Below are 59,959 nucleotides of genomic sequence, written 5' to 3' on the forward strand. Positions count from 1 at the left end.
TAGTCTAGCCCCCCCCCCCCCCCCCCCCCACTTTCAATTTGCTTCCGACGCCAATGGCGATTATGATTATATTTCGTATTCTTTAAATTGCTATAAAAATACATGTACTCATTCTGGCAATCTCCCGTTATATAGATATATATTTACACGAGCTTTTGTTATTTTAACATTGTCAAACTTTGGGTATTTTAATAATTTATTCAACCCTCATAATACAGGTAATCTTGAATATGTATTATTTTCATTAGAAATATAGCATTACTGTATTGCGATGCGGCAATTCACCCGTGACCATTCTAATGTATGGACAACTTTCAGACAACAGACAGTGGCTATATTGATCAAACGAGCTGCGGTACTTATAAAGATGATTAGTGCATGTTAAACAATCGAGAGGCAAGTCATTTTTGTCATAATTATATATATATTGGCAAATATTATTCTTTTACACTGTTACAATTATTTGGAAATAACTATAAAAACAGGTACTTCCGGGTATGCATGTGTATGTATACAGAGCATTCTACTGAACTGTCAAAATCTCTCTCTCTCTCTCTCTCTCTCTCTCTCTCTCTCTCTCTCTCTCTCTCTCTCTCTCTCTCTCTCTCTCTCTCAATTCTATGATGTATGCAATTCACATAAAAACAAATTTAATCAAAATTAACTTCACCGAGGAAAAAAAGTCGGCTTAACAATTATGTCAGCAGACTTCAATATCAAAATTAAGAATTACCCGCGCGCGTCTTATTTCTTTTCCGCAGCGCAACGGATTACCGTTTTTACATGTATTTGTTCTGCATGCAATGCCATGCATTGATCTCGTAATATCCGGGGCCGGGGAGTTCTCAGACTTCTGGCGCAAAATGGCGATATAACTCGACATCTCGATAAACTAGTGATACAATATGGAGATAAGTCGCGACACCTCATTTCCGATAATGCTAAATATATATACAATGCCGTGGAGTTTGAAATAAGCGACACACCCATCCAGTTATAAATGAACGCCCCGTTTGTTTTTGCTTTTGACACAAGTGCAATAATAGTTCTTTAACCTTTAGAAGTCTGCGTCATTGGTTTATTACGTGAGCATTCATGCACTCTCATAGCCATTCAATGTATTAACATATTTTTTTTTCATTTTTCTTTTTCTTTATTTGACAGCTAGATGTAGCAATGAAGATATCAAATATAGTGCTAGTAATTGGTATCTGGTATTCATGTGCCAGCAGAACTGATAGTACAAACTCGTCTGTAACATGTAAGTATGCAAATGGAATGTATGACAGGGTGTTCATATAAACCACCATCCTTACCCTAACCGACCACACCCCTAACACATCATATTACATATACCTGGTACAGAGAAATGCACATACGCGTACATATAATGGTCATATATGCAATATGTATGTACCAATTACCCAAAAAGCAATACATGTAACAATAAAAAAACAAAAAAACAAAACAAAAAAAACAGAAAACCTCCCACCCTCTCCCTCACCTACCCTATGAATATCAACAAATAGTGAAGACTAAACATTCCTTCATGTTTTACCGGGGCCCCTTAAAAACAATCATAAAAAATAGCGAAACAAAACTAAAGCCTCCCAATCATATGCATACTTAAATATATGTGAATATTCTGTAGTATTTTAAAGCGACATTTGTTATAAAACAGGTGATTACTTTATGTACAAGTAATTCGTATACACGTATACATTTATGTATACTTGTACAAGAGTATACCAGTTCTAATGTTGTCTGTACAATTTTATTTTTATTTAATCACTGCCTTCAATCCTGATAGATGATGATGAACATTATAAACATTTTTTTCGCTTTGACGCACAGCAACACAAAAAAATGAAGACCATCATTCAAGTCTAAAATAGATGCATATGTATACATGTAAGTAACTTTTAAAATTGAGGACAGCTAGCCTAGTCAGTGCATGATGTCAATCTCCCTGTGTTAGTCAGATTTAATTTGGAAGACAGTCATCTACATGTAAAGGAAACAAGAGAGGCGTGCATGTATCTTACTCAGATTTCATTAAAAACAAAAACAATATGAGCTGCAAAATTTTCATGTAAGAAATTTTATAGCAAAGTTGTTATTAACTGCTAATATATGAAATCCTATCTTTGCTTTTAAACTTCAATTTAGTCATGTTTTTGTGGGAAGGGGTATTCAGAGACCTAGCTAGCTGCTTGTAGCAAAATTATAGATGACACTGTTGTTGTCGTGTAAAAAAAAATGTGTTGACTTGTTTGCTACATATTCCTTAAATTATAGTACAGAATCTGTTTTTCTAAAATAAAATTTAATGACATATATATTTATTTATTTGTCATGAAGATTTAAGTTTCATGCTTCATTATCAAAATAGCAGGTTTTATGAAGCAATATAAAATTGTGAAAAAAATACAGCTCGTATTGCAGGCACCTTACGTTATATATCTAGTCTCCGTAAAAAAAATTTATTGAACAAAAAACTATATATATATTGCTAATACTAAGACATATTCGAAGCAGGCCTCGTCTTAATTTATTTTAAATTTTCAACAATTTCCACTAGAGAGAATATACCAGTTCTGAGTTTTGTTTTTGTGTCGTTTTTTTTGTTTTTTTTGTTTTTGTTTTGTTTTGTTTTTGTTTTTTTTTTACAAAGTTTTGACTTAGCTTTTCTATATTGTCATCCAGCGACATAAAAGTACTTTAACCTAACAGTATTAATTTTCTCCAATACAGCTCAAGTGAGAGGAGTTATCACTCTTTGATTAATTTTATAAAGTTAACATTTTCTATATTTCCAATGTAAACACGTATAATGATATGATACGCTTTCACAACGTTAGATTTATTTCGGATTGATTATTTCACACTTGATACAGTACATGTACTTGTTGTAAGATATAAAATATTTAAATGATAGGAGACTGAAGGACAATGTTGCATTTTTCAAAATAAAGAAATGAATAAAACAAAATAAATTAAGTAAAATTTGCATAAATATAAAATTAAAAACTAAAAATTTAATAAATCTATAATTCAATAGTTTTGATTTTTTTTCAGATACAAGCGTCGATGAAAATTTTTTTTACATGTATTATTCAAAATTCCTTTTCACAGATTTCTATGGCTTCAAATGCTACTTCGGTCACCAGCAGTTGACCGATAAATCCCTTGTTTTCGTCCAGTACGATGGGGCCCCCATTCTCTGTGACGAAATCAGCTTCCTGGCGGCCCAAGGCGACAGATACCAGCTGTGTTTTACACCTGTATACTTTCACGACCCCTACTGCCAAATTTTCATAGAGTATCTGTCATATGAGACGGGTGATATTCTTCAGGTGCTTGGAATTATTAATGCGTATCATTATAGTCCCCCTCTGTTACAAAATTTATGAAATTGACATTGAATTTAGCTATATACGAGGTTATCCATATTCATAAATATTAACAATTCTGTGATTTTTCTCTCTCTATATTCTAGATTCTTGAATGCAAAGACAACCACACCATTGCCTGGTGTTCTGGGGAAACTTCCACCGTAAACGTCAGAATCAAGATGACGTCATCCGTCCGACAATGGACGGTGGCAAGGGTAAAGATTAAGCTCGAGGCCAAGCCTAGGACGACGGCGAAAGGTACATGTTTCAGTTCAGGTCATTTGTTGGTTTTCAAATCGTGTGCTCTAACCCCCCCCCCCCCCCCCAAAAAAAAAAAAAATAAAAATAAGCAAATGAATAAATAAAATAAATAAATGAAAATTGAAATTGATTTTGTTCTCTCAATTATCTTGGTGACTGTTTACAGATAATATTTGTTTAATTCATTTCAATCTTTGTTAAATTAGATCTGTCTATCATAACGGTCGTTTGATCGATCATCTTTCTTTAATTTTTATTGAGATTTTCGTATTCTTTTGACATTCTTTGATTTTGTATCCATCTTTCTAAAAGTATTCCTTCTATTTTCTTTTGTCCTGTCTACATCCTTACATTTAAACCTGCTTTTATTTGATCATTTCAAATTTTTCAATTCGTGCCAAATCTAAAATATAATATAAAGTTCTTAAGGTTACTTAAACGTAATGAGTACATATGCATTATTTTATTTTTAATGATTGTGATATAATCAGATGATTTTAGTTTTGATAATTGATCTTTTTCAACTTCTTACCAGCTCAAACATGTAAACTGTACGTAGAATGGGCTAGCTTTTCTTTTAATGATTAATTTTTTTCTTTGTCTCAGAATCAGAGCTGTACAAAGAATATGGAATTCCTTTATGGTACTTTGTCATTTTTGGGGTCGGAGGGTTAGTTTTCCTTTTGACTGTCATCATGATCGTAGTCGTCAAGCATACAGGTGCCCGGCGATGGGTTAGTACATGTACATGTATATGTACTTAACTTAGCTTTTGTATTCACCAAAAATCCAAAAGGTCTATTATGCATATGCATGTTGTTGAGATATTAAAGAACTGCGTTCGTTATTTTTTCTATATCATTTTTTTTTTGAAATGCAACACAGCAGGATGTTTTAACTTGAGTTGTCTTGCTTAATTATCGTCATTTTGGATAGTCCTAGCTCATATTGGGACATCATTGATGAAGATAAAATGTTCTGCCCGAATTAAAAAATTTGTATATAAATAATTAGATATTGTTAATCTTTAATGATTGCCTGACACAAATTTTCAATGTTAATTTAACCTCAAGCTTATATTATTATACATTGTATGTAAACTGGATTTTATGTAGAGTTTTTCCTTTTATTTTGAAGGTAAACAAAATGTTCAATGCTGGAGAAGCTACGACGAGCAACTCTGACCTCCCTCCTACATACCAGGAGGCCACCAACTCCAGACCAACATGTAGCCTATATATACGAGAACCATTGCCTCCCAAATACTCCGACATATTCAGTGACACGCAAAGGAGTTAGTGCATTCGAAATACAAATACTGCACTTCTAAAGACGTGCAAACCATAGAGGCCCGGACGTAAACAGTGAATTGCATTTCCCGATTTCTTTGAAACGACCATACCCAATTACTATGACCTTACCATTTTTAGAAGTTAACCTCATTTGGTTGGTGGCAAATAATAAAAAATATTAAATCATATCGGTTTTTCTTTTTTCTTTTTTACAAGTCACTGAAAAGTGTTTCATTTTTTGATTTTAACATCTTGATTTGAAATAATAAAATGATCGGAAGTAAATAAACGTGTTGTTAAAAAGAAGAAAACAAAGATCACCCAAGTACCATTACCCAAACATAGGCCGTGAGGAAAATCTCGTATATATACATGCAAGTACTACACGTAGTATGCATTTGATTCAACTTCGTGAAATCGAAAATATGGCAATTACCACCCCGTTTTCTTACTGAGATTTTGCGACAAGGACTATGAAATCTATAATTTTTTAATAAATGAAAAAACTAAACTTTAAGATAATAAAAGTACATGGCCGGATATTGAAATGGTGCAAGACTCTATAATGGTGAGAATAATTTCCCGATAATTTGTTCGAGATAGCTAGCTTTGAATTCATTAATGAACTTTTATTAAACAGAAATTCTTCACTTCGACATTTATAATTGAAAAATAAGTAGACTGCCTTATTTTCTCACCTAATTTCATTTTAATTTACGCGGAAGTAGAGAAAAGTTTTGAAATACGGTCAATACTGAATTAATGTCAATATACTTTTGTTTGTATACTAGTATATTCTATTAACTGTTAAAATAATAATGTACAAAAAAAAATCTAGTAGACTTATAGCATAAATCATGCAAATATTATGGGTAATTCAGTCAATTTTGCAATTTTTAACCTTTGAAACCCTCTTTCTAAAAAAAAAAATACACTGAATACATACTATAGTACTCAATATCTAAAAAACAACAACAAAATAACTGAGTAAATTTTACAAAATTTTATACAGAAAAGTTTCATTTCAAAACAACTTTTTATTGTATAAAAAGAGTCTTTTTAAGTGCAAAATGGTCAAGAAAAAAAAAATCAGTTTAATGCTGATATTTTTTTTCCTATCCTTCTATTCTATTTGATCATTGTGCATAATCTAAAACAATATTTGATAAAATAATTAAATTGCGTAATAAAAAATACTGGCAACACACAACGTATGCTAACCCGGCTGGAATCATCAGTTGCATTTTAGGCGTAAAATAGTCAAAGGAAATGCGCCATACGACAGAGGGATGACAAAGACCCTCCCCCCCCCACCCTTTATATTAAAGTACGTTTTTTTCATTGATTTCAGTGATATACATGTACTTTTTAAATAAGAAATTCTTGATACAAAAACTTGGCGTACATGGTGAGTGAGATGCCTTAAAATCAAAACAGAACACAAGGAATAACGGAACAAACAAAACTAAATATATAATAATTTACCATAACTATAAAACCCAGTATACAAATTACATAAAAAGTTGATTTTGTTGATATAATTTTATAGAGTGGAAGTTGATAGAATTAGATATCGTCAAAATGACTAGGCCTAATATTGCAAGATGTAAACTGCTCGGGATCGGGATCCTTTTAATTAAATATCAGGTGGGTTTTGTTTAGTTTTGTCTTTTTCAGTTTTTGAGTCTTGAATAGGTTAAATTATCTTAAAACCTTTATTTTAAAGAATTGTTTGAAATAATAAAGAAATTTCCATCATATACAATGCAAAAATACGCTGTAAAGTTATTTGTAAATATTAATAAAAAATCGCCAGAGTACTCCATGTTCTCTTTCAGTCTTTGGAGCTTTGGAGTTACCGTAGTTCTGTAGTCTGGTGGTTAGTGCCTGTCATCTGATTCTCGCCTCGATACTATTTCTTACAGAAGCCGGTATGTAACGTGTAGAAAAAAGCATACCCACTATTTTCTTGATAATTTCACCTTTGTGCATTCACAGGGACTTAAAAATTGTGTAGAAAAAAAGCAAAGTTAAGAAAGTTGGTACCCTTTTTCTACAGAAGCCCATGTACACTGACTTACAAGTCTGCATGGGACATTCATTAGATTTAACTATGTAGCTTAACGTAGCTTTAGTTGCAAATAATTTTCATGTGATTTGATGTTGTTAACATTATATATTAAGTTTACAAATGATGAAGTACATGTAGCATATTTTTACTTTATGAATTTATGATATTGATTCTTTCAAAACAACTTGATTTGCATGGGTACAGTTGTTTTTTCTTCATTACAGAACTTTCTCCATTGGAAAAATAAAAGCTGAGAAGACATGAAATTTGATCAGTTCAGTGCACAACTCTTTAGATTAAAAACAAATTAAGTAAATTTTATATCTAAACTTAAAAATGAAAGAAAAAAACCTGTCAGGCGATTGTATTTTACATTCAAATGTTTATAATCATGATAAATTTACTCTTGAATAATTTAGAAAAAAGATATGTAATAATGTTTGGATGTCCTTAAGTAATTTTTTCAAAAACAAATTGGCATGTTCATTAAATAATCTTTTTAAACAAATTATATAATCAAGCTGGAGGGGTAACATTATATATTTAAATATTGTTCATATTCACTTCTGGTCATCCCTGGAAGTATTACAAAACATCCACTTTCTAAACTGTTGTTGATTTGATAAAATGTAACAATTGTAACAGAGACAGAATATATGCTCAAATTATTTAATGTGTTTGTTTATTTTTATTTAGGGTATCGTTTAGACTGCCTGTATAATACCTAGCCATTATTGAGGATCTTAAAATGGACACAGGATCGGGCTATACCACTGATACAAGCAGTATAAGTACTGAACCTTCTGAAAAAAGGAAAGTTAAACAAAGACCACGAAAGAAAAGACAACGTTTTTCTGCTGGACCTAGTTGGGGTCCTTTAGAATCAGATACGAAAGAAGACTGGAAGTTAAGAAGTGTGTCGACCATCTGGACAATGAGCAGAATAAAAGACTATGGACTTCATTATGAAAACAAAACATCACCATTTTCTGATTTCTATGATTTATTTAAAGCTTGTGATGGAAACAATGATTCTGGATTTATTTTTCCTCTGGAAGGAGAAGAAAAGACTTTGTTAGAAACATTAGTAGACCAAACCAACTTGATGATAGATCAATATGGTGTCGAACGAGAAGATCCTATGATGTGGAGCTCAAAAACATTATTCAACTGGGTTAGATTGAAGAAAAATTGTAAGGAGGCAGTGAAAAACTTAACACAGAATATTCCCACCAGGTATAATCAAAATTTCTAGTTTTTGTTGGTGTTCATGGTGTTCATCTTTTAAACATAAAATGTCTTTGCAAATTTATTAAACATTCTGGAATGTGGGGTACCTTTGGCCCAAGGGCTTTCTTTATACCAAAATAAAGAACATATATTGGCTCTTGAATAGAAAATATGATAATGAAAGGTGTTTTAGACCTATATCAAAGTTATTAATTTATTCACTTCACCAAACTTTAGACCTATATCAAAGTTATTAATTTATTCACTTCACCAAACTTTATACGGATGGTGCATTTTGAGATAGATATGGACTAAATAGACTTGAATGCTGAGCCTGAGCCCTGGGTTTCAGATGCTGAAGGAGGTTATTAATAACAAATGTGGATTTGGAGCATACATGTATCATATTATTATATCTAATTAGCTTCTGGTAATTATCTACCCAGACTTCTTTTAGTGATGCTTCTATGTATATGGACTTAAGAGAAAGCTTTAGATATAGAAGCTGATCTTGATTATGAAAATGCTAGGACAGGTTGAAGTTTTTTGGTGCCAATCTTAGCATGTTGAGTAAGGAGCTAATTAGTTAAAAGGGAAAACAAGGGTCCTATCAATCTCAATAATAAGGTTTTGATACATAACAGCAATATCACGAAATTAAGTACTTGTGTAAAATAAGGATTTTACAGTATAGTAAATGCCTTGTTTATGTGAGATTTGTATTCTTTGATTATACAGTCATGTTTTTGTATGCAAGAAACTTTACCTCTTCGCATGTGTCAACAGGATTTTTGGGAAGAGTTACATAACTGCTGCCAAGAACAGATACTGTAAGAGGCATAGAAAATATGGTAAATGTTAAAACACATTAAATGAAATGAAATGTAGATTGTCTGCTTGATTTTAAGATTTGAACTAGACTGAATCCCCAGGGATAAGAGAGAAGACACTACAGGAGCTCAGCGTCATCATAAATGAACATTGTTCCTCATGTGAGCAGTGTGGCCCATGGGCCTCTTGCTTTTTCATGTTGCATGTATTTATAAAATGTATAAGATTTATTTTTTATTTCAGAAATCCATTGTTGCAGGAAAGTCACTTTGCCTTAAAAAAGTTTTACCATGCACTGAATGATCACTTTCAAGAGAGGATAGAGAATTACAACTCATCAACTGAAGTTACAAAAGAATGTTACACTGATTTATTGTCAAATTTTCTGGAAGTTTTCTTGTTCACACCAAGGTATTTGAATTCACAGTCTACAAATTAGATTTGCATTAACATGATTAATATATTATGTTTGTGTACATGCATGCATGTTAGTTTGTTTAGAAAGCTCGCTTGAGCCAAAACTTAATATGTAAACTTTTCTGATTAATAATTGTTTGTTGTATGTTTATGCTATGTCCTTTGTTCATGTGCAGTGTGTTAACATTGTGGTAGTGCCCATGAAGAGTCATTCTCTCATTCTCTGAGGTTCTCTTTGTTTCCAATGAAATGAATATGTTTTTTTAGGCAAACATTTTGAAAAGCTATTATTTGTATATTTAATTTATAGTTTGACTTTGTTTTTATTATTGTAGGCGAGGTATGCGGAAGTCAGTTCTGGAAATAACAGGGAAAACAGAATCAAGTGTCCCAGACCTTCGTCTGACAAATGATACTGCAATGAATCTCTTTGTTATAGAAGTTATGGAGGTAAGTTGTGCTGCTGCAAATATTTTTTAATGGAGAAAAACAAGAATTTTGTCCATTCCTATAGTAACCACTATGTTTTTCCAACATCCATCCAGGTGACCTACACACATTCCTTTAAAAGAGATATGTCAGGATAGTCAATTCAATTTCATTACTCCCATTATGCGATTTTGTTATGATATTTGACACTTAATCAAACATTTGAAACATTTTCAGTAAAAAGTATTTCATTTAAATAATTTATGTCTTTTGTGGTTTTTGTTGTCGTTGTTGTCATTTATGTCAGCATTGTAAATATTTCACATTTTCATCTTCTCAAGAACCACTGGGCTAAATCAACTAAGCTTCGAAAACAGCATCCTTAGGCCAAGGGGTTTTAAGTTTGATCAAACAAAAAGTCATGCTTTATTTCAAGGGGAGATAATTAAGAACATGCTATTGAAAATTTGTTGATGTTTTAAAAAAAATGTAGTTCTCAAAAGAATTCTCGGTTAGCGTATACTAGTATTCAAGTTTGTAGAAATCATGATTACTGATAGTAGAAAGGGGCCACAATGGGGGTCAACTTCTTACACAGGAATATCTGGGGGGGGGGTAATTTTTATATGGTACATGTAGCATTTTCAGGTAGTGTTAAATGAAGTCTGTCCAAACTTTGATCCCCTGAGATGTAGAGTTGGGTCACAACAGGGGGTCAATTTCTTTTTGTATGACTATATAGGAAAAAATAAGGATAACCTTTATTAATTTTGCCTCGAACACCACATGGCTAAAAAATTGTCCTTCAATAGTTAAGATAAAATAAATTTTTGAAATAAAATTTAAGCTTTGAATCTTGAAATAAATTCATTTTTTAAGAAGTATAAAATCAAATTTTGAAAGTTTGAAGTATGACTTTCAAGTCAAATTTCTCAAAATGTCCTTTTTAGCAATTCAGAAGATATTTAAGAGAACTTATTTATCCTTTGTCATCTTTGTTGTCTACAGATACCCTGTGTGATAATTTGTTGAGTTTTAGTTTGACATGAAATTTAGTGCACACATTTATTTAGGTAAAACAAGTTCAGTGCAACCTTGATGAGTCTGTACCATTTGATATCAACAAAGAACTTAATGATAGACTTCTCGGCCAGCATGCTAGAGAGTTGCTGATAAATTATCAAAAGACGTCTTTTGGAGATTTAGAAGCTGCATTAGGAATTATCTGCATGCAAACTTCAGTATGTACATTTCGCTTTTGCTTTAAACTTGGTTATTTATCATGCATGTTGGATTAAAAGAGATGTTTAACATACTCAATTGATATGTGTGTAGAATTTCCATGATAAATTAAAAATATATTTTTGGGACTTGTTGTACATGCACAAGTTAAGTTACCATTTCAAGACACAATTGTGCTTTAATATATTTTTTTATTAATTGTAAAGCAGCCAAAATTCTTTAACACTTATATCAATAGCTATAGCTGATCTGCTAAGGAGATCTAAAAACTTTGAAAATACTGGATGGCATGTCCATAACTACAGATCAAAGTACTGAGAGTGCACTTGGGAGTTGGACTTATATCTTATATTTTTTTCTGTTTTAATAATAGAAATATAGCATTTGCTGTATGTTGTCCTAACCTTCAACCCCTCCAATCAGCAATGAACTTTTCCATGTAGTGTCCAGTATAATTGCTATTTTTAGTTAAGGGAACCTTATCACAGACTGTACATTGGTCCTAATGCTCAATATATAAAGTCAAAATATCCAGCACCATAAAAGTTAAGTTTTATTTAAAAAGATCATTACCAATTTCTTTTTACAGATTATTTTTACTTGCTTGAAGATGTCCTTGGTGCATTATGCTAATATACAACAATATGGTACAGACCTGGTGTCTAGAGAAATCAAAGGGGATGATAGCTTCCGTATGCTAAAAGATGAATCAGATGATAGGGAAGAAGAAGGTTTCAATTATAAGTCAAAACAGAGGAAAGTTGTGTCTGAACAAGTTACATTAGAGGAAACGTATAAAAAATCAAGAAATAGTGGAACCATATTTTACACAAAACCGTACAATTACCTTGTGTCAAAAGACAGAAGACAAATTATGAATTTTTTATTTTGGATCGGAATTAATTCTCGTAGAAACTTTTGATGGTACTAAGATTCAGATTTGATTGTAAAAAAGAATACAATAGTTGATCTTTCAACTCGTTTTATTTTGTTTGTTTGCAAAGCAATAGGACAGCATTTCGTAAACTATCTTTTATTCACATTAAATGTGATCCGGTGCTTCCTACATGTACAGCATCATTGATGATACAAAAAGAAGCGTTTGGGAAAACTTCCATTTTTCAATTTGTATGAGGATTCTGTAGCTTTAGAGAACAACCTATATACATGTACTTAATATCTTTCAACCGACTTACAATTTGATCGCATGAAGGAGTCCTCTGACATTGGTTTCAAAAATCTTGGAACTGAATGCCCCATTTCAAAGGAGAATTGCTATTTCAGTTGGAATTTTGCACAACCCAATTTAATTGACTAAAGTGTTTTTTAAATAAAACTTGCTCTTCAAGGGATAGAATATTCTGTTTAAATGTTATTGACCGGGTTCTTCATTTTTTTTAGAATTCTCAAAAATTGTCTGCTGTATTTGAATAACCTTTATAACTTTAACCAAAATCAACATTTCATGCATTAAATGGAGAATTAAATTTTTTCTTCTTCAAAAATTGCAATTATTAATCTGGATTTTCGATTTATACGTTCAACTTTGCTTATATCCATTCAACTTTGATTATATAGATTCATTGGCTAATGTAGTTTCAAATATCATATTCATATTTTAATTAATAAATAATTATCCTGTTGCAGTGCGGCAAGTCAACCATGACCAGTTTTTAAAACGCCGTATGTCACACTCATATTTCCACTCTGACAATACATATTTTTACATACCAGGTATAAAGTTGGGCTATGCTCGTCACGTACTCGATTGCGCTCCTTTAATGTAAACGCATATTCATTACCGACTCTGCCTCTTCTTCAAGGTATGTGAAATCATGTATTGTTTCATATTGCGTAAACTATTTTATTTTATCTTATTTTCATTATTTTAAAAAGTTTTTACTATCAGAAAACGCAATACCTCTAGGAATATACATATTTATATTACCGGGTATTATGTATTTTCTCCAGTATAAATTACTTTGTTTTGTCTGTGTATATTTAGGTAGCGATACTGTATTATAACTTTTTATGGGTGCAGGCATTTAAAAATGATTTTTAATTTCAAATTTATTTCTAATACTGCAGCTGTGTTAAAAGAATTGACTCTGTTACCTTAAGAGGCACTTGGCACATCTCGACACTCGATGTACGTTAACTTACGCAATCAGCTAAGGTTTATCGAGCACTTTAAAACAATTAGAATTCTTTTAGGAAGGGAGATAGGCCTTTTGTTTGCCAATCGTTCCACAGGGGCTTGTGTAGAAATTTTTTTATTAAAAGTGGGTACCTCGGAGGAGAATTAACAAGGGAGGAAGCGAGGGAGTATCCAAGATTGCGTCTATCGGTATCAGCTAATTTCTCATTTAAATAGTTCAACTGGACATATGCGCCGATTAGTATTTCTAAATGATTCGGATATGATATTGTATCATAATATAATATTGTATCATGTGAAATAATACAATATGGTATAATATGATACAATATTACAAAATATGATTCAATATCACATGTTTTGAAACAATATCATATTTGATACAATGTCATATCATGATAAAATATCATATTGTATTATGATATTATAAGGAAACGTTTTATACCATATAATATAAAGTTGGACACCATTTTGTATAGTACCATAGGATACAATATCGTATTGTATAGATGTATAAGGTATAGAAGATATTGGTAACATTGTATCATTATATACAGTATGGAATTTACTTATGATATGGTTATTATACAATTTTGTATCATATGATTTTATATGATAATGTGTCAAACCACACTTCAGTATCAAATATTTTATTAAAGATCATTAAAGGCCGAACATTTTACAGACGCCCCCTTTTGTTTACCTGTACAAACTTCAAAATGATGCCGCTTGTCAATCAAGTTTGAAACAATAGCACCCAGTTTGATTGACGTGATCGTCCGAGCGTGATCTGGCCAGGTCCGCAGATTTCTGTTTACTAGCAATTAACAACGTTATCTTTGATATCTTCCGTCACGTATTAAAAGGAGGGATTAAAAATTGAATTTTCAACATTGTTTTATAAAAAATAATTGTTCAGTAATGGAAATTTATACGCAATTTATATTTGAATCATATTGAATGTATGTGACTTAATAAATTCCACGAAGATGCATGAGCAGCTCCAAACATATAACAATTTTCTTTTTTAAAAAATAATATGAGCTACTAAAGCTGTATTTACTGGTAAAACACTCAATTGGAACTTGTTGCACAAAAACGTCACTCCATTGAAAACGAACTCCATTAATATTGGCATCGTATAAATTAGGCTGTTTACATTCCGCACTCCTACTGACATAGTATGTTTTTTTTAATACAATTATATTTATTATAATTAACTTCCTAAACAATGTCAAGTGCTAAACACAATGTACTGAGACTTTTATTCATATTCTTAAAGCAGATTTAATTTACTGAATTTTTTTTCAATTGTACTTTACACACGTGTGCTCAGAGAAAATTCAAACGACGCGTATACAACATTTCCGTATGAAATCGCTTCGTATGGTCATAGAACAATAACAAACATGTATTCAAACTAACATCAATTCTGACTGATTATTTATTTCCTGTGTATTAGTTCGCTCCCTTTGTATATTGATACACCGCAGGTAGACTACAAGCCCCAGAGGCTTTCACACCTCTAAAAATTGAGATTTACCACCTAGAAAAAATTTCAGCCAATGATTATCATCACAATAATAATGGTGGTCTCAAGAGGGGGATGCATATGCCTCGTCTAGGTGAGCTTTGTAATTTGTGATTTACTATGTATTTCTACGTATTTAGATCATGCAATTTAAGATCGTACGATCAAAGATTTATAAAGACTAAATTGAAGACACCGGTGCTAATGTAAACAACCCAGTACTTTCTCTTTCACTATGTCATCTTGTGGAATAATCTGATGTATATGACGTAATGAGTTGCTATATAGTTTTATTTGTTTAGATATTGTTTATTTTGTAATTAAGCATGGTCTCATTCTTTATTAATCACATTTTTATTTCACATTGTCAACGAGACCGGGTTGTTTTCACTCTCTGGGCGTGCTTGATAAACTTACATCAGTGTACATCGGTGTATAAACAATTTGTATTGAATATCAAGTGCACTTAAATGGTGTAGTGTAACGTTACATGGTGTAGGGAAGTTAAAAGAATAAATATGGAGGAAAATGAGAGAATCTGATGTTCCGCGGTAATTCAAGGCTTTTTTCCTGATATAAATGATATAAAATAAACACATTTCAAATACGGGTTTCGTAAAAAAGACAACTTTTATGCGACTTCTAATCCGTTATATTAATTAAAATCATTTGTCAAGTTTCCAATCAAACAAATGAATCATTTGATCTTCATATTCAAGTGGTTTCAGTGCAACACCCAACAGCATATGCCCCAGACTCGGTGTAGAAAAGTGTACACCCGGGGCTTGTTTCATAAACAGGCCCAAGTGTTTTTGGCTTTACTTTAGTCTAGTCCGAGGAATTACACCGAAACAAAGTCGATCGAGCGTACTTTGTATTTCACAAAGCGGCGTAACCATGCAGAGGCGTAAACATTTGGCTATAGCTACTGAACCAGTCCTTGACAACGCAGCACTGTACATATATAAAATAGTTTCGATTACGCCGTTATGTATACAGGTTTAACAGAGACATAGGTAGCAGGGGACAGTTTTATGATGCATGAAATTGTGAAGTGGGGGTACCCCCATTTACCACTGTGTTGCGGGAAAAATATTATAATTTGCACCTGGATCAAAATGACTTGTAACTACCTGTTAGACTTAAGGAAGGACATTAAGCTTAAAAATTTACCCAAAATAACACCCATATCTTTTTCTGGTCAAATAAAATGTATATAGTCTGTCTCAAGTTATTGCTTCCATCACTTTTTGATGATTTTTAATAAAAATACACATACCTGTGAAAGAAATACAGTTGAAATCGATGATAGGGAAATTATCAAAGATTTCTTCATTGAACAATTGTCATTTTTCACTCATGAAAGTTCACAGGAACGAAAACAAATTTCTTACGGAGATTTATAATGGGAATTGTTCTTTTCTCCATTCGGAATACACTCGGGATACCTCGTGCAATTTTTCAACGTTATCATCCTGGCTTATTAATGGCTGATGCAATGCAAAATCTCCGTAGACTTTTTATTTTGGGATGTGTATTGAAACCTGAAGCGGTAGAGGGGGCGTTTCAAAACAGATAATCTGGACATTTTTCATATTAGTGGATGAACGTAGTCTGAGCACAAAGGTATTTATTATTATCGAAATATCAAGCAAAAAGTGGTGGAAGCAAAAACTCGGGACAGAGTATGATTGACCCCTCTCTGCAATGTCAAAATTTTACCCATTTTGGCCCATTTAGACCTTGCCCTACCGTGTTCCTTGCAGAGAGATGACCCTCGGGACAGGGTGCAACCTGTAGTCTAACATGTCCCCTCCCTGCCAGTCTGTACCGCCCAACCCCCATCCATGTCAGTTTCACACTATTTCACTTACCGTCTGCCCTACTTTCTTCTTGCATGAAAAGTGAGCACATCTGTCAACAGCCGCCATTTCGCATCTGACTCCCACACACCCCCTATAACACTCTGGGACCTACATGCTTTACACCAAAATACAGAAATGACTCCCTGCAACCATAAAATTATCACCTATAATCAATTCACTAATTTTCAATTACAAACAGGCCTTCAAATACACTAACACTCATTTTTACTAAAATATTGACGGGTACTTTATGCAAAACTGTCCCTTGCTACTTGTACCATAAATAACAGTTTGAGAGGTTGGCAACTCCGCCATTAGCGTGTTTTGTTGTCGAAAAATGTTACGGGACCAACCTTACTTTGAGAACAATGTACAGATTAGTAAATTAATATATTGATCTCAAACCAACCGTGTATTGATTTTATATGTCTCTGGGTCTATGTAGCATGTGGAAATAAAAAAATATTAGAGGAACAAGCAATTGAAATAATTTTACTAAAAACATGAACGATTAGATAAATTCTTTGTATGTATTTGGGAAGTTCGAAAAAAAATGTGGTTTCTTTTATCATTTTGAAAATTTTGAATTTACTGGATGGGTGTAAATTTACAAGTTGTCATATTGTAAATTTAGTGTCATATTGTAAATTTAGTGTCATATTGTAAATTTAGTGTTTTTATCTACCCAGTTTATTAATATACTCATAATTAACAATATGACAATTTTCTGACCTTAGTCGCCTTTTGTCATTGCGCATTTTAAGTGAAATGGATTTTAGGGGTTCTAAAACAAAATTAAACAAAATTAAAGCATTTTAATTTTGTTTTCGATTATTATGAATGATTTTTTTTAAGGTAAAGTTATTACTTAAATGTAGAAAGAAATAAAATGGTTAAGAAAAATATTATGTAAGTTTATAAAATGTAACACATAGTCGGGCGTAAAGATGCGTTCTTTAATAAAACGCAAATATTCGAACTAGCGCTAAGTCTGGACGTGCTACCCCTTTATGAAACGAGCCCCCGGTTTACACGAAAACGCTACACCACTTATTTACCATTACGAATAATAGATTATCGATTTTTCCAATCATATCCTGGAAAATAACGTAAACTGATACCTCAAGGAACATGGGGTCATTATGAAAAAAACCCGGGCCATTCTAAATGATATGCCAAATTGCCTAGCCACTTTCTAACTCTATATATATATATATATATATATATATATATATATATATAAAACACGGCCTTTTGCGCAAAGGCTTTGCTATTCTCTCGCTTGCTTCAAGGTATAACACCGGTAATCGGCCAATCAAAATGAACTTAGTCAATTGTAGTTCCATATATACTTCAGAATTATTTTTTTCCTTGACTGAATTTTTACATTTTCCTTTACTCAGTTTTAAAATTTTTTGTACCACTGAGTAGGATATTTATTTTGTTAGGTGATGATCTTTTTTCACAGGGACTACTTCTTTCAGGGCACATGCAGCAGCTTCCTGGGGAGTGTGCAGTCTGTTTACATACAAATGGAAAACACGTGGTTTTGAGGGTAGACCTGTTTGGAGCTAGATATTTTGAGAAAATGCAGTATCGCTTGCCCTTTTTATGGTGTTAGCTGATGAGATAGGTAACAAATAACATTTCCTCCGAATATTTTGTCATGAAAAATACAAACTGATTTTTAAGAATTTTTTCCCCTCTATTGTGTTATATAGTGAAAACAATTACCGGTGTGATACCTTTACTCGCCAGATATATTATGCAGAACATAATAAGAGCATATTCATGTATTCTTTAAATTGTCATTATAAATTTCAGGAATCCAAACTAGGTATCCCTTGCTCCTGCTGCTTCTACAACTGTAACCACAACAAAATAATAGTAAACTTTAATTACGGTGATTATGGGAATTTCTGGATTAACAACCTTCATGAAAAATAATCCACAACTGGCTAAGGAATTTCCGCTGCAATCAACAAAGGTAGTCATAGATGGCAATAGCCTGTACCACTTCATATTTTATTATAACCAAGTTGATTCCCTTCACGGTGGGGATTATGACCATTATGCCCTAAAAATCAGAGAGTTTTTTAGCCTCCTTCACACCTGCAACATCCAACCATATGTTGTTCTTGACGGTGGAAATGAGCCAGATGGCATGAAATTCGAAACGATTCAAAACCGAATGAAACATAGGCTTAAACTTGTTAACCAATTGGCAAAAAATGAAAAGGATATTTGCAAAGTTATGCCAATCCTGGCATTTGACACATTTAGAGCAGTTTTGCAGGAAATTAGGATACCGCTTGCAGTTTGTGATTTTGAGGCTGACAAAGAAATCGGATTACTGGCAAACAAGTTAAATTGTCCAGTATTGTCTAATGATAGTGATTTTTATATCCTACCCTTAACAGCTGGATTCATACATTTTGACTGTGTAGATTTCACGTTGCAGGAAACTAAAATGGAGAATAAAAGCTCAGAATATTTTCTTCCTGCTCGGCTATATCATGTTGATAATTTTGCAAGTTTCTTTCCGTCGTTGGGTACCAAAGTTTTACCCTTGTTAGCTACTCTTCTAGGAAATGATTATGTTAAAACAAGTATATTCAAGCCATTTTATTCATCAATCTGGAAGTTGAATGGGAAAAAACAGTTTCGTTTTCTTGAATTTGACCATAAGATTCTTATAGTTATTCTGTGGTTACAAAGTGTGAAAACATATGATGAAGCTATTTTTACAATCAAATCAAAGGCTCAGAATTCAAACGACAGAAAAACCATTTCAAATGCGTTCAGAATTATTACAGAAAGATTTACTTTCAATAAAACAGAAAACGAATCTTCTCTCTTTATTCGGATAGCAACCAGATATTGTCAGAAAAACAATACGAGGGTTCAATAAATCAGTAATTCCGGAATGGTATGTTCGGGAGCACAGAAAAGGGATTCTTCCACCACGTTCAATGGACATTGTCACATTACACAGAACATTTTTAACTCCACAGGTCGAAAGTTCAAGCTCACAAGCATCATCTTATAAGTGCAGTGAAAAACTTCGAGCATTTATGTATGGGATACTACTTTCAGAAGACATTGCTGTACTGGAACTGAAAGAAGGGTTGATTACAGACAAAGAGTGTGCTGTCGAGGAATATGATCAAAAAGACGATTTCAACACGAGTAGATTTGTCCACCCTCTTCAAACATTGACACAACACTGCACTCTCCCAAAGCTGTCAGAAATTAAAGATCTTTCAACACCAGACAAAGAAAATATCCTTCGCATGATATTAAATACCGATTCCTTAAGAAAATATCGAATGACCAAAGATCTTGAGCTGGTTATTGGCATTATTTTATTTTGGGTAAAAGAAGCCGAGCCGAAAGTAACACTACATCATTTGCAAAGCGTTCTTGTGTGTATGATAATGCTAAAAGTTAAGTGGGTTGTTCAGGGAGGCGACACTGGAAGCGAAAAAAATTTGATAGAAACTGCAGTTCTGAACATGACCGACAAAAGTTTAGAAGAGGTCGGTACGAATCTTCTTACATATAATACCGAACTTAAAGACAGTGTGAACAATCCAGTAAAGAGTGAATTAATCCACGGATTTGCACAGCTCCAGACTTGCATCATGGCTACAATGCACTTTAACTCTCTATTGTTGCACCCATTTCCAAGTCCATGCATACCACACATATTTTCAGGGACGTTTTTGTACAATTTTTGTCTGGAGCTAAAAGAACAGAAAGATCCTGACTTTTTCATACATGAACTACTTGTAAAGGGCTCACAACTTACAGAATCATACCAGTGCCTCTTTGATGCTGTGATGGAGTCTATTGACCCAAACAGATTAGAACCAGCGACTAAATATTTAAATGAGAAGTTGTTCTGTAAAGGCAGGAGACCAAAGCTTGTTGAAAACGTTCTCCTAACCACTAGGAACAAGTTTAGCATTCTTTATATGAGGGACAGTGAGGATGACGACTAAGACACTTTTTAACTTAGTCCAGTGGCATATATTTTGAAAACCGGACTAGAGATTCATAACCCTGATTTGCAACAAGGGTTTATTAAAGATCATATGAAACGATTTTTAACACTATGATTTTCTTTCATAAATATAAAGCTTGGTATAAACAAATGTTAAAATACGTGAAGTAAGATTTTTTTTGCCTTTGCATTAATGAGAAATAACCGTGAAAACTCAGCACCTAAAAAAATTCTTCCCCGCTTATCGTTCTTGATTTTGTGGATTAATGACGTCACACAGACCCACCGTTGTAAACAATGCATCAAAACTAGTGTAATTTTACAGTAGTTAAGTAATTTTTGCATATATAAACGTGTCTTTAATTATTAAAATATATTTGCGCTTTAGTTTGAGCCGTTGGCATTTTAACTATGTGCAGTATGTCGTCAATTTAATCATAAAAACACCCCGTAAAACAACTATGGATCGGGTAGTGAATGATTTTAAAGTGTGGTATGAATAATTTAGAGTTTTGTGTTAAATGTATACTGTTTTGTTAGATGAAATTTTAGAACTCGAAAGAACGCGATCCGTATCACTTAATTTTGAATGTCGTGGCACACTCTCCTAAATTCTATTCTGCAGAACATTTTGTATTTTCTTCACTTAATGCTGGATGTGTGTAGTGTGCTCATCGTTGTCATATATTATACTGGTTTATTATATTCTATCATTCAGGTCAAATATAATTAACAGTGATTTTTTTGTTTCTGTAAAGAAAAGTATTTTAATAAATTGATAATGCCTAATTATTCTAGTACAGAACCATCTGATGCTTATGAGACAGACATACGAAAGACACCTTGATCGTAGGTTTTATTGTGAAACTTTAAGAAAGTTTATTTTAGATATCAAAGCCAGTATATATATGGCTAAATTACTGCCTCTGATTTTTTGAAATAATCACAAAACTTGTAAATATTAGATGACAAAATAAAGATCAAAGTTATATACTTAGTTTTTGACAAAATGTACAAGAACCGAAACAATGTACATGCTCAGTAAGAATTACAAAAAAAACCCCAAAACAAAGAGATGTGTCAAGCCAAAAAGACGTTACACAACAAACTGAAAAATACAAATATGGGGTCTCGAAGAATCAATGGATGAACAAGAACAATATAGTAGATGAACATCCTAACGATTCCAAATCTGTCCTTAACCATATTCCAGCAACAGCACAGACAGTATTATTAAAGATATTTTTATTAAAGATATTTGCAAGGAAAAACTGGGTATCCAAATATCCGAAAACGATATTTATTGTTCCCATCCCACTGGAAACAGAAACAACCATGTGGGCATCCAAATTATCCGTCGTTTACAAAATTGGAAAACAAAGAACGCAGTATACAAAGCAAAGAGTGAACTCAAAACTCTGATATGTTATTAACTGTTACGCTTGCGTAAAATTTACTCTTTTTGGATCAACGACGGGAGAATTTCTACTAAACTGTCCGAAAATGGTCAAAGATATTTGATCAAATCCATCAGTGAACTGCACAAAATCGCGCCTCCACCGAGTGACGAACAACAAGGTTAAAAACTCTAATCCCTTGCTCTCCTCTTCTGAACCTCAAACCGATGTGAGCTACATGTATGTATGTTATAAATTGAATACAATACAATGTGCAATCAGTTATGTGTGATATTATAAGCATTGTGTTCCTGAATGGTAGATATTTGCAAATGTATGAAAACAATTTATATTTATATGTACAACCAAGTTATATTTAATGGCTGTGGCTAAATTACATAGCTACATTTGTGTTTGCTATATAGTAGTATTATAACTTTTGTAAGCCTAATTATATAATCAATTTGGTTTCTTGTCCAATATTGTTGTTGAGGCCATAATGTTTATTTTTTTTTCTACATATTCTTGTTTTTATTCATTTGTTCCATTCTTGATTTTCACTTTGTATTCTTTATTTGTATGCACACACTTTTTCAGGTTTTTGCGTACTTTAATTATTTTTGACCTTCAACTTGTGTTCTGATATTAGGCAACAAAGGTTATGGTCGTTAGGTGCATGTATGAATTCACTTCTGTCTGCTCTCTAAATGTTTTTATTTTAATATTTTCCTATAAAGACTACTTTTCAAATGTTTACTTTAAAACTTACAGTGGTTTTGAAACTCGTATTAAACATTGGTAAGGTGTTTTGAAAGATTAAACTGATCTTAAAATCTACTAGTACACAACTCTTTATTATATATATGTCAATTGCATATATGTAAACAGCTGCCATTTTATCCACTGACTTTTATTTTTGTTGTGTACAGATCTATTGTATTATATGTTTGTATTTGGAGAGGGTGCGGTCTACGTTATGGAATTTGTGCCCAGTCCCAACTGTATTTTTGGACAATAAAAATATGTTCAAATCAAAAGTATCTAAAGAATCAAACTGACACTGCTTGTTTTACACTTAGGTCATCAGCATATCCTAATGGTATTTAAAACAAAGTCATTGGATAAATATGCAAATAGTTCTGGCTTAAAGATAAATTTTAATGAGACATAAATGATGTTTATGGATGTCAAAAAGTTTGTAAATATTTTTTTTACCACTGTAGATATAAATACAAAGGAAACTTGATTTTCTGCAATTAATTGAAAAAAAGTAAAACATGAATAAGATTTAAACTAACATAAGAAATAAGTTCTGAAGATATCGATAGAATTTTTAAAAAGTGGTATTTACTTTGATAGATGGGTCATCATCAGCATCTCTTAGATTATTTTTTTTAATTATTGGAGTGATATGCAAAACGGTCTAGCTTAAAAAAAAATTAACAGGACATAAATGATGTTTATAGATGCCGAAAAGAATTTAAATAATTATATAAAAAATTGTCTTCTTTTTTTATTCTATTCTTTAATGAGACCAAAGCGTTACTCTTTTAAAATATACCCTTAGTGAGATGTTTCTATCAAGTGAATTATGTGCACTTGATGCAGTGATGTGAAAATCTTAAATAGCATCATAAGTTATACTGCTTATCCTTTTATTTCATAAATACTTGGTAAACACAATGGAAAAATCATGTTTTAACTGTCACTTTGTAGGTAATATAAAAGAAATTCGTAACCAATCTCAGCGTTTTGTTTATTTTTACTAATGGAATATATCTAAATTGCTTACAGCCCCCCCCCCCCCCCCCGCCCCCGAACGGCATCATGGAAGATCTTGACATCCCCTCCAAAGTGATTTAAAATTGAATCTAGGTATCGGGATTACTTTTGCTGATTTATCGGGTAATATAGAATATAAAAAAAACTGTTTCATTTTTTACATGCTTTTAAAGCCTTACAGATAAATTATGACGTCATAATCACAAAGCATCAAAAACGACACTTTGGAATCATTTATTAGATCCTGACCTTAGAGCTGGCATGAATTCATAAAAGCATTTACACATGTAGTTGCCATAATAGTTTTGATCGCTCCTCTACTGCCACTGGGGTATAAATACCAGTTGAGAAAGTTACGGTCGGTTGCTTTCCAATCAGGGAATTCAGGTTTCACGGACTTCTAAATGCATGAACTACACACTGTAGTAAAATGATTTAAATAAAGAATTAAGGAAACAACAATCAATAAAACAAAAAATATATTTATTCTTTGAAAGAATTTCAACGGTATGCATATTTTTGTGCTTAGCTAGTGCTGCCTTACTTCGCATGCACAACGAACACATGTGTCGTTCATACAAGGTGCATGGCGTCTACATCTTTTTGAAAACCTCGGCGGCACTACATCCAACAGTTCAACTCAGATAAATGATAGTAAAATCAAGAAAGTAACAACTTAACATAATTTTCATCGTTTCCTACAAAAACGTCCCGTTTCTAAAATCCATGCTATCATTGACATTCCTCGAGCTACAACAATTTGTGGTTTGCGCATGTGCTATGTGCATAATACACACAAAAGCAGGTTACAAATATCGAGGATTTGTGAAATATCTGTGCATAGATTTCAGTCTGTCTTGTTTCGTCGTTCATCGGATATTCCTTGCCAGTGCAGTGGTTGTCTTATTTTTTTGTTCAAAACGCGTTTCTACAAGTCTTTACGTCGAATGTAACGTGTTCGGGTGTACGAAATACCTCAATGCGCTGAAGCATAGATAACCCTATCGGCCTTTCGAATGGGGTGTGTGGAGATTGGCAGAACTACAGAAATTGACTAATATGGCGGTAGTCGAAGATAAAAGGGCAATAATTCGTATTTATGAATTCACGTCAGCTTTAACATGTGTATTCAGTTCCTCGGATATGTATAAAGTGTTTCAATGCATTGCTAAATTTTGCTATGAAAATGTTAATGTAAGGGACATATAGAGATTCTAAATAATCCGGAAAACGAAAATACATAATCAAATCAAATGTTCTGAGATTCACAGATATCTTATTCTAAAATGTATTATTACATGGATTTGTTCAATTTCTAAAAAAAAAACCCACCTAATTATTTTATTATAGAAGCACAGGTAGAACATACTGAATATAAATATATACATAGTTCATCAACTTTAAAATTCCTTTGATTGTTTATGCTTTACACAAGTATAAACTAAGAATCAAACTAAATGTATCTTCTTCTAGAATATAGAGAATGGAGATATCCTATTTTACAAGATTATAAAAGCAATCTGTGGCCTTAAGCGTTGATCCGTAATATTTTTGTCGTCTAATGATTGAAATGGAATATAATTACGTAACAAGAAACAATCCAGAGTTTAACGATTGTGTCACATGCTGATGTCTTGCTTTGACTTATCCTACTTCATTGTCTGCGTTGTCTACTTAGGGTCGTGTATCACTTTCATAATGTTCACAATTCTCGTCTTTTTCACTTGATGTCGTCTCTGTACCATTACAGCAACAGACACAGTGACAATGGCAATTGACAGCACACAGAGCACGACGACTATGATACTCAAGAGTCGGAGGTTGGTCGATGTACTCTATTATTCCCACAATTTGTTCAATGTTACCAACTTTCACCTGACAAAAAAATTAAGCTGTAGTAAAACAAGATGACAAGTTAAGAAAATAAATTACTCAATTGTCTCAATAAAGTATTGATTTTGCATTACCTACTGCTCTACAAACAGAACAACGATACAATTATTTTACGTCTGATGAATTCAATGATCTGCGATTGGCTGTAATTTAACATTTACATGTAAGAAAAAATAAAACATTTTATTTACCCGTATTAACCAAAGAGGTTACACTAATATTTGATTTTATATTAAATGCAAGGATTTATCATCACCATTCCTACGAAAGTTCGTGTTTCTCATTCCAATGACTTTAGCCTGATGTTAAAAAAAACTAAGTTAAGGATATTTTCCTCGCTTTTCAACGCTGACTTGGATAAGTCTGTATTAATTTGTCACTGAATTGTAAGGAAAAACAAGTTTGCTGTTTTTTCATTTGATACAACTATTCAGCTATACATGTATATGTATACTCAAATCCGTTTAGCTTAAAACTGAAAAGAAATTTCTTCCCGAAACAAAATACATAGTGGTCTTTAAGATCTCAGAGCTCACATGGACAATGTATTCGGTTTAATGAGTGCATATCCCGCCTCTCTTCCCTTTTTTTTTTTTTTAAATAAATGTACATATTAGGCAGTTTTTATCACAACAATGGTTTAAAAAAATCATTCTGGTTATGATGCATTCCTTTGATTGGGTGAAAAAAAAAATCATCTTATAAAGAATCTTGCCTACGCCCTAAAAAGATTAACGTCAAAATAATATTAATTTGCTTAAAGTGAGAGTTAATTTTTTGTTCAATTTTACAGTCGCCTTAGTGGTATCAATTGGAGCAGCAATTTATTCTTCTATAGCTAGGTGAGGTTTTTGGTACCCTGGACGCCTACATGAGGTATAAAAAAGTCAAAGTAAACTAAAGCAATTTAACTGTAAATCCTGTTATTTTGTATTAACTACATATGATTTATGTTTGTAATTTTTGATATTTTATCATATGTTTAGGGCTAACGACAATAAATATTATTAACTTGATATTAGTTTTGGCTTTGCATAGTCAAAAATAATGAACCTTCTCACCCTGATGAATAACTTGTCCTCAGTTAACCTTGTTGTAGGTTCCTTGATTGGTGGCCGACAGAACAGTTCTGTCTCGGTCAAGCTTGTAATAGTGCAGTGTCCAGGGCCGACAAATACCAGATAGTCTTTCTTCTCCGTCGCAGTGGTCATATTTTTACCCTTTAAAAAGCAGCGCAATTCAATGCACCATTATTGACGAAATTAAGCATTTTTGGAGATTTTTTAAATAAGATCACAGGAAAACTATTGTAATGAACAGGAAACTAAATCAAATATAAAATTTGTTCTCCTATTGAAAATTTATTTCAAAATATTATTTTATTCTCGTTTAGGATATTTCTTTAAAAAATCCAACAAAAATTATCCAAATATATGTTCAAACGTTAAACAACATATTTGATATTTTCAATGATTTTTAAGATAACTGTCCTTAATCAGAAAAAAAGTTATGTCTCACAAATTTAAACCATTCCACATAATAAAGTGCAGCTAACAAATTAAACGACTTACAACTAGTTTGATGGAATCTTCTAAACGTGGATTAAAGTTGCATGTTGTGTTATCATTAAAAGCCGCGAACAGAGGGTCATCCACATACAATACACTAGACATGAAGGTATGGGAAAACCCATCAAGGTATATGGCGATATTGGACCTTGTGCCCTCCTCCTTTCGTAGCTTTTCGCTTTCTTTGTTGCTTGGATATGTGCATTCAAGTTTAGTTTGGGTAAGAATTCTGCATCCTGAGCCTCTTTCCTGTAGCATATATTATTTTTGATGTAGTACAGTTAAGCAATACGTATACATGTAAAAGTTTTTGTTGTACATTTTTACAACATTATTCATATTTAAAAAAAAACCCTGAGTTTCATTTGCTTGGCAAGTGAATAAGTTGTTGATTACACATTGAAATTTTGATATGGAAATAAAAAAAAATTAAGGTCACTATTTAGCGACATTCACAGTCTCGATCCAATGTCTAAATTCTGCATATAGCTATTGCTTTCCATTTGCTGCCTTGTTACATAAAGTATACATGTCAATAGCTTATGAAAATTTCCGATATGATATTTATTGTAATGTTAAACTTACCGTACGAAAATAAATCGTTAAAATATTTACATGCAGTATGCGTTATACACAAATAAATTTAATTGCAGACTGTACTTAGATACCAGGTACATTTTTTCTTAGGAAGATCATTTTATTGGAATTTGAATTTGCCATAATTTTGCACTTCAACAGTAAGGATGCTTAAAACACATATTTTGTGGTTGAGATAATATTACAAAACTGAGCCGAAAATAGTTCTCGCATAAAATATCATCAATTGTCAAATCGTGACTTATGGTTTTACTCCCATTGATCAATATTTTAATGAACTTTATTCTCATCTAATAATTGATTTAAGATGTTACTGATTGTTAAATTAAATTTCATCTACCCATGTTACATTAAATCAGATGTACAAGCTAATCTTGTCTGACAAACCACGTATTATAGTTGATAACATAAGATATAACGATTCCTTAAATCAACAATCTTACCTCACTGTCCACAAATCCCACTGTTAGATTATATATGGCAATGAATCCTTCACCAATCACTTTAAAAGTTGTTCCGCCGCTAGGATAAAATTCAATTTGCTCATAAAATCAAAATTTCTGTCCATGAATAAAATTGTAATTTAGACATGGAGACACAATATTTTAATTAAGAACATACTGAACTATAACTGACTCATTTACAACATTAAGCTTTATTGGTTAGCAAAATTATACAATGATTGCAGAATGAAATAATTTACAGGAATAGTTAGATTTTAATAGAGGACAACTAGAGATAACCTCTAAAATGAAGTTTCAAACGGTGACCTGTCTATTTATATAATACTGATCATCTGCTCTTTCGTGTGAAACTTTAATATCGTCCCTTAACTTTCCACCCACCTGCAAAAAATAATTAAGATAAGAAAAAAAGCTACCTGCCGATGGATTTCAACTCTGCAGGTTCAGTTGAAGTAATGATTGGGTCTGGTAGGTATTCAAACAAAAGGTTACAATCTACTTCTGTACTGGTTCAGTTTATACATCCCTAAGTCCAGTGCCCTTGTGTGTATACAAGTTATGTTTCCACGAACTGACAATGCTTTAATTCTAGAAATGACATGTTCAGTACATATTTCATTATATTTACAATTATTTCATTCTAAATGGGTTTACATTAATTTACCAAGACGAAAACTTAATTATACTTTCTTAACAAAGAATCTAGTACGCTAAAAATATTATTTGCCTATGCAAATATATATTTGACAGGGAATGAGATAAAAACAGGTATCTCATTACTGATTTGCCATTCAAAAATTAAAGTTTATAAAATTCATGCATCTGTTTACCATACCTGTTTTTTTTAAGTAACCGTCTTTTGATAAACCTATATTTTCAATTATTCTAATATTCCTACACCTACATGTAGAACTTTAAACAGGATAACACGCCCATTCCTATTCCTTTCAATCGCACTATAGACAAAATTTTAGCCGCACCTATTTCAACTGCATGTATTCATGAGAAGTTTTTAGTCCATCAATGGAGAGTTAAGAAAAGTGAGAGCTAAATTAATCTATTTATCAATCTGCATACTAACAAGGTACATTCTAGAGGTACTTGTGATTTGACTATGTCTACATTGGTTAACGTTACTGCATACTCCATGTTGCCAACATTTAGATTGTTTCCACTTAGATGAATGGTCCTTCCTCCAGACAAGATACCTTGGGTAGGGAAAATACATGTATAAAGTAAATTGCTAAAAGTTAAGATACCAATATACATAATTTACAAGGATATTTTTTTCATCTGAAATACATAGAACATAAAAATTATTGCAATGCCTCAAAGGATCAATTGTATATAACAAAAGAATTGGCCTCTAAAGGAGATCGCATTCCAGGAAAAATCCCTTTCAAGAAACAAAGTTTATTTGATAATTTTTTCTCTTTGTACAGTTATCTATTTTTTTTTCGAATTTTCATTCAGAATCTAGCATATTTTGTAAAGGGTAGGTTTGATCTGAAGTTCATACCTTGTTAAACGTTATTACTCACGTGTTTTACACAAGTTCCCTTGATAACCAGCATCACATCCTGTCAAACAAGTCCCATTTATATTGGAACATTGGTTCACGTCACGACAGTGCCTACATTTTTGAAGGCAGTTATCTCCAAATGATCCCTGGTCACAAGCTGGTGAGAGAAAAATTGTTTTGCTGTAAACAAAACTTCCTAAGTAATGGCAATTTTTAAAAAAACTATATCTTTAGAATAAATTAAATGGCAACCAATTTATATAAGTATAAATTGAGTTGGAAGAGTTTGTCCATTATAAACCGTGAATTCATACTTAAAAAAAAATATCATTAAGTTTTGCAATTGCAAATTTGTTTTCTTAATTTCTTTTTAAAATTCCGAATGTGCAGGATACATTTGCGGATAATTGATTTTTAACGCTTATAGAAAAAATCCAATCGGAATAGTTTATTTATGTATAATTTTTGCATTTTCTAAAACAATTTAAATTTCTCATATTCAATTAGCGGTAGTAGGGCAAAAAGACCATATCGATATATTTTGCAAAAATCTATGTAGAAATGTATTTTGAATTATCTGCATTTTTTTATATATATTTTACTTTTAAAATAAAGTCACTTTATAATTAATATCTAGTATCTAGAAGATAGCAACGTCACCCTTAGCAAGCACTTACGTTTTAAATTCTAAAAATGGATTTTAATAATATGAAACTTAAAAGTACTTATCGCTATCTAACAAATAAACAGCTTCATATTATGACCCATTTCTTTTGGCAAAACAACATTTACAAACCTGACTGGCTATTTATACATTTAAATTAAATCTTTTAATACTGATCCATGTGTGTCATTATTGATCACATTGATTGTTTATATATAAACTTTAAACAGATTTGAAGCATATCAATATATCTTTTTTCAAACGATCGACTTAGTTCAAATAATAAACTGTGTATGCAATAAAGTACCATCTTGGCAGTCATATCCCTGCCATCCAGGGTTACACCCAGAATCACAAGAACCATTGAATCTGTTACAACCATCGCAGGTGTCTTTACATCTGTCAGCACAATCCAGTCCAAAGAATCCGTATGGGCAAGCTTAAGTTAATATATAACGTAGTTATCAAAATCTACGTACATATATAATGGATGCTTGCCATTTCGCCAACTCAAATATAAGTAAAAGTAGTTTTTTGGTTCTTTAATTGAATGAATTGTATTTTCACTCACGTGTTTGGCATGTTTCCCCATGATAACCAACTTCGCATCCCGTTAAACATGACCCGTTGGTGTGGACGCACTGAGTTAAGTCATGACAGTGTCCACATTCTTGTTGACATTCAGCACCATAATATCCTTGACCACATGCTATTAAAAACACACAATGTTTACTTATACATTACCAGTTGGTCTATACAAAGGAACGAAAATAAAAAAAAAATGTTTGCCGAACAACTTCAGAGAGCGATTTTATTTTCCGGTCAAAACCTAAAATATGTATTCTTTTATGATGTTAATTCAATGATTAACTAATTCCAAAGAAAAGATTATAAAGAGTAATGTGAAAATATTGGTGTTTTGAATGACAACACGAATAAGGCTCTGGTAAGACTGTTTTTGTTTGTTATCAATTAAAAACGCTATAAAGTAAATTGCTAAAAGTTAAGATACCAATATACATAATTTACAAGGATATTTTTTTCATCTGAAATACATAGAACATAAAAATTATTGCAATGCCTCAAAGGATCAATTGTATATAACAAAAGAATTGGCCTCTAAAGGAGATCGCATTCCAGGAAAAATCCCTTTCAAGAAACAAAGTTTATTTGATAATTTTTACTCTTTGTACAGTTATCTATTTTTTTTTTTCGAATTTTCATTCAGAATCTAGCATATTTTGTAAAGGGTAGGTTTGATCTGAAGTTCATACCTTGTTAAACGTTATTACTCACGTGTTTTACACAAGTCCCCTTGATAACCAGCATCACATCCTGTCAAACAAGTCCCATTTATATTGGAACATTGGTTGACGTCACGACAGTGCCCGCATTTTTGAAGGCAGTTATCTCCAAATGATCCCTGGTCACAAGCTGGTGAGAGAAAAATTGTTTTGCTGTAAACAAAACCTCCTAAGTAATGGCAATTTTTAAAAAAACTATATCTTAAGAATAAATTAAATGGCAACCAATTTATATAAGTATAAATTGAGTTGGAAGATATTGTCCATTATAAACCGTGAATTCATACTTTAAATTAAATCTTTTAATACTGATACATGTGTGTCATTATTGATCACATTGATTGTTTATCTATAAACTTTAAACAGATTTGAAGTATATCAATATATCTTTTTTCAACCGATCGACTTAGTTCAAATAATAAACTGTGTAAGCAATAAAGTACCATCTTGGCAGTCATATCCCTGCCATCCAGGGTTACACCCAGAATCACAAGAACCATTGAATCTGTTACAACCATTGCAGGTGTCTTTACATCTGTCAGCACAATCCAGTCCAAAGAATCCGTATGGGCAAGCTTAAGTTAATATATAATGTAGTAATCAAAATCTAAGAACATATATAATGGATGCTTGCCATTTCGCCAACTCAAATATAAGTAAAAGTAGTTTTTTGGTTCTTTAATTGAATGAATTATATTTTCACTCACGTGTTTGGCATGTTTCCCCATGATAACCAACTTCGCATCCCGTTAACAAGACCCGTTGGTGTGGACGCACTGAGCTAAGTCATGACAGTGTCCACATTCTTGTTGACATTCAGCACCATAATATCCTTGACCACATGCTATTAAAAACACACAATGTTTACTTATACATTACCAGTTGGTCTATACAAAGGAACGAAAATAAAAAATAATGTTTGCCGAACAACTTCAGAGAGCGATTTTATTTTCCGGTCAAAACCTAAAATATGTATTCTTTTATGATGTTAATTCAATGATTAACTAATTCCAAAGAAAAGATTATAAAGAGTAATGTGAGAACATTGGTGTTTTGAATGACAACACGAATAAGGCTCTGGTAATACTGTTTTTGTTTGTTATCAATTAAAAACGCTGGCTTACTATAAAGTAAATTGCTTAAAGTTAAGATACCAATATACATAATTTACAAGGATATTTTTTTTCATCTGAAATACATAGAACATAAAAATTATTGCAATGCCTCAAAGGATCAATTGTATATAACAAAAGAATTGGCCTCTAAAGGAGATCGCATTCCAGGAAAAATCCCTTTCAAGAAACAAAGTTTATTTGATAATTTTTACTCTTTGTACAGTTATCTATTTTTTTTTTCGAATTTTCATTCAGAATCTAGCATATTTTGTAAAGGGTAGGTTTGATCTGAAGTTCATACCTTGTTAAAAGTTATTACTCACGTGTTTTACACAAGTCCCCTTGATAACCAGCATCACATCCTGTCAAACAAGTCCCATTTATATTGGAACATTGGTTGACGTCACGACAGTGCCCGCATTTTTGAAGGCAGTTATCTCCAAATGATCCCTGGTCACAAGCTGGTGAGAGAAAAATTGTTTTGCTGTAAACAAAACCTCCTAAGTAATGGCAATTTTTTAAAAAACTATATCTTTAGAATAAATTAAATGGCAACCAATTTATATAAGTATAAATTGAGTTGGAAGATATTGTCCATTATAAACCGTGAATTCGTACTTTAAATTAAATCTTTTAATACTGATACATGTGTGTTATTATTGATCACATTGATTGTTTATCTATAAACTTTAAACAGATTTGAAGCATATCAATATATCTTTTTTCAACCGATCGACTTAGTTCAAATAAACTGTGTATGCAATAAAGTACCATCTTGGCAGTCATATCCCTGCCATCCAGGGTTACACCCAGAATCACAAGAACCATTGAATCTGTTACAACCATCGCAGGTGTCTTTACATCTGTCAGCACAATCCAGTCCAAAGAATCCGTATGGGCAAGCTTAAGTTAATATATAACGTAGTTATCAAAATCTACGTACATATATAATGGATGCTTGCCATTTCGCCAACTCAGATATAAGTAAAAGTAGTTTTTTGGTTCTTTAATTGAATGAATTATATTTTCACTCACGTGTTTGGCATGTTTCCCCATGATAACCAACTTCGCATCCCGTTAAACATGACCCGTTGGTGTGGACGCACTGAGTTAAGTCATGACAGTGTCCACATTCTTGTTGACATTCAGCACCATAATATCCTTGACCACATGCTATTAAAAACACACAATGTTTACTTATACATTACCAGTTGGTCTATACAAAGGAACGAAAATAAAAAAATAATGTTTGCCGAACAACTTCAGAGAGCGATTTTATTTTCCGGTCAAAACCTAAAATATGTATTCTTTTATGATGTTAATTCAATGATTAACTAATTCCAAAGAAAAGATTATAAAGAGTAATGTGAAAACATTGGTGTTTTGAATGACAACACGAATAAGGCTCTGGTAAGACTGTTTTTGTTTGTTATCAATTAAAAACCCTGGCTTACTATAAAGTAAATTGCTAAAAGTTAAGATACCAATATACATAATTTACAAGGATATTTTTTTCATCTGAAATACATAGAACATAAAAATTATTGCAATGCCTCAAAGGATCAATTGTATATAACAAAAGAATTGGCCTCTAAAGGAGATCGCATTCCAGGAAAAATCCCTTTCAAGAAACAAAGTTTATTTGATAATTTTTACTCTTTGTACAGTTATCTATTTTTTTTTCGAATTTTCATTCAGAATCTAGCATATTTTGTAAAGGGTAGGTTTGATCTGAAGTTCATACCTTGTTAAAAGTTATTACTCACGTGTTTTACACAAGTCCCCTTGATAACCAGCATCACATCCTGTCAAACAAGTCCCATTTATATTGGAACATTGGTTGACGTCACGACAGTGCCCGCATTTTTGAAGGCAGTTATCTCCAAATGATCCCTGGTCACAAGCTGGTGAGAGAAAAATTGTTTTGCTGTAAACAAAACCTCCTAAGTAATGGCAATTTTTAAAAAAACTATATCTTTAGAATAAATTAAATGGCAACCAATTTATATAAGTTTAAATTGAGTTGGAAGAGATTGTCCATTATAAACCGTGAATTCATACTTTAAATTAAATCTTTTAATACTGATACATGTGTGTCATTATTGATCACATTGATTGTTTATCTATAAACTTTAAACAGATTTGAAGTATATCAATATATCTTTTTTCAACCGATCGACTTAGTTCAAATAATTAACTGTGTAAGCAATAAAGTACCATCTTGGCAGTCATATCCCTGCCATCCAGGGTTACACCCAGAATCACAAGAACCATTGAATCTGTTACAACCATTGCAGGTGTCTTTACATCTGTCAGCACAATCCAGTCCAAAGAATCCGTATGGGCAAGCTTAAGTTAATATATAATGTAGTAATCAAAATCTACGTACATATATAATGGATGCTTGCCATTTCGCCAACTCAAATATAAGTAAAAGTAGTTTTTTGGTTCTTTAATTGAATGAATTATATTTTCACTCACGTGTTTGGCATGTTTCCCCATGATAACCAACTTCGCATCCCGTTAAACATGACCCGTTGGTGTGGACGCACTGAGTTAAGTCATGACAGTGTCCACATTCTTGTTGTCATTCAGCACCATAATATCCTTGACCACATGCTTTTAAAAACACACAATGTTTACTTATACATTACCAGTTGGTCTATACAAATAAAAAAAAAAAAAAATGTTTGCCGAAGAACTTCAGAGAGCGATTTTATTTTCCGGTCAAAACCTAAATTATGTATTCTTTTATGATGTTAATTCAATGATTAACTAATTCCAAAGAAAAGTGTGAAAACATTGGTGTTTTGAATGACAACACGAATAAGGCTCTGGTAAGACTGTTTTTGTTTGTTATCAATTAAAAACGCTGGCTTACTATAAAGTAAATTGCTCAAAGTAAAGATACCAATACACATAATTTACAAGGATATTTTTTCATCTGAAACACATAGAACATAAAAATTATTGCAATGCCCCAAAGGATCAATTGTATATAACAAAAGAATTGGCCTCTAAAGGAGATCGCAATCCAGGGAAAATCCCTTTCAAGAAACAAAGTCTATTTGATAGTTTTTACACTTTGTACACTTATCTATTTTTTTTCTTCGAATTTTCATTCAGAATCTAGCAAATTTTGTAAAGGGTAGGTTTGATCTGAAGTTCATACCTTGTTAAACGTTATTACTCACGTGTTTAATTTCCACAAGTCCCCTTGATAACCAGCATCACATCCTGTCAAACAAGTCCCATTAATATTGGAACATTGGTTGACGTCACGACAGTGCCCGCATTTTTGAAGGCAGTTATCTCCAAATGATCCCTGGTCACAAGCTGGTGAAAGAAAAATTGTTTTGCTGTAAACAAAACCTCCTAAGTAAAGGCAATTTTTTAAAAAACTATATCTTTAGAATAAATTAAATGGCAACCAATTTATATAAGTATAAATTGAGTTGGAAGAGTTTGTCCATTATAAACCGTGAATTCATACTTTAAAAAAAACATCATTAAGTTTTGCAATTGCAAATTTATTTTCTTAATTTCTTTTTAAAATTCCGAATGTGCAGGATACATTTGCGGATAATTGATTTTTAACGCTAACAGAAAAAATCCAATCGGAATAGTTTATTTATGTATAATTTTTGCATTTTCTAAAACAATTTAAATTTCTCATATTCAATTTAGCGGTAGTAGGGCAAAAAGACCATATCGATATATTTTGCAAAAATCTATGTATAAATGTATTTTGAATTCCCTGCATTTTTGTTATATATATTTTACTTTTAAAATAAAGTCATTTTATAATTAATATCTAGTATCTAGAAGTTAGCAACGTTACCATTAGCAAGCACTTACGTTTTAAATTCTAAAAATGGATTTTAATAATATGAAACTTAAAAGTACTTATCGCTATCTAACAAATAAACAGCTTCATATAATGACCCATTTCTTTTGGCAAAACAACATTTACAAACCTGACTGGCTATTTATACATTTAAATTAAATCTTTTAATACTGATACATGTGTGTCATTATTGATCACATTGATTGTTTATCTATAAACTTTAAACAGATTTGAAGCATATCAATATATCTTTTTTCAACCGATCGACTTAGTTCAAATAATAAACTGTGTATGCAATAAAGTACCATCTTGGCAGTCATATCCCTGCCATCCAGGGTTACACCCAGAATCACAAGAACCATTGAATCTGTTACAACCATCGCAGGTGTCTATACATCTGTCAGCACAATCCAGTCCAAAGAATCCGTATGGGCAAGCTTAAGTTAATATATAATGTAGTAATCAAAATCTACGTACATATATAATGGATGCTTGCCATTTCGCCAACTCAAATATAAGTAAAAGTAGTTTTTTGGTTCTTTAATTGAATGAATTATATTTTCACTCACGTGTTTGGCATGTTTCCCCATGATAACCAACTTCGCATCCCGTTAAACATGACCCGTTGGTGTGGACGCACAGAGTTAAGTCATGACAGTGTCCACATTCTTGTTGACATTCAGCACCATAATATCCTTGACCACATGCTATTAATAACACACAATGTTTACTTATACATTACCAGTTGGTCTATACAAAGGAACGAAAATAAAAAATAATGTTTGCCGAACAACTTCAGAGAGCGATTTTATTTTCCGGTCAAAACCTAAAATATGTATTCTTTTATGATGTTAATTCAATGATTAACTAATTCCAAAGAAAAGATTATAAAGAGTAATGTGAAAACATTGGTGGTTTGAATGACAACACGAATAAGGCTCTGGTAAGACCGTTTTTGTTTGTTATCAATTAAAAACGCTGGCTTACTATAAAGTAAATTGCAAAAAGTTAAGATACCAATATACATAATTTACAAGGATATTTTTTCATCTGAAACACATAGAACATAAAAATTATTGCATGGCCTCAAAGGATCAATTGTATATAACAAAAGAATTGGCCTCTAAAGGAGATCGCATTCCAGTTAAAATCCCATCAAGAAACAAAGTTTATTTGATAATTTTTACACTTTGTACAGTTATCTATTTTTTTTCGAATTTTCATTCAGAATCTAGCATATTTTGTAAAGGGTAGGTTTGATCTGAAGTTCATACCTTGTTAAACGTTATTACTCACGTGTTTTACACAAGTCCCCTTGATAACCAGCATCACATCCTGTCAAACAAGTCCCATTTATATTGGAACATTGGTTGACGTCACGACGGTGCCCGCATTTTTGAAGGCAGTTATCTCCAAATGATCCCTGGTCACAAGCTGGTGAGAGAAAAATTGTTTTGCTGTAAACAAAACCTCCTAAGTAATGGCAATTTTTAAAAAAACTATATCTTTAGAATAAATTAAATGGCAATCAATTCATATAAGTATAAATTGAGTTGATAGAGTTTGTCCATTATTTCTCATATTCAATTTAGCGGTAGTAGGGCAAAAAGACCATATCGATATATTTTGCAAAAATCTATGTATAAATGTATTTTGAATTCCCTGCATTTTTGTTATATATATTTTACTTTTAAAATAAAGTCATTTTATAATTAATATCTAGTATCTAGAAGTTAGCAACGTTACCATTAGCAAGCACTTACGTTTTAAATTCTAAAAATGGATTTTAATAATATGAAACTTAAAAGTACTTATCGCTATCTAACAAATAAACATCTTCATATAATGACCCATTTCTTTTGGCAAAACAACATTTACAAACCTGACTGGCTATTTATACATTTAAATTAAATCTTTTAATACTGATACATGTGTGTCATTATTGATCACATTGATTGTTTATCTATAAACTTTAAACAGATTTGAAGCATATCAATATATCTTTTTTCAACCGATCGACTTAGTTCAAATAATAAACTGTGTATGCAATAAAGTACCATCTTAGCAGTCATATCCCTGCCATCCAGGGTTACACCCAGAATCACAAGAACCATTGAATCTGTTACAACCATCGCAGGTGTCTTTACATCTGTCAGCACAATCCAGTCCAAAGAATCCGTATGGGCAAGCTTAAGTTAATATATAATGTAGTAATCAAAATCTACGTACATATATAATGGATGCTTGCCATTTCGCCAACTCAAATATAAGTAAAAGTAGTTTTTTGGTTCTTTAATTGAATGAATTATATTTTCACTCACGTGTTTGGCATGTTTCCCCATGATAACCAACTTCGCATCCCGTTAAACATGACCCGTTGGTGTGGACGCACTGAGTTAAGTCATGACAGTGTCCACATTCTTGTTGACATTCAGCACCATAATATCCTTGACCACATGCTATTAAAAACACACAATGTTTACTTATACATTACCAGTTGGTCTATACAAAGGAACGAAAATAAAAAATAATGTTTGCTGAACAACTTCAGAGAGCGATTTTATTTTCCGGTCAAAACCTAAAATATGTATTCTTTTATGATGTTAATTCAAAGATTAACTAATTCCAAAGAAAAGATTATAAAGAATAATGTGAAAACATTGGTGTTTTGAATGACAACACGAATAAGGCTCTGGTAAGACTGTTTTTGTTTGTTATCAATTAAAAACGCTGGCTTACTATAAAGTTAATTGCTTAAAGTAAAGATAACAATATACATTATTACCAAGGATATTTTATCATCTGAAATACAAATAACAAAAAAATTACTGTAATGCTTCAAAGGATCACTTGTATATAACAAAAGAATTGACCTCTAAAGGAGATCGCATTCCAGGAAATATCCCTTAAAAAATAAAGTTAATTTGATAAAATTTATTGTACACTTATCTATTATTTTTTCGAATTTTCATTTAGAATCTAGCATATTATTTCGCTTGTTATTCTTCATTTAACCTACATTGTGTCTTAAACATCATTTTTGCTTTAAAACTGTCTATATCAGCATAACGTTTGACCTAGAAATTTATCAGGATAATTTTATGTGTTTTGATCAAAGAAGGTTCTTTTTTTTAAATGGCATCCTTGCCCTGAGGGTCGAAATTAGCAAGAAACATACAACTTTGTTTAAAAAACTTTTTCAAATAATAGTGGTTTATATATACGTGTTAAACCTTGAAGGTTTGAATACCTTATTTGGTTTCAAAGCTTGCACCTACCGCATATCTTTAGTTTCTTTTGTAAGCTTGTTCAATTCAAACAGTTGGCATGGGTTTTTTTTAATTATTGGTTTGTATTAAGACTTTTTTTTATCTTTTTTTTAAATACAGAATTGTGCATTTTGTATTTTATTTCAATGTTCTATCTTTAATGCATGTTTTTTTTTTAATTAAAGACAAGGATGAACGATATATCGGTGGGGGGTACATTACTTGTAATTGATGAAGAGGCAAAATATCTATCTTCTTAAACCCTCTGTGTATTAAAGTATTTTGTTCTTCCTATTCCTATGCTGCACGTTCTGGGGTGTATCCAGGGTGTTACATTTACGTGATGGTGCAAAACCTCCCATTAATAGCGAAAACAAAACACACCACGAATGTTTTAAACTTTAGTAATTAATTTCATTTTCTTAATTCAGTGTCATACATTACGCATCCAGACAATCACTTTCAAGGGGAAGGGAATAAAATTTAGTATAACTTTAACAAGGAAAGACTGCGTGGTTTAGAGCTTCAATCACAGAAACTTATAGATGGCAAATTCAGCGGAATCACTGATTTAATGTCTTCGGAGAAAGAGGTCATTCGTCAGAGAGACAAAATTCTACGCATAGCTGATAAACGTGGCTGGGGGATCGTTAAGGATGATTCTGACATTGCTGAAATAGTAAAGATGCCGCCAAACGTCGTTCTGCCATTTCAAAAATCGAAAACAAAAAGCGGCAATCTCCGTACGAAAGACCGGGTTTTCATAGAACTACGGGGGTGTTCGACGGCTTATCCACCTAACAGCTTTTTCTTAGGAGTGCAAAATTCAACAGTCGTCCGCAGTTCGTGCCGAGATTCAACTTCCTTAACTACAGAAAACCCTTACAAGCACAGAACGCATAAAATTCCTTACACATACCCTGAAAGTGTGTTTTTGTCGAACAAAAAATCAGCACTGCAGAGCGCCCCTTTTCTTGAAAAGGCAATTACAGAATTGTAAAATAACCGCCCTATTTTGTAAACCCATGACTGTCAATCTAGCGCTATTGAATAAAAAGCCAAGATTGATTCTTGATCTCAGACACTTTAACGCCTGTGTTGTAAAGAGAAAGTTCAAATTTGAAGGTTCTTTAGAGGTTCACAATTTTCCCAGGAAAGGTTGTTTCATGATTAAATTCGATTCGACAAGTGGATATCACCACAAAGATATTCATTCATATTTTGTCAGATATTTAAGTTTTCGGTGGAATTTTAATGGTTCAGATCGTTACTTTGTTTTTACAGTCCTCCTCTTTGGTCTCAGCAGTGTTAGTTATTTTTTTTTTTACAACAGTTTTAAGACCATTATTATTGCACTCCAGAGCAAAAGCCCATGGTGTAATTATGTATTTAGACGATGGCTGGGTGTGTGATTCGAAACAAAACTGTATTTTAATGTCAGAGAATATGCAACAAGATTTATTGCATGCTGATTTTCTTGATAATGAAAAGAAGAGCATTTGGAATCCAGCTCAAAAGCATGAGTGGCTCAATTTTGAATGGAATTTAGAAAGTTTGCGCGTCAAGATTAAAAAACGAAAGAAAAGAATAATGTTTCTGCTAGAGAAATTGCTTCTATAGTAGGAGGTTTTATTTCATTTAAGTTTGCACTAGGGCCTGTTTTTCAAATAACAGCCAGACAATTGTCTATGTTAATTGCGAATGCATCATGTTGGGATGAAAAGATTGATATTTCATTTCCCGCGTTGTGCAAGGTAGACTTTTGGTTGGATTATATCCGATTGATACCTGCTAGAGTTATTTCCCCATGGTACCCGTATTCCAGAACGCATTGTTTTTACTGATACTAGTGACTCTGCTGGTGGTGGAGTGATGATTGATATTACTAATACAGTTTTTCAAATTATGTCGGAAGAATTGGACAGAGTTCAACTTTCAGAAACCTAAAAACATTCTAAATGTTCATGAAAACTTTTTGCGATACATTAGAAAATAAATCTGTAAGACTTTTTTTAGATAATCAAAATGTTGTTAGAATTTCGCAAATAGGCAGTATGAAGCCGGAACTACAAACTGTTGCTTTTTCTACATTCACAATGTCTTTGAGTAGGAATATATATTTTTTTGTAGCCTGGGTTTCACGATACCAAAATGTAGAAGCAGATTTGGTGAGCAATGTTTTTGATTTTGACGATTGGGTTGTAAGCAATAACATTTTTTTCATGCTTAATACTGTTTTAGGGCCTAAAACGTATGATATTTTTGCAAGTTGCAATAATTTCAAAATTGATAAATTTTATTCTTTGTTTATAACACATGGAACAAGCGGTGTAGATGCTTTTGCGTTCGATTGGACACAAAATTTAAATTGGATTATGCCGCCGGTTTCTTTGATAGGGAGGGCAGGAAGACATTCATTCAATTGTGGGGCCAAGGGTTTTCGTGGTTTGTTAAAGATAGCATAGAATATAAACATCGAACAAATTTTTTCGTTCCAGGTGCTGATAAAAATAACATTTTTGTAGCTCAGAAATTTAACAGCAACGATATAGTATTAAAACCGGACGCTTATTTTGAAGTTGTATATTTATATGAACCCATAAAAACATTAACTGTATGGTATTTGATTGTTGCAGGTATAATTGTTTATATTTATTAATACGTATTGCATGTGTGAGATTAATGTACAATGATTGACTGCTGACCAATGTACTAGAAGCTATTATTGGAATGATTCGTTATGCTTGGATGACTGCTATTCGAAAAGGAGGTCTACTCTCCTGTGAATTGAAGTAATGCATTACTTATGAATGACTGCTATTCAATTATATATAAAAGATTTTTTTTTCAAAAATGATATTTGAATCATTGCTGTCCAGTTTATGGATGACTGCTATCCAGTATACAGACAATTGTTCTTTTGTATTGTATATAAGTAACGTTTTGTGTGCATTTTGCTAGTTGGATTATATTGCTTTGTTGTTGATCTGATTTTCTAATGCACATCGTTATGTATTACAGAATGTACAGAACTTTTAAGGCCAATGGTTAAAGATTGAAAAGTTTAAGAAAGCTCGTCATTTACGAGAGACAGTGAATGTTTTGCCGCATACTGTGAAAAACGCAAAATATCAATCGACGAACAAGAAATACGACACATAATTCTCAAAATTCAGAGACTGGTGTTAGAAGCATTCTTTTGGACATCTTCCAGCATCAGTGTGTACCGTAGCTCTTTTCATGGGAGGTTTGGTGCAACAGAGGGTTTCACCTTCCATTTTTTGAAGCATATTTCTACAGTATAAACTGGACTCAGGAATTCCATGTTAGGACAAGTTTTTAAAACTAGTGCTTAAAAGAGGGAAACGTATGTTATAAAAACCTATCAACAAAAAGGAGCCTATCATCACAGATATACTACGCAAGTTAATGGATTTCTATTCCAAAGATCGTTTAAAAGATTTGCAATTAAGAATATTTGTGATGTGTTTACTTAGGTTTTCCGGATTTTTTTTTTTTGATTTAGTGTGTTATCAAATATTAGAATGTGTAACATTAAGTAGGAAAATGCTCGTATTGAAATCAACATTCCTATGAGTGAAGCGGATATTTAAAGAAGAGGAAATTCCGTGATTATAACAAGGACTGGAAACGATCTGTGCCCTGTTTTTTGGTTGAATAAATATTTTGATATGCTAGGGTTAGAGAAAGTTGCCAGATTATCTTTTTACATCCGTTATTTTTTTTTAATCCCAAAATATATATAGCTTCTATCAAATCAAAACCTCTCTCATATACGAGAGCTAGAGAAATATAGTTATCATCGAAATTGACCTTGATATGTCCAAATTTGCGTTACATAGTTTACGCAGTGGTGGTGTCATTGCTGCTGATTAAAATGTGTCTGATCGCGATCGATTGTTGAAAATAGATGGTCGTCGGGTCACAGACAAAGCCAAAGAAGGATATATTAAAGATAGCCTCGAACAAAAATTACTTGTTTTAATGAATCTTGGTTTGTAAAATTTTTGTATTATATTAATACCATACTCCTTTGTATATGCAATTTGTAACGAACGCACCAATCCTAAGAGATATGTTTTGTTTTTCAATAAATTAGTCAAGAAAATACTCTCCGAGGAGTGAAACGAGGGAGAAAATAAATTCATTTCTTTACGTTTTTATTTTTGGCTAATTTCCGATGGTTTTCGTATTACCTGGTTTACTTCAAGACTGGTTATTTCATGCATGAGCGCTTTCATGCTCGGTATAAATAGATTTACCGGGGAGTATTCGATTAATGCGACGTTCGTTACAAAGCAGTACAAGTCGTGTCTTTGGTTTTCCCTACCCGCCCTGACCAAAATATGATTTTTGAGATTAACTAATATTTTGTGTTGTCGTTTATTTGTATGCTGAATGGATATTAAATGCGATTTGTAACGAACGCACCAATCCTAAAAAAAACTGATTTGTTTTTCAATCAATTAGTCAAGAAAATATTTTTTCGGAGGAGTGAAACGAGGGAGAAAATAATCAGAGCTAACAATGGTGCGGGTACAGGACAACATCTAGTTGAAAATTACCATGGTTACACTATCTTATTTGAAGTATGAAGCGTACAAGTTTCTGGAAAACGTGCTCTCAATTCCGCGATATTTTTTATCGATCACGAATTAATTCATGTCAAAAAATTCAATCGTTAAATATAATTGTAAATTAAACAAAGCACAAACAAGCGATAAAAACATTAACAATTATTCGTATTTAAACAAACGTAAGAAGTTAAGGAGCTACGGTGTATAAACAGTGCACGACAGTATATAGAAATTAACAAATAAATATGCATAATAACTATTTTAACGAGCAAAGTCAAATTGTGATACGAACTTAAACATTAAATAGAATAAAATGATATTCAAATAAAATACTAGTATTCAGAAGATAGAAATATAATTTGAGTTTTAACAGAAATGTTATCCGGGGGTTAACATTAAAATAATAAAATGTTACTATACTCTGTAGATCATTGTCCGTCCGGAAGTAGATGGTGGTGTGATGGATGCTGTGGATGCTGGTCAGGTTCACCCACAAGGTGGCGGTTTGTGAAACATATGATACAGTGCATTGATCTCCATCACGACTAAGATCTGATTTACGTCCGTCTACAGCCTTACTGCCGTCAGCTTTTACGTCGATTATGTCGCCACTGGATTTGTCCCCTGCACCGTCATAAATATATAGGTCGTCATCTGATTTGAAGTATGCTGGTTCGTATGGGGACTGTTGGTATACTGGTTTGTTAAGGGCGACATTAACTGTGAAGATGAACACACAGTGTACTCTTTTTGTAATTTTCGGGATGAATACAAACTCATTAAGCGATGCTAAGTGTACTTACACATAATAAAATATAATAAAATTTAGGTGTGGTATATATCATTATTCATAGTAATATAAATACTGTGAACAGGGCTATTTTTGCCGCGTGTTATTTTCGCCCTTATACACATGAAAACGGAGTCGCCCCGTCTTAAATTCGCCAAGACACACTTGTTTACTAAAGAGATAACTAAAAAGAACATTGGGATTCCCCCAGTCTTAAATACGATCGCTGACAACGAGGGCGAAAGGGGCGAAAATAAAACGGAAGCGAATATTTCCCTCTTTCAATATATACAAGATCCGCGCCATTCATCTGACGCTCAACATTAAACCACTTTTTCTATACTCTGTCCAAAGATATCCTCGATTCACATTTTGTTTAATTTCTCGATATTTATAAATACAAATATAAATTGTCACTTTACGCCGATTTTTTACGATTTTATCGTATCAGTAACATTACTTTTGGATCAACCCTTGTACCTCAAAGTCTAAACGATGTTAATTCAAAAGTTTTTAAAAAGTGCTTATTATCGCTGCTGGTTAGGTACATGTACGCGTTTTATAGTCACACATTGCGCCTGGGGTTTGTAACGTGTTTTGGTTAGACACTTAATATCGAATACGCTCACAGTTAACATCACACTGACAATTCACTCAGTTAAGAAAGAGAGTCTTGAGAGATCCAGAGAAGTATACAAGCATGGAAGCTGTAACCGAACTAGACCGGTTAATGGAGGATGCAGAGAAATATTCAGCCAAGATGGAAACAAACTTTCAGGTTCCCTGAGGCAATCACCGCCAAAAGCACAAAATCCAAAATGAGAAATAGGAAGATCTCAGAAAAGAATGCAAGAAAAACAGAGCTACAGGACGAAATCAATTTCACACATGGGCCCTAAGATCCTCCAAGTGCAAAGCTATTGATGTCACCTGCAACTTCTGCTGAAAAGCAAATCATTTTAAGCGAACGTGCTTCAAGAAATCAAACAGGAAAGTGAAACCTCCAAGACCAGTGAGAGTTGTGAATTATGAGACAGACCGTAAGTCAGATTATGAAGAAACGAGCAGTGACAATGATAAGTATGTGTACAACATAGAAACTCAAAATCAAAGGATAAAAAAACCGCCAAGGGTTCAAGCACAGCTCAACAACAAACCAACTGATTCACTGATAGACACGGGTGCATTAATCAACATAATTGATCTAAAACATACAAAAGGAAAAGGTCGACCAAAGTGAAAAAGGATAAAGAGCCGAAACTAATTCCATGTGGAGGAGGTGATCCACTGAAGAGATACGGAACCTTGAGAATCCATGTGGAAACAAAAACAAAGCATGATATTTGCAAGCTTCATTTGATACAAGGGACCTACGGATCCCTTCCGAATTCTTATTGCATCAGATCTGGGATTGGCACAATGAATAAACAAACTCAAGAGAGTTACTAATCCCTCAGCGGAATACCAGGACTTGTTCAATGGCATAGGAATACTAAAGAACTAGACAGTCACACTGCATACAAACAAAGTACGACACAGAAGAATCCCCTTCCATCTACAAGTATGTAACAAAGTAAAGCTGATATAAAACGGCTGGTTGATGCAGGTATCATCGAAAAAGTTGAGGATCAGCCTACTCCATGGATATTTCCTATTGTTACGCCACCTAAAAATGGAGAGTAAGAAATCTGGCTGTGCGTGGACACGAGGGAACCAAATAAAACAATTGCCAGAGAATGTCACGTCATGCCGACCTTAAATGAAATTGTTAATGATCTTAACAGCGCTGAACTCATCAGCAAACATGATCTGATATCAGGCTATCATTACCTAGAACTGGATGAAGACTCAAGATACATCACCACCTTTTCAACCCATGTACGATTTTATCACATACAAAAGGCTGAATTTCGGAATATCCTCGGCATCTGAGGTATTCCAATAAGCAATACGCAGTATCATTCAACACATGTATGAAGCAAATAATATATATAAAACGACTTAATCGTGTTTAGCAAAACTTAAGAAGAGCATGATAGAACACAAAAACAAACATTTCAGGCTATCAGAAAAGCCGGACTTACACTATATAAAAAATATCAGTTCAATCAGAAGAAGATATCACTCTCTGCAGTAATATTTGGCTCGGAAGAATTCTACCAAGATCCAGAGAAGGTCAATTTCAATCAAAGAAGCAAAACCAACCAAAACAGTAAAGGAAATTGCATCTTCATTGGCTTGACTATCTAAAGCACCTGGTTTATCAAGAACTATATCTAACAACTGTTTGGGAGCCCACTTAATGGCTTTCACACCCGGATGTTCCTTGGAAATGGACCGAAATTCATTAAAAGACATTCAAAAATCTGAAAGAGATTCTATCGAACCAGACAACAATCGCGTATTCCAATTGCTTACATACCAACAGAAAAATAGTGGATGCAAGCCCTGTAGGCCTCTGAGCCACCATAACACAGTGCAATAACGATGTTCCTTACGCCGGCAGGGCACTAACAACAGATGAAAGTAGATACAGCCAGACAGAGAGGGAGGCGTTTGCAGTCGTTTGGCCTGTGAACATCTCAATACGTATCTCTCTGGATCTCCGGAGTTCACAATAATCATAGACCACAAGCCTTTAGAAAAATAATGACCAAGCCAGAACCAACCCTGCGTATCGAACAATGGGGACTGCAGCCATACTACTAGTAATTCAAAATAGTATTCAGACCCGGTTAGGAAAACACGGTAGACTATCCTTTACGCCACCATCGAGAGGGAAGCATCTCATCTGGCCATGAGAAAAATGTTGCAGAGTACTACGTAAACTTTATATTTGAGTCATTTGCACCAAAGGCAATGACACTTGATGAAATAAAGTCAGCCACTCTCATGGACAAAACAATCTAACGAGCAATCGAGTTTACCAGAAAGGGACAGTGGCATAAAGTCAACCAATTGAAGCCAATGAAGACATTGACATATTGGAGCTAAGTACTCTTTGAAGTCTACGAGATGATAAGTAATCTTTGAAATCTATAGACGAACTCGTAGTACATACCGTTAACATTTTACTGCGAGGAAAATGAATAGTGATACTGAGAAATCTCAGGAACCGAGCTATCATTATCGAACACAAAGGACATCAAGGAATCATGAAAACAAAGTCATTCATCCGTTCCAAAATCTTGGGTTTTTTAACAAAAAAGTTGACAAAATCATTGGAAAATGTGTCAGCCTATGGCAAAACCTATCGTACAGCGAGAACTACTAAAAATGAGCCCCCTTTCGAACAGACCTTGGGGATGATCTAGTGCAGACTTTTGTGGTACTCCTCTATCTGGGCACTATTTGTAATAAAAGATGAATACTCAAGATATCTAGTTGTCGAAATTCTTAGAGGTTTCTCACTATCAGCGAATGCAACAATACCAGTGTTAGATAAAGTGATTAGCTCATTCGGAATTCCTAAGGTTGTAAATACAGATAATGATAGCCCATTCAACTCCAAACACTTTGCACAAAATGCAGAACACATTAGATTTAATCATAGGAATATTACTCCACACTGGCCAAGACCAAATGCACAAAAAGAGGCCTTCAACAAGCCTTTAATGAAAACAGTAACAGCAACTGCCATTGAACAAAAGAACTGGAAACCAAGAAATGCAGAAGTTCCTTCCACAGTATAGGGCATCCCCTCATTCAACAACCAGTATCTGTCCACACAAGTTGTTATTAAACATAGACCCTGACACAAAATTACCAACAATATAAGTGAATAAGTCAAACACCTTAAGCAACCCCTATATAGAAAAACTATTACATAGGGATGACGATCTAAAGAATTTTCAAATTAAACTCCAAGAAGACCAAAGAATTGAGCAACCAGTGCAACAGAGAAACAAAAAGGAAACTATGGGATCAGATGAAGAAAGAGGAAAGTTCACCCTAACTTATGATGCGAAACCTTACAAGATTGTGTCAAAGAAAGGGTCAATAATAACAGCAAGAAGAGGAGAGAAAGAGAGAAGGTACATCATTTGATGTACATAATTATCCAAAAAAAAGAAAAGGATGATGAAGACCTGAAAATAAATCTGCCCTCAGCAAACTCAGAAAAAGAAAAAAAAATAGTATGAAACTGATAGCAGAGGTCTCAATAAAGAACAGGACATTATATTTGACTGTTTTTCAACATTCACGACACAAAGCAGCTAGAATTACAGTCATCAACTTAATCAAACTGTTGTGTGAATATTAAATTCATAATTTTACATGGGTTCAAAGCAACACACACCTTCACACCTACAGAGAAAGGGTCAGATGTTCAACCTCCCACATTAAATCGTTACCTGACAACAACTCCACGCAACTTCCAATGGAGGAAAAAGATGAAGAAAACAGCATGGAGAGACAAATTTGGACCCCAGTAAAAAACAAAAAAAAACTGAGCACTAGTTCCTTAATTTAAGAGCCTGCAGAAGAAGAGACTGAAATCACACCTCAAAAAGTTCCCAACACAACCGTGCAGAAATTTGTCTCATTCATATCACCACCGGTTAGAAAACCTGAGAGGGTGCGGAAGACACCAACATTTCTCAATAATTATTGTGTGGAAAAGAAATACACTGGAAACATAAAAAGGCACAATAATCTTTTTGGTAGTTCAATTATCAGTATTGTCACCATATAACACATTGTATACCCCCTTATTTCTTTGATTAGTATTAAATGTTTTGTTAGTAATATTCAATTATACTGTGAAATGGCATTCTTTGGATGGTGACAGACTACAGAACTATAACATAGATCTACGATTCTCAATTTTTACACATACATTAATCATATTCTTTGAGTAAAAAAAAACACTCGTTAGGTTATAAACTTGAAATACCATCTTGATATAACTTTTAATAAATGTGTTACTTTGGTTACCTATATATATATATATATATATATATATATATATATATATATATATATATATATATATATATATATATATATATATATATATATATATATATATATATATATATATATATAAACACCTTGTTATTGTATGTTGATAACATTAGAAATATATGATAAATAATAATGATTTAAGCTATTTAATTATTTCTGCCACATTTTGACTGTCATTTCTACAAATACAATGTATCTGTATGAAGAAACTGAATATGAAATTGCTTTGGTCTCTTTTTCTTGTAGATAATTATTAGGAAAGGCTTGGTATATTTGATTGTTTAAAAGAAACATCAATGCCAGGTACATGTATGTTAGTAATTAACTTCATATTAACATGAATTTTAATTTTTTACTTACAGATTATGAGGATTTCACGGAAGCCATTCAAAATTATTTCTACCATATGAAAGAAAATGTATCCCTCATGGAATACTTCGGTAATATTGAAAGTTTGACCAAAAAGTATCTATTCAAAAGGTATGCGGGTCCCAGTACCAGCAATAAGCCCACGCCTATCAGCAACACTAGCAAGGATGATGCATGTTCATCCATCAGCCCCAAGACCAGGATCAAGGATTACGATGATACCCCATGCTTTGGGAATGAGTGCAGTGAGGATAACATTGACACAGAAAAGGAGAGATGACAAGAATGGGGTATCTACATGTCCAGAAAACTTCTTTCCATCTACAAGGAGAATGCAGGCACATTGCAGAAAACCCAAAACAAAAAGAAAGTATGTGATGATATAGCTGCAGCCCTCCGTCAAGAGGCCTCAAGCAATATTAACATCGCAAGAGTGCAAGCAAGAGAGAGATTTTATACTTTGAAAAGCAGATACAGAAAATATGTTTTGGAATTGAACAAATCAGGAAACAAAAGGTCACGATCTTTCCTCCGTGAAAAAAATGGAGAAAAATTTTGCTTAAGACCCAACATTAGCTCCAGTAACAGCTAGAGGCTCTCTTACAAAAATGACACTCAAGAAATCAGATGAGGAAGAGGATGGCAAATACAGGAAACTCCGCCTCCAGAAAAAAAAGGAGGAAGAAAAACGAAACAGGAATTGCGCAAAATCTTAGAAGAAAGAAAAGACAAGTTTCTGAATACTCTCTTGGAAATGCAGGAATCGAAAAATGCTTTTTTGAATAAAATAATTAAAAAGCTATCTTAATTAAGGTACTTCACTACACCTAGACTTATACTTTTTAAGACACTACGTCACAAGATGGCGCTTTAAATATTTAATTAAACTGTTTGTATCAATCGATTCATCATAAGTATATAAGTATATATCGTCATAGCTCAGTGGTTAAAACATCAGGCATGTGAAATGCAGATCATGAGTTCGAATCCGCATGGCGCTTTTGTTTATGTTTACTGAATGAAGTTTTTGAAAATATCATTTTTATCCAAAATTGCACATTGTTTTGCCTATTTGACATAAGTACTTCTTATTCATCATGCTCTCTATTATAATCATGCTGATTTGAAAACTTATTTCAAGGTGTAGTGAGGCACCTTAAGCCGTCAATTTGGTAAGATGCATGTACGAGTAATTTGCATTGCCTTAAGCTTTATATTATTATTATTATTATTATTATTATTATGCATCAAGGAAAGCTATTCTAATTTCATGTTATACAATGTAAAGTGTTATTATTATTATTATTATTATTATTATTATTATTATTATGCATCAAGGAAAGCTATTCTAATTTCATGTTATACAATGTAAAGTGTTACATACAATCATGTTCATGAAATTTGATCACCTTTTATTTTTGTAACTTTATTTTCTGATTAATTTTGTTAAACAAAATTGTGCAAAAAGACTTTTTAAAAAAACATATGTTTTCTGTTTTTGAACCAACACAGCATGTCTTTTGTTGAGTGGCTAACTCCAAAATCCAATTTAAGTGAACAAAATGCTGCATTATGTCATTTCGTAGTCGTACACCATTCATTTGATAGCCACTAGGTCTTGATTCTGCATAATCACAAGTATGGTTGTCGGGGTTATCATCATCAAACAAATCAAAATTCTCCTCATTCATTTTAAATCAAATATTGTGTAAAACACACGCTTAAAGAATAGAGTTGACAATCAAGTCCATATCACGAGCATCAAATCTAAGCAAACGTCTAAATCTGACTTTCAAAAGCCCAAAACGTATCTCACTAACTTGTCTAGTCTTCCTGTGACATACATTAAAGAGACGTTGTGTCAGTGTGGAAGAGATTTCGAGCAAAAGTTGAACTGATGTCCATGTTATCAAAAACCATCAAACTCGCCGAGTTTTGTCGAGTTATATATCATTAGTACTCGTGATAGCTCGTAGCTCTAAATCATGATAGTGTGACCCGGGATTATACATTTACTTGAAACGTTTTTGACAAATGTTTCATGCATTTTTTGTAAAGCCGAGTACCTTTAATCTCGGGACTATCAGAGTCCTAATATAACACGTTTAGTCATCCAGTTTCTTGTATTTTAACCATAATGACAACAAAATTTGTAAACATTTGTCTTTAAAAGTTTACAGTTGAAGTCTTTTCGATTATTTCACACGTTGAACATTGCAAGTCTAACTATGTACACTCAAATGCGTAATAACATGTACGCTACTATTGTTAAAATGAACTTGTACGTTATGTTTACTCACCATATTTAGCCTGGGAGACTGACAGCAGACATAACCACACAGTGACAGCATATAGGTGGTACACAGAGTGTCCGGACAGGGAAACCATTGTAGAGTATTGTCAATCTGATTATTCTATGAGTATGGACATGGCCGCTCAACATGAAGATTGATACAAAACAGTAGTCTGTCTGGGAAGACAGATAAAGACATGCTATATATACAGTAACTTTAAGACTGAAAAGGGGAGGAGTTATGAGTTTAAGACATAGAGAAGGCGCATATTCAATTATCACGAGACAAGGAAGTTAAACGAAGTATATAAAGATTATTATAATATTCATCGACTAGCATATAAAAAGAAGAAATTCGATTTTTTTAAATACTTTCTCATACAGAATTATCTCGATTTTAAGTTAGATGCGTATATATGATAAAACTATGATTTGGTTTTTTTTTAATAAATGAATAATAATGTTGTTGTTATATATTGTACAGGAAACTTAAGACGTGACAAAAACAGACGATTCAAGTGAAATAATAAGATATTTAGGAAAGATAACTTCTTTCATAAAAGTTTAATAAAGACTCTTTATACATTTACATGCAATAAGTTGAAAACCATAAATTTCTGCATATAAAAACTTAAAACCACATCCTTTTTTCAGCATAATCATTGAATTAAACATGTTAACCTGTCATCATCGTTTATAACGAGAGCCTTGGTGAGATTCATGTATACATGTGTTTCTAAAGTTGACAACAATTTTTTTATCAAGTAACAAAACAATAACATTTATAATTAAGTACCCCTGTAAAACAAAGCTACCTAAATCGTACATTTATCTTGATATGGATTAATTTCATAGCGAGATAATAATCCGAATTTGCAGTTCATACATTCCAACACACGCAACGGTTTGTGTACATTACACTAGTACCGGAAGGTCATGTTTCAAACACAGGGGATTTTTCCCAGTGTCTCACGAGCGATTTTTTCCCCAGAAAATATTAACCAGTAGTTCTAAATAATTTTTATTTGTTGAGACTTCAGAAATCTAAATAGAAAATGGGAAATGTATAACATCAAAAAAATTTGCATTTACATTTATTTATTAGGTCCATAAACCCCTGAAAAATCAAAGAAGATAAACTTTTTGGTGGAAACATAAGGTGACTTCGAGATCTGTATATACTACAGATGCACATTAAGTTGTGCAAAAGTAAAATACATAGTAAAACATTTCATTCGGCGTTTCATGCTGTTAAGGAGTTAGCTAGAATTGCAGAAACATGTTAAGGCAGTAGTTAACAAGTTTTATCCATTTTTTTCTTTTTTTCCCTTTCTTTTGTTTTTTGTTTTGGGTGGGGGAGGGTCACAGGATGTGAATGATAAAGCAATATCAGCCGTATTTTTCAGAATTTTATTTTGCTGCAAAAACCTGCTTGTATAATAAGTCTACATGTAACTTAAATTTTTATGATAAATAAGATTTGAAAAAATCATTTATTTTTGTCAGAGGAAAAATTTTACTTCTAAAGAATATATAGCGGATCAATTTTGCTCTAATTAAGGTTTCTTAAAGGCCCTTTCCACAAAGATATGGCTAACAGAAATTTAAAAAACAATGATATTTTTTGTCATTTTAGTAGACAATAACATTTTCGTAAAAAAAATTCAACATGAAAATTGCAGCTCATATTGCTTTCATTGAAAGGTCTGAAAATAAACTTTCAGTCATATTCAGTTGACTGAAAGGCAAGGATTCATCCTGTGTTTGTTTTTTGGTTTTTCTGTACGGTTTACACCTTTAAAAACATATTTGAGTTTAAGTAAATATTTACTAGTAACATCAAAACCAACAAAAATATATTCAATATAAGATTATAAAAGTTGTATTACATACCCGCTTCGCACTCTCAGAGTAGCATAATGCATGTATTTCCTTTTGATATTGTTGAAATATTTCGTTCTATACGTAACTTGTAATAAACATATACTTCTATTTTTTTTAATTAATTACTCAAAATATGTTATGTAAGTAAACCCATACATTGACACACAGACAATGCACGAAATCACGGTTCTTAACCTATGTTTATATGTACAAAATTATGCATGTTCTACATTAATATTTGTGATTTTTAATACACGCATTGGTTCTCAAGTGGAAAAATATTGATTTACAAACTAAAGTATTTGGGTTTTTTCTTCCTCCGTTTGAACACTATAACAATTGGGTTATTGAAATTTATTCAAAGAGGTTTGCATGTTCAGATACGTTTGTATTAGTAAATATACAAAGCGCTTAGATCCCTTTGAAGCCGCATGAAAACACTGTACGCATTATAATTTAATCAGAAAAAAGTAAAACATTACGTGATTTATTGGGAAAATACTATGCAAAAACTTTACAAGCACACCATTGAGCAATTTCCCTGTTACTAATTCATAGGTGTATAAATATAAACAATATTAGAAAAGAACCGTAAAAAATTTGACTGCTTTTATTGTTCTATTAGAGTGTGGGTTTTATCTCAATCAACACATTTTCCTTAATCCTCCCTGAAATTAACTATAGAAGAAAAAGAAATAAGTGATACAAATGTTTATTTTTTCTTTATTTTGATTTTTAATTTAAATATATATTTCTAAAATCAAATAGGCAAACCAGTAGTCTAGTTATGCTCATTTCTTATTTACGCCAAATTTACATGTAAATTTTATAGCGAGCGTCTTTATTTCAGTGTTTAAAAAACTGCATTCTTTTAATCTTATTAAACATAGACATTATCTTGTTTATTGTTGCGTTATACAGTATTATTTGGGTGTAATTTTATCTCCTGTTGCAGCATACGAAACAATGAGTACAGAATTGTTTTGATGGAAGTGTCAACTGTTGTTTGATTTTCCTCTTTTTCTATAATCAACGAACTCCAATGCACTACCGAATACAGTGTTAAATTATAATAGTGCATATTAAAGCGCAGTCTCAGAATATGCGCATTTATCTCAGTATATTTTCCATACTCATTCCGGATTTATCCGGGTTGCGCATGCTTAGTTTCAAAATAGTTTTTTACTAAGTGCTTTTAGTATAAAGTAATAAGTATATTACGTCATATCCTCCTTTTCAATCTTCACCTCATACAAACTAGTAGGTTAAAATTTTCTCTGTTAAAATATCATTATTTGCCTAACAATTTCTTAAAAATTATATTCAACATTTTTACATCTCTTTGTATACGCTAACTTTAAATTATTGTTCGTTGTTGGGATTTGCAGATGGCAGTTAATTTTATCGGATTGTTGTCTTTCACCCAAACTTGTACTACTGTGACCTGTACACACGCCATGTTCATTGTTACAACGTGGGCTATCGGGCCGCGCTTCTTTTTGATTAGTTGATTTACTTTTTTAGTTGTTTAGTTAGACACTTTTTCATTTAAAATTATTTAAAAAATGTTTCTATTTTTTTATGGTAGTACCATCAACGCAAACTATGCCTAAGACTTAGTCAAGGCCAGCCCCCACGGAGCGGACGTCCAGGCGACCTCGACTCCACGCCGCGGCTAGGGATAAGCCCCATACAGTAGTGCAGGCGGCAACCCCACAGGCACTTACATGCCCAGTTGAACAGTCAGCGCCACAGGCTGCCACAACCAGCGTTTGCATAATACCGGTCACTGAGCCACCTGTGCCCACAGGTAATTTAACTCTTGTTCCTCTTGACGCAAACCACACAATCCTGCCCTTACCTGTAGGGTCTACTCAATTTTCGCTGGGATACTATGTTGACCCTAGCACTAGGTATAAGATCATATCTGGTAAATAAATTAACTTGGGGACATTGCTCGTTAGGGACCCAAACAAATCTCATGTTTCATCCACTCTTGCAATAGATGCAACTGGCCAATTAATTGCCAAACCTAAATCGCAGCGCAAAATTCAAAACATTGATCGTTGGACAGTTGCATTCATTATCATCATAAGCATTTACACAGCAGCACATCTAGAAAAAATACAACAATTCTTAAAGTACATGCATGACATTTGGCTAGGAAGCCAGAGATCACAGGGCTGGCTCACATATGACGAACAGTACCGCCTTATGGCCTCCATTAACCACAACACAGATTGGGGTGTAGTTGATCCTGAGTTATGGATGATTTACATGATACCCACTGCACCCAAGACCCACAGATACAAGACTTCACAGACTTACACCTCAGACAAAAGAGTAAACAGCGACAAATGCTTCGACTACAACTTCAAAGGTGCATGCACCAGAACAAACTGCCAGTATGTAAACAGATGCCTTAGGTGCAATAATGCACACTCCTCTAACACCTGCTCTTCTGGTACGCCTACACAAGCAACCAAATTTAACACGTCATTTCGCTTCAACACACCAAACCCCCTTACCAATACAACAAAAACCCCCTTAGCCAAATTCCCTCGACACCCCAAATAATTATACCCTTTGGTCTCTGGGAAGCACCCTAAACCTCATTTCACAGTATTTACAACATTACCCAGATAGGCAAGCCGCACAAACTTTAGATGCTGGTTTGAAGGAAGGATTTAAATTGTTGTATGCAGGACCTAGACCTCCTTTTTTTCTCACAACTTAGTATCGGCCAATCAATACCCAGATATTTTGCAAACAAAAGTCTCTAAGGATGTGGATGAGGGACGCATGGCTGGCCCCTTCCTACAACTACCTATGTCCAACATTCATGTCTCACCAATCGGTTTAGTTCCCAAAAGCGACGGCGGTTGGAGAATGATAACACATTCATCTTACCCACTGTCGTCCAGCATAAATACATACATAGAAACTAAAGATACAACAGTAACCTACACTTCCTTCGACACAGTCGTAAATACCATTATTTACATAATTTTGCACACAAAAAATCCTTATGGAAAGGAAAATATAAACTGCAAAAATTATCGGCGAATTCTGCTTCATACCTGAGTAATTTACGAAAATAAAAATAAAGAGATAATCGCGGTCAATCAGTTTATAACTTCGGGTTCGGTATTCCATATCGAAAACGAATGTTCTTTGTATAAAGCAGCAATGTTTGAATGTTGACGCATGACAAACGGGTCAAACTGACAATGATGAATTTGCTAGTTGTGCAACAGGTTACGTGCATAGGGATATTTGAAACATGCTAGATATATTTGTGTGGATTTCGTGAAGTGAATTAGGGTTAAATCTTTCAATGCGTTGACATTTTCACTCGAGACCTTGGTTTTACGTTGTTTTGAATTTCGCTTGAGGGGAAATATCGCCTGTATTTTGGAATTTTTACGCATCAAATCAAATATAGACTTCGGTAAACCAGACAGTTAATTGTTTACCTGCGCTAAATGAGCAAAAATCTGATGCACTTACAACATAATCTTATTATATATAATAAATACTATACATTCTATTGGTAATTCGGTACGATCTCTACGTTATGGTCGATAATAGTTCAACGTGTTTTGTTCAGATGCTCTGGATTTTTAGTCTAAACGGAGATTGTTTTTGCTGATATAAATTTATAGATATATATATTTATTATGAAAATTAAATTGTGCTTTTTCTTTGTTTTAGTGCATGTTTCTTCTGTTTTGTTTACAATTTTCTCTTTACTAACCATATTCAGCTGTGTCAAGTTTCGAATTATAAGCAAGATACAGAGCTTTGCTCACAGAACTGAGACCATGCTTTGTTCATTCTGCATAGGAAATAGCAAGTTTAAAAATCATAAGTTGAATGTAATTAACTATTGTGAACAAAAAATTGACTCAAACCAAGCAGAATTGTACGTGAGTTCTGTATCTTACTTTTAATTGTACGATTGACACTGAAATTTAGATTTATCACTAGAAATGTCTCACTAAACGTTAATACTTGTACAGAAAAATTAAAAGGATGATATGCTATAACAACGTTTTCGGACCCCTCCTTTTAGGGTTTTGCTAAAACGCGAAACGGAAAACGGAACGGAAAGCAGAACGGAACGAAAAACGGAAAATATCATTTCACGTTTTTAGCTTTAAAAGGGTATAGACTGACCCGAAACGATTGACTGTGTATCATTTATTCATATCTAATGAATTATTATAAAAATGTGGCTGTCTTATCGATATTCTTATGAATGTTTATCAAATATTGCATTGCCTTCAATTGGCTTTAGTTGAGTACGAAACGGAAAAAAATCAAATGTACACAAATTGTAAAATATTAAAAGAATAATTAGCTATTACTTTTTACGTATATTTCTCATATGGCATTGCTGGCACAACAGCGTAACGCAGTTAGTGAAAGCGTTTCATGTGTATAAATTATGAAAATCTTTATATTTCCAACATGATGTTTATACTTACTTCAACATTGAATTTTTGGTGTTCTATACGATCGTAAATCATATAGACGATACAGTATCATTGAGATAAAGAGATAAAAAACAATTTTTGACTGACGACATTCATGATAAGTCTTGCTGCATAATATGTTTGCAAATATGTCCTACTATTGTAAATACCAGTTTACCAAAAACAAATAGCTTAATTTTATTGGACGAATAACGTTGTGGATTTCATGTTATGTTTTATTTTTTCTCATATATCGGCTTTCGTTGTCTACATCTTCTACTATTTTTAATACCCGGTACTTAGTGAACCTAGTATTTTTAGTAATGTTATTTTGTTTACGTTTGCATTACTTGCCAGTTGTTCATTCCTACAGTTATAAATAATTACATATGATCTGAATAGAGAGCTCTAGACGTTGCCTGATTTGAT

General features: G+C 32.8%; 3 protein-coding genes and 3 pseudogenes across 6 annotated transcripts; 4 read left to right on the forward strand and 2 right to left on the reverse strand.

Annotated features, from left to right (window-relative positions):
- Nucleotides 1-257: 257 nt before the first annotated feature.
- LOC128157940 (uncharacterized) lies at nucleotides 258-5,136 on the forward strand. The gene is made up of 6 exons (XM_052820617.1): nucleotides 258-396; nucleotides 1,169-1,261; nucleotides 3,136-3,356; nucleotides 3,500-3,653; nucleotides 4,263-4,390; nucleotides 4,794-5,136. Exons 2-6 carry the CDS (start codon nucleotides 1,177-1,179, stop codon nucleotides 4,953-4,955), a joined length of 750 nt encoding a protein of 249 aa, XP_052676577.1. The 5' UTR covers nucleotides 258-396; nucleotides 1,169-1,176; the 3' UTR covers nucleotides 4,956-5,136.
- A 1,517-nt stretch (nucleotides 5,137-6,653) lies between these two features.
- Nucleotides 6,654-12,145, forward strand: LOC128157932 (uncharacterized). Of its 4 annotated transcripts, none has more exons than XM_052820608.1 (7): nucleotides 6,654-6,879; nucleotides 7,244-7,330; nucleotides 7,728-8,255; nucleotides 9,324-9,491; nucleotides 9,833-9,947; nucleotides 11,000-11,167; nucleotides 11,758-12,145. In XM_052820608.1, exons 3-7 carry the CDS (start codon nucleotides 7,768-7,770, stop codon nucleotides 12,088-12,090), a joined length of 1,272 nt encoding a protein of 423 aa, XP_052676568.1. In that variant the 5' UTR covers nucleotides 6,654-6,879; nucleotides 7,244-7,330; nucleotides 7,728-7,767; the 3' UTR covers nucleotides 12,091-12,145. The 4 variants fall into 4 exon arrangements, with proteins under 4 accessions (XP_052676568.1, XP_052676565.1, XP_052676566.1 ...); XM_052820605.1 differs by having other exon boundaries at nucleotides 6,655-6,879; nucleotides 7,244-7,293; nucleotides 7,716-8,255; XM_052820606.1 differs by having other exon boundaries at nucleotides 6,655-7,293; nucleotides 7,716-8,255.
- Nucleotides 12,146-18,046: 5,901 nt separating this feature from the next.
- LOC128157939 (protein asteroid homolog 1-like) lies at nucleotides 18,047-19,572 on the forward strand (annotated as a pseudogene).
- A 13-nt stretch (nucleotides 19,573-19,585) lies between these two features.
- LOC128157938 (uncharacterized) lies at nucleotides 19,586-23,523 on the forward strand. The gene has a single exon (XM_052820616.1). The coding sequence runs from the start codon at nucleotides 19,695-19,697 to the stop codon at nucleotides 20,724-20,726; it is 1,032 nt and encodes a 343-aa protein (XP_052676576.1). The 5' UTR covers nucleotides 19,586-19,694; the 3' UTR covers nucleotides 20,727-23,523.
- Nucleotides 23,524-24,373: 850 nt separating this feature from the next.
- On the reverse strand, nucleotides 24,374-29,698 carry LOC128160882 (plexin-B2-like; annotated as a pseudogene).
- A 347-nt stretch (nucleotides 29,699-30,045) lies between these two features.
- Nucleotides 30,046-53,263, reverse strand: LOC128160883 (multiple epidermal growth factor-like domains protein 10; annotated as a pseudogene).
- Nucleotides 53,264-59,959: the final 6,696 nt, after the last annotated feature.

The sequence above is a fragment of the Crassostrea angulata genome, chromosome 8 (genome assembly GCF_025612915.1).
Source record: "Crassostrea angulata isolate pt1a10 chromosome 8, ASM2561291v2, whole genome shotgun sequence".
NCBI lineage: Eukaryota > Metazoa > Mollusca > Bivalvia > Ostreida > Ostreidae > Magallana > Magallana angulata.

Bases quoted from the DNA above. Each gene is read 5' to 3' on its own strand.
- LOC128157940 (XM_052820617.1), top strand. From the start codon at position 1,177: ATGAAGATATCAAATATAGTGCTAGTAATTGGTATCTGGTATTCATGT. The intron at 3,357-3,499 runs GTGCTTGGAATT...TCTATATTCTAG, and splicing joins AGACGGGTGATATTCTTCAG to ATTCTTGAATGCAAAGACAA. The intron at 4,391-4,793 runs GTTAGTACATGT...TTTATTTTGAAG, and splicing joins ATACAGGTGCCCGGCGATGG to GTAAACAAAATGTTCAATGC.
- LOC128157938 (XM_052820616.1), top strand. From the start codon at position 19,695: ATGGACATTGTCACATTACACAGAACATTTTTAACTCCACAGGTCGAA.
- LOC128157932 (XM_052820608.1), top strand. From the start codon at position 7,768: ATGGACACAGGATCGGGCTATACCACTGATACAAGCAGTATAAGTACT. The intron at 9,948-10,999 runs GTAAGTTGTGCT...ACATTTATTTAG, and splicing joins TTGTTATAGAAGTTATGGAG to GTAAAACAAGTTCAGTGCAA. The intron at 11,168-11,757 runs GTATGTACATTT...TTCTTTTTACAG, and splicing joins TTATCTGCATGCAAACTTCA to ATTATTTTTACTTGCTTGAA.